At 36.1% G+C, this 72,089-nt stretch overlaps 1 protein-coding gene across 1 annotated transcript; it reads left to right on the top strand.

The window, feature by feature from the left end:
* Positions 1 to 32,632: 32,632 nt before the first annotated feature.
* LOC116107389 (kinesin-like protein KIN-12B) lies at positions 32,633 to 69,006 on the top strand. The gene is given in 15 exon segments (XM_031393662.1): positions 32,633 to 32,968; positions 44,043 to 44,153; positions 44,279 to 44,479; positions 47,602 to 47,695; positions 48,559 to 48,593; positions 48,674 to 48,727; positions 48,807 to 48,899; positions 65,593 to 65,688; positions 65,995 to 66,140; positions 66,281 to 66,329; positions 66,470 to 66,568; positions 66,678 to 66,768; positions 67,168 to 67,183; positions 67,281 to 67,968; positions 68,698 to 69,006. Coding segments are annotated over 15 exon segments (2,418 nt in total).
* The last annotated feature ends 3,083 nt before the right edge of the window (positions 69,007 to 72,089 follow it).

Below are 72,089 nucleotides of genomic sequence, written 5' to 3'. Positions count from 1 at the left end.
CACAGAAATACTTTATCGCCCACTTGGAATTCAATTTCTTTCCTCTTCAAGTCGACATAACTTTTCTGTCGATCTTGGGCTTGTTTTATTCTATTTCTGATTAACTTTATATCCTCTGTCATTTTCTGAGTCACCTCTGGCCCAAGAGCGGTACTCAACTCATCCCTTTTGCCGATCTCATCCCAATGTAGTGGAGACCTAGATCGTCTACCATACAAGGCCTCGTAAGGCGTCATTTTAATTGTAGACTGAAAATTGTTATTGTAGGCAAACTCCACTTAGGGTAACATCTCATGCCAGGATATTTTATAATCCATACAGCAAGCTCTCAACATATCCTCAAGCACCTGATTCGTTCTCTCTGTTTGGCCATCTGTCTGAGGATGATAGGTAGTACTGAATGCTAAACGGGTACCCAAATTCCTCTGTAAGCTGAAACAAACCTGGAATCTCTATCTGTGTAATACCTACTTGATACTACTATACTCATACAAAAATATGTATAATAAAATATGAGTACATTAATAAAATAGTTGGGCCCAAAATTTTCTTTTATTTAATATACATATTCTTTTACAAAAGTCAGTATCCTTTATAAAAGTTCTTAAAAGTGTGGTGGATAGTGTAACTACTCCTCCTCGCCCGCCGACATACATCCAACTGCGTCCTCATCTAGAACCTGCAAAAACATAGAAAAACAACGGGGTGAGCAAAATAATGCTCAGTAAGTAAATCCTCTACTCGTCTATCCTCGTAACTCTTTCTCTTAATTCTTTCCTTACTCTCTTCTCTTCTCATTTCTGTTCTCTTTCTGTTTTTGTTTCTCATACTCTTTTCTATATACTCTTTGGTGTATGTCACAGCCTCATCTTACCAGAGGCACGGCTGGGGACTCAACCCACTCTTTGTGACTCTGCACATTTTCTCTTTTTGTTCTTTCTATTTCTCTGTTTCCCATTCTTCTCATGGAAATGTCACGACCTCATCTTACCAGAGGCACGGCCAAGAACTCTCCCACTCTATGTGACTTCTACTCATTTCTGTATCGATCGGATTCGGTTATGCATGGATTCGGAACCTTTGGCCATGTGAGTGTACATTCTTTCTCTCTATCTCTCAAATGTCACGACCCCTTCTTACTGGAGGCATGCTGGAACCTCATGTTCCACTCTTCGTGACGGTCATGGCCTCATCTGACTGGAGGCATGGCTGGGGATCACAAAGCACCCACTCTTGTGACTTTACTCATCACTCACGGGTTCCCCATCGCACAACCTTCTCTATTCTCTTCTTTAGCTTTTAGAGACAAAAGTCTCTACTCTTTCTCAAACTAATACTCATAGAAGAACACTCCCCAATATATCTACTCAATTTCCTCCAACTTCATCTCAAACTCATCACACATCAACACTTCCTATAAAAGAAATATATCCAACAACACAACATGAATACTCATCTCAACTCAATTTCTCAACAAGTAGACATATATATCTACTCAATTTCTCAACAATCATCATATATACATGCATAAAGAAATCTCTACTCAAGGATTTCTTAAACATTAGCTTGAGGTGGATTTACTTACCTTGTGATGGTGTGATTCCACTAGCACCTCTCTTTTCCTTTGGTAGATGGCTTTTCTCTACACTTTTAAACAATAACACAATAAGACCTTAACACCTTTACAGCTAAATTCACATCTAGAATAAAGGTCTTTACCTTAGGATGCCTTAAATCACCTTTCTACCCAAAAACTACTCAAAAGCCCTTTAAAATCCTTGAAGAATTGGATGGAAAGTAGAGAGAAAATGGTGAATGAGTATGGTGGTGGAAGAAGAAGAATGAAAGGGTTTATAAGACTTAACCCTTCTTTACTCATATTTTACACCTTCTTTCCCATTTTACCCTTACTCTTTCTTAGGAATTCCACCTTTGTCCATTTAATTCCTTGCAAATGCACCCCCATTTAAACTATTCTTCATGCAATTTCCTTGCATTTCACTCCCCACTTTTCCCGCTGATTAGGGGTAGAATGGTCACTGTGTCCCAAAGGAAGAATTCTCTAGAAACTTAATAAACATTAAAAAACCTACACCGTAGGTTGCAAGACTTCATCACCGCGGCGAAGCTTCTTCTTCATCCCTGCGAAGTCTATAACACAAAAATTCGCCAAGTTTTTACAAATTTCAGGGCAAACACTCAACCAACTCACAATATCAATTCAACCAAGGACAAAACAATAAGCATTCAAGTAATACAACACAATTAAACTACGTACCTCAAGTGGGGCGTTACAATCTAACACTATTGTCTTGGGCACACCATGCAACCTGACTATCTCCTTAATATAAATCTGAGCCAACTGATTTGTAGTGGTGCTCTCCTTTACTGGAAGGAAATGGGCTGATTTATAACCTTTCACAATCCACCATATAGCATTATACCCTCTTATACTTGGGGAGACTGTGATAAAATCCATCGAAATACTTTCCATTTCCACGGGAATACTCATTGGGTGAAGCAACCCGACGGCTGTTGGGGTTTGCTCTCACCTGTTGACAACAGACATTTAGCTACAAAGTCTGCAATATCTCTTCATACCTGGCCACCAATACCCTTTCTTTACATCTTGATAATTTTGGTTGCTCCAGGATGAGCAGTGTACGCTGTATCATAAGCCTCTGTAAGTAGTCTCTTCTCAACTCATCATTCTGGGATACACAACCGATCCTGAATAAGAGGACAACAATACTACTGGAAACTTTGTTGTCGTCCTCATGCACTTGCTGAATATCTCTGACACCCATTATCGGCCACTTGCTCTCTCTGACTTCCTCCAGTAAAGTAGATTGAACCTCTAATCTGGCAATCCTTCCCAAAAACTCAATTTGTTCTCTACATAATTCTTCTACCGACTCTTTCCTCAAAGCTGGGACAAATAGCTTTTCTACTCAAGGCATCGGCTACCATGTTGGCCTTCCACGTTGGTACTTGACGAATCTAATCCTTAACCAGTCTAACACCACTTTCTGTCTCATGTTCAGCTCCTTGAGTAAAGAAGTACTTTAAACTCTTATGATCAGTGTAGATATTACTTTTTGCCCATAATGTAAGTCTCCAAATCTTTAGTGCGAATACCACGGTTGCCAACTCTAAACTATGGTAGGGTATCTGTCTCATACTCTTTCAATGTCGAGAGCATATGCTATCCACCTACCTACCGCATTAACACAGCACCAAGTCCTTGCGATGAGGCATCTATATAAATGTCATAATCTACACCTCCTGTGGTAACACTAAACGGGAGCTGCGTTAATCTCTTCTTCAACTCTGAAAACTCTCCTCACATGCTTCTGATCATACAAAAGGAGTTCTTTGTTTGGAAGAGCTGTCAGGTTAGCCAACTAGGCGAATCCTGCTACAAATCGCTGGTAAAACCTGCTAAGCCTAAGAAACTCTGATTTTCACTGTTTTTGGCCTCTGCCACTCCGGATTGCCTGCACTTTACTCGGATCCACTGAATCCTTCCTTTGATACAGTATGGCCCAAAAATTACCTGATCAAGCCAAAACTCACATTAGAAATTTAGCGACAACTGCTTTCTCTCAATGTTGTATACTATCCTCAAAGTTCTCATGCTCTTCCTCGACTTAGAATAAACCAAGATATCATCAATAAAAACCATCATAAACCGTCCAAAATATCATGGAATACCCGGTTCATCAAGTCCATAAAAAATACTGGGGCATTAGTCAAACAAACGGCATCACTACAAACTCATAATGCCCATACCTTGTATGAAAAGCAGTCTTAACCACATCTTGGTCAGCCACTCTTACTTGATGGTACCCTGACCTCAAATTAATTTTTGAGAACACGCGGCTCCTTTTAACTGATCAAAAAAATCATCAATGCGAGATAGCGGGTACTTATTCCACTGTCACTATTCAACTCTCTATAATCGATACATCCGTAGTGACCATCTTCTTCTTCACAAACAAAATTGGAGCTCCCCAGGGAGAATGACTCGGTCGGGAAAGCCTTCGTCCAAAAGCTCTTGGAGTTGCTTGTTAATCCTGAAGCTCTGCGGGCCAATTCGATAAGGGGCTTTGGATATTGGTGTTGTCCTGGTGCTAGTTCAATACTAAAATCAACCCTCATTTCTGGAGGCAAACCTGGTAACTCTTCCGGAAACACATTAGAAACTCTTGAACTACTGGCACCCTCTGAATCCGGCTGGGGAACATTACCACTTTGAACTACATGGGCAATATATCCTGAACACCCTTTCTCAACATCTTTCTAGCCTTCACACTACAATCAACATGCTCAACTGATGGCCCTCTCCAAAAAAAATTGTCTCATTATCAAGATTAAATCTGTTTACTTCTTTCGACAATCAATCTCTACCCTATATCTCCCTAGAAAATCATGCCATTATACATCAAAGTTGGGCATATCAAAAACTATTAAATCAACTGATATTCTCTCCCTTGGATCACTACAGACTCTCCTAACACATCTCGTGAGTCAGAACACTAATCGCATCAGGTAACTCACTAATGGGTGGAGTCACTCTAGTAGGTTTCAAACCTAACCTCTCAATACCCTAAATATAAAAAGAATGAGCAGCTCCTGAATCAATTAAGGCATAAAAGAACAAAATGGAATATAAAATTACCATGACGGCTAATGGACTAGCTTTGCTTCACCCTGTACCACTGTAAAACTCTGGCATTTGTAGTACCTTCCGAAACTTTGTGCGGGTGGTGGAAGAGGAGCTTTACAATCTCTCATCAAGTGCACTGGCTATGGCACCTAAAAAGCACCCCTCTGATCCCTCAAACACTCTCCTGAGTGGTCCTCCACATTAGGGCAAAGAGGAACCCTTCCGTTCGGGGCCCGTTATTCTTCCACTTGTTTTGTTCTGTCTAAACTGAAAATTCTTCTTCTAATTCTTCATTTCTTACCTTTCACACCCCTGAATTTCTCTCTCTACGGGCGGAGGGTTGCGCCTTGGTCCTCCATCGAGGAACCTACTAAGGGAATTTTGTTCTCGAAGATTTTCGCCCCATTGCTCGCCTCAAGCGCACTACTAAGTTCGAGGGGGATCGAAACTTGTATTGTATCCCGAGCTATCTCCGACTAACCCATGTAAAAAATTATTCTTTCAATGCCGAGTACAACTATTCGGGTGCAAATCTTGCAAGGGAGTTAAATTTCCACGAGTACCTTCACAGTACTAGACCCTGCTGCAAGCTAATAAATTTGGACCTTCTCATGAAATCGGTCCTCGTTCTATACTTGGCCTCAAACTCTTGCCTGAAACTTTCAAGTCATCGTGCACACACAGAGTCTCTATTAATTCCACAAAATTTGGGCATCACCCCGAAACAAGAAACTCGCATACCCGATTTTCTCCCGGTCCATCATGGGGAATAAACTGTGTTCGCTCTTACAGACCTAAACCATCTCTTGCTATATGGGTCCGTAGTACCCTTAAACTGAGGGTTGATGTTGACTGGGAAGACAATAAATCGATTCAACTCTGTTATGTACTGGAGGAGGTACCGTTTGTTCTCTTCCATTATCGTAGCTGGTTGTACCTGCATGGGGGGTACAACTCTCCCTTGGATTTTTTCCACACTTGCTGTACAATCCCCGAACTCTAGCTTTCACAAGGGAGGGGGCGTAGCTTCTAGTGGGTTGGAAGGTTCTCCCTATTCATCACACCTTTACACCGCTTTCAGGTAACGCCTCATTTACAAAACAACATTTTTTCAATGAGAAACACGTATAGTAAGGAAAGAATCAACTCACACAGTTGGTTATCGGACGTCGTAGCGATGGAATAGTACACTGTCGAATCCCAAAATCTTTGCCTGATAACAAAAAGTAATGACTGCTTATACTAGGACTATAGAAATATATAAGTAGAATACATTTATATTAGCCAAAGTAAATGGGCCCAAAATTTTCTTTTATTACATATAGACATCTTTATACAAAATAAAAACTATCATTTAAAATGCCATTAAAACAGCTGGCAGTGGTATCTATTACTCTTCGCTGTGAAGTCCATCCAACTGCGTTCTCACAGATCCTGCACAACCACAAAGAAAAACAATGAGGCGAGACAACATAATGCTAAGAATTCATCTACTCGACTATCCCCGTAACTCTTTCTCTTAATCTTTCCTTACACTTTTTCATCTCATTTATTTTCTCTTTCCACAGCTCTCTTTCTTAACTTTACTATATGTCACGGCCTCATCTTATTGGAGGCACGGCCGAGTGGGTTCACACAGCACCAACCCACTCTTCGTGAGTTTTGGATGGAGAACAAAGCACCAACCGTTTTTACATACTGGGTGGAGATCACAAAGACCAACCTGTTTTTCATGTTTTTTTCCATTTCTCTCACTTAGAGTAGTCATACACAAAGTTCTCTACTCTTTCTCAATACCTTCTCAATGCACAATTAATACATAGGATGGTTTCTCTCACTAATGCACTATGAAATGCCAACATCCAATGTTGCAAGAATTACGGTTTACACTCATGATTCTCTTAGGCATTTTATCAAACAACTGGTCATACACTGTACTTATCTATAGTCCTCCCTCTCTTAGACATCCAAAATGGGAGGAAACTCCCTACATAACCATATTCTGATAAAAGAACTTCCTAAGAACTACTCAATCTTGCAACTTCTTCCTAAACTACATCCTCTCATCACATTCATCACATATTAACACTTCTCAATCAAGAAGTGTATTCAACAACCATAAAAAATACTCATCTCAAGCCAATTTCTCAATAACATAACATATCATGCATAAATAAATCTCTACTCAAAGGATTTCTCAAATATCAACTTGGATGGGATTTACTTACCTTGAATGGAGAAATCTTACTAGCACTTTCCTTCCTTTAGATTGCTTGTCTCTCTCTACCCTTTAAACAATAAACCCATAAGACTTCGTACAATTAATAGCAAAACTTACACTAAAGCAAGGATTCTTACCTAGGATGCCTTAGATTAAGCTCACAAGATAAACTAAAAGCCCTCAAAGATCCTTGAAAGAGGAAGGAAGAGTTGAGAGGAAATGTGAAAGAGCATGGCGGTGGAGAAGAATGAATGACGGGTTCACTAAGCTTCAACCCTTTTTAGTCTAAATATTATTCATTCCATTCCATATTGCCCTTGCTCTTTCTTCAAAATTCCATCTTTGTCCTTTCAATCATTACAATCACACCCCCACTCTAACATATTCTCCATAAAATTCTCTTACATTTTACGTCCCACTTTTCTTGCTAACTAAGGGTATAAAGGTCATTTTGCCCATATGGAGAGAATTCTCTAGAAACTCACTACATATTTTATTCGGCTCTTCGCCACGGTGAAGACTCTTTCTTCGCCCCGGCAAAAAAATTACAGAACCTACCTCTTTGGTTGCAGAACCTCGTTGCTGCGGCGAAGATTATTCTTCGTCCCGACGAAGTCTGTAACACCAAGATTTCGCCAAGTCTTTAAAATTTCAGGGCAACCACTCAACCAAACCAATATATCCATTCAATAAAGGGCCAACCAAACAATATTAACAATATACCAACTCAAATAAGATCAAAACAATAAACATTAGCTACGTACCTCAAATAAGGCGTTACAATTCTCTCCCCCTTAAAGAATTTTGTCCCCAAAATTCACACAAATAACTCCGGGTAACGGTTCTGCATGTCTTGTTCTACCTCCCAGGTGGCCTCTTCTACTTTATGGTTTCTTTAAAGGACTTTCACTAACGGAATACTATTATTGCGAAGCTCTTTAATCCTTCGATCTAAGATCTGAACTGGGCACTCTTCATACACAAAATTCTCTTCTAACTCAATGTCCTCTACACTCAGCATATGGGAGGGATCGCTCACATACTTTTAAAGCATCGAGACATGGAAAACATCATGCACCTTGTCCATACTAGGTGGTAGTGCCAATCTGTAGGCCACATTTCCAAGTCATTGCAATACCTCAAATGGACCTACATATCTCAGTGCTAACTTCCCTTTGCTTCCAAAGTGCATTACTCACTTGTAGGGGGAAACTTTCAGAAATACTTTATCGCCCACTTGGAATTCAATTTCTTTCCTCTTCAAGTCGGCACAATTTTTTTGTCGATCTTGGGCTTGCTTCATTCTGTTTCTGATTAACTTTATATCCTCTATCATTTTCTGAGTCACCTCTGGCCCAAGAGTGGTACTCAACTCATCCCTTTCGCCGATCTTATCCCAATGTAGTGGAGACCTACATCGTCTACCATACAAGGCCTCGTAAGGTGCCATTTTAATTATAGACTGAAAACTGTTATTGTAGGCAAACTCCACTAAGGGTAACATCTCATGCCAGGATACTTTATAATCCATACAGCAAGCTCTCAACATATCCTCAAGCACCTGATTCGTTCTCTTTGTTTGGCCATCTGTCTAAGGATGATAGGCAGTACTGAATGCTAAACGGGTACCCAAATTCCTCTGTAAACTCATCCAGAAAGCTGAAACAAACCTGGAATCTCTATCTAACACTATTGTCTTGGGCACACCATGCAACCTGACTATCTCCTTAATATAAATCTGAGCCAACTGATTTGTAGTGGTGCTCTCCTTTACTGGAAGGAAATGGGCTGATTTAATTAACCTTTCCACAATCACCCATATAGCATTATACCCTCTCTATACTTTGGGGAGACCTGTGATAAAATCCATCGAAATACTTTCCCATTTCCACTCGGGAATACTCATTGGCTGAAGCAACCCTGATGGCTGTTGGTGTTCTGCTCTCACCTGTTGACAAACCAGACATTTAGCTACAAAGTCTGCAATATCTCTCTTCATACCTGGCCACCAATACCCTTTCTTTACATCTTGATACATTTTGGTTGCACCAGGATGAGCAGTGTATGGTGTATCATAAGCCTCTGTAAGTAGTCTCTTCCTTAACTCATCATTCTAAGGGATACACAACTGATTCTTGAAATAGAGGACACCAACTACTACTTGAAACTTTGTTATCTTGCCCTCATGCACTTGCTGATCTATTCTCTGACACCACTCATCGGCCACTTGCTTATCTCTGACTTCCTCCAGTAAAGTAGACTGAACCTCTAATCTGGCAATCCTTCCCAAAATCACTTCAATTTGTTCTCTACATAATTCTTCTACCGACTCTTTCTGCTCAGTAAGCTGGGACAAATAAGCTTTTCTACTCAAGGCATCGGCTACCATGTTGGCCTTCCCCGGTTGGTACTTGATCTGACACTCATAATCCTTAACCAGCTCTAACCACCTTATCTGTCTCATGTTCAGCTCCTTCTGAGTAAAGAAGTACTTTAAACTCTTATGATCAGTGTAGATATTACTTTTTGCCCCATAATGGTAATGTCTCCAAATCTTTAGTACGAAGACCACGACTGGCAACTCTAAATCATGCGTATGGTATCACGTCTTATACACTTTCAATTACCGAAAGGCATATGCTATCACCCTACCTACCTGCATTAACACAGCACCAAGTCCTTGCAGTGAGGCATCTGTATAAATGTTATAATCTACACCCTCCTGTGGTAACACTAACACGGGAGCTATCGTTAATCTCTTCTTCAACTCTTTATATCTCTCCTCACATGCTTCTGATCATACAAAAGGAGTTCTTTGTTTTGTAAGAGCTGTCAATGGTTTAGCCAACTGGGTGAATCCTGCTACAAATCGCTGGTAGTAACCTGCTAAGCCTAAGAAACTCCTAACTTCTTTCACTGTTTTTGGCCTCTGCCACTCAAGGATTGCCTGCACTTTACTCGGATCCACTGAAATCCCTTCCTTAGATACAGTATGGCCCAAAAATATCACCTGATCAAGCCAAAACTCACACTTAGAAAATTCAGCGTACAACTTCCTTTCTCTCAATCGTTGTAACACTATCCTCAAATGTTCCCCATGCTCTTCCCTCTACTTAGAATAAACTAGGATATCATCAATGAAAACCACTATAAACCGATCCAAATAATCATGGAATACCCAGTTCATCAAGTCCATAAAAACTGTTGGAGCATTAGTCAAACCAAACGGCATCACTACAAACTCGTAATGCCCATACCTTGTATGAAAAGCAGTCTTAACCACATCTTGGTCAGCCACTCTTACCTGATGGTACCCTGACCTCAAATCAATTTTAAAAAACACTGCGGCTCCTTTTAACTGATCAAACAAATCATCAATGCGAGGTAACGGGTACTTATTCTTCATTGTCACTTTATTTAACTCTCTATAATCGATACACATCCGTAATGACCCATCTTTCTTCTTCACAAACAAAATTGGAGCTCCCCCGGGAGAATGACTCGGTCGGATAAAGCCTTTGTCCAAAAGCTCTTGGAGTTGCTTGTTTAATTCCTGAAGCTCTGTTAGGGCCATTCGATAAGGGGCTTTGGATATTGGTGTTGTCCCTGGTGCTAGTTCAATACTAAACTCAACCTCCCGTTATGGAGGCAAACCTGGTAACTCTTCCAGAAACACATCTAGAAACTCTTGAACTACTGGCACCCTCTAAATCTCTGGCTGGGGAACATCAGCACTTTGAAGTACATGGGCAATATATCCCGAACACCCCTTTCTCAACATCTTTCTAGCCTTCGCACTACTAATCAACATGCTCAACTGATGGCCCTCTCCAAAACTAAATTTATCTCCATTATCGAGATTAAATCTTGCTTTCTTCTTCCGATAATCAATCTCTACCCTATATCTCCCTAGGAAATCCATGCCCAATATCACATCAAAGTCAGGCATATCAAAAACTGTTAAATCAACTGATAATTCTCTACCTTGGATCACTACAGACTCTCCTGACAACATCTCTTGCGTTAGAACACTAACCCCATTGGGTAACTCTATCATAATGGGTGGAGTCACTCTAGTAGGTTTCAAACCGAACCTCTCAATCATCGCATAAGAAATAAAAGAATGGGTGGCTCCTGAAACAATTAAGGCATATAAAGGAACAGAATGGAATAATAACTGACCAATAACGGCTGATGGACTAGCTTCTGTTTCACCCTGTACCACTGTAAACACTCTGGCATTTGTAGTACCTTCAGAACTCTATGTGAGTTGTGGAAGAGGAGCTTTACAATCTCTCATCAAGTGCCCTGGTTGTCGCCACCTAAAAAACACCCTCTGATCCCTCAGACACTCTCCTGAGTGGTTCCTCCCACATTTAGGGCAAAGAGGAAACCCTTCCGTTCGGGGCCGCTTATTCTTCCACTCTCTTCTATTCTGTCTAAACTGAAACTTCTTCTTCTAATTCTTCATTTCTTTACCTTTCACACCCTCTAATTTCTCTCTCTGTGGGGCGGAGGGTGGCTCACTTGGTCCTCCTATCGAGGAACCTACTAAGGGAATTTTGTTCTCGAAGATTTCCGCCCTCATTGCTCACCTCAAGGCCTCACTATAAGTTCAAGGGGGATCGGAACTTGTCATTATATCCCGAGCTATCTCCGGCTTCAACCCATGTACAAACTTATCTCTTCTTAATGCCGGAGTACTAACTATTCTGGGTGTAAACCTTGTAAGGGAGTTAACTTTCACTGTGTACTCCTTCACGGTACAACACCCCTGCTGCAAGCTAATAAATTCTTGGACCTTCTCATGAACTTGGTCCTCTATTCTATACTCGACCTCAAACTCTTGCTTGAACTCTTCCCAAGTCATCGTTACCACATCATGAGTTTCTTGCATTAATTCCCACAAAATTCGGGCATCACCCCGAAACAAGAAACTCGCATACCAGATCTTCTCCCTGTCCATCATGGGGAATAAACCTATTGTTCGCTCTATAGACCTAAACCATTCTTCTACTATTACTGGGTCCGTAGTACCGTTAAACTCTGAGGGTTGATGTTGACTAGGAAGACCATAAATCGATTCAACTCTGTTCTGTACTGGAGGAGGTACCGGTTGTTCTCTTCCTATATTCATAGCTGGTGGTACCTGCACGGGGGTTACAACTCTCCCTTGGGTTTCTGCCATAACTTGCTGTACAATCCCTTGAACTCTAGCTTCATCTAAGGGAGGGGGCAAATCTTCTGGTGGGTTAGAAGGTTCTCCCTCCTTCATCACACCTTTACCACGTTTTCGGGTACCACGCCTCATCTACAAAACAACATTTTATCAATTCGAGAAACACTTATAGTAAGGAAAGAATCAACTCACACAGTCAGTTATTGGACGTCGTAGCGATGAGAATAGTACACTGTCAAATCCCAAAATCTTTGCTCTAATACCAAAAATGTAATGACTGCTTTATACTAGGATACTCATAGAAATATATCAAGTAGAATACATTTATATTAGCAAAAGTAAATGGGCCCAAAATTTTCTTTTATTACATATAGACATTCTTTATACAAAATAAAACTATCATTTACAAAATGCCATTAGAACAGCTGACAGTGTAGCTATTGCTCTTAGCTTGCCGACGTCCATTCAATCGCTTTCTCACCTAGATCCTACAACCACAAAGAAAAGCAACGGGGTGAGCACAACATAATGCTCAATAAGTAAATCCTCTACTCGACTGTCCCCGTAACTCTTTCTCTTAATTCTTTCCTTACATTTTTTCTCATCTCATTTATTTTCTCTTTCACACAGCTCTCTTTCTTAACTTCTGCTATATGTCATGGCCTCATCTTACCAGAGGCACGGTTGGGTGGAGTTCACACAACACCAACCCACTCTTCGTGACTTTCGGGCGGAGATCACAAAGCCCCAACCCGTTTTTCATAACTATCGGGTGGAGATCACAAAGCACCAACCCGTTTTTCATAACTATCGGGTGGAGATCACAAAGCACTAACCCGTTTTTCATGTTTTTCTCATTCTCTCTACTCTTAGAGTAGTTCATACACAAAGTTCTCTACTCTTTCTCAATCCACTTCTCAATGCACAATTAATACATATGGATGGTTCTTCTCTACTAATACACTCATGAAATGCCAACATGCAATGTTGCAATAATTAAGGTTTACTACTCATGATTCTCTTAGGCATTTCATCAAACAACTAGTGTGCATACATACACTGTACTTTATCTATAGTTCTATCCCTCTCTTAAACCATCCAAAATGGGAGGAAACTCCCTCACATAACTATAATTCTTGTCATAAAAGAACTCTCCTAAAGAACTTACTCAATCTTCCCAACTTCATCTCAAACTACATCCTCTCATCACATATTCATCACATATTAACACTTCTCATCAAGGAAGTTTATTCAACAACCATAAATCAAATACTCATCTCAACCCAATTTCTCAATAACATAACATATATCATGCATAAATAAATCTCTACTCAAAGGATTTATCAAATATCAACTTGGATTGGGATTTACTTACCTTGTAATGGAGAAATCTTACTAGCACTTTCCTTTCCTTTAGATTGCTTGTCTTTTCTCTGCCCTTTAAACAATAAAACCATAAGACTTCAATGTACAAATATATGCAAAACTTCACATCTAAAGCAAGGATTCTTACCTTAGGATGCCTTAGATTAATGTTCTACCAAGATTCAACTAAAAGCCCTCAAAGATCCAACTAAAAGCCCTCAAAGATCCTTGAAAGATGGAAGGAAGAGTTGAGAGGAAATGGTGAAAGAGTATGCCGGTGGAAGAAGAATGAATGAAGGGTTCACTAAGCTTCAACCCTTTTTATCTCAAAATATATTCATTTATTCCCATATTGCCCTTGCTCTTTCTTCAAAATTCCATCTTTGTCCTTTCAATCATTACAATCACACCCCCACTCTAACATATTCTCCATAAAATTCTGTTACATTTTACTCCCCACTTTTCCTTCTAACTAAGGGTAGAAAGGTCATTTTGCCCCTATGGAGAGAATTCTCTAGAAACTCACTACACATTTTATTCGGCTCTTCGCCTCGACGAAAAATTACAGAACCTACCTCTTTGGTTGCAGAACCTCGTCGCTGCGGCAAAGATTATTCTTCGCCCCGGCGAAGTCTGTAACACCAAGATTTCGCCAAGTCTTTACAATTTCAGGGCGACCACTCAACCAAACCAATACATCCATTCAACCAAGGGCCTACCAAACAATATTAACAATATACCAACTCAAATAAGAGCAAAACAATAAACATTAGCTACGTACCTCAAGTGGGGCATTACATAAACTGTAAGAATCTCTTAAGCGATACAAAAGATCGCTTAAGCGATCTTATATCTAAGATGATTCTGCCTCGGACAAGATCGCTTAAGTGATCTGAAATCGCTTAAGTGACTAAGAGGGAACTGAATCAATCGCTTAAGCAATCTAAGATCTGGGCAGAATCGATTAATCTCTTTTACTCATGGTCGCTTAAGCGATACAAAGGATCGCTTAAGTGATACAAATGGTCGCTTAAGTGATACAAATGGTCGCTTAAGCGACAGTACAGAGCAATACTCCCAAAACAAATACGTACCCTTTCTTCGCCAGCCTCCTTGTAGCCTGCATTCTCGTCGGCCTCCTCCTCGTTGCCTAAATCCTCGGAAGACTCCTCTTGGCCTGAATTCTCGTCGGACTCCTCCTCCTCACCTGACTCCTCCTCTTCAAAACCGTTTTGCGATTCTTCTCTCTCTTGTTGTGCCGCTGTTGTCTCCTCTGCCTGTGGATCACCTTCACTAATCGGATGATCCACTGGAGCAGCCATTGAATTGCTTGCGCCATCGGAATCTAGGATTCGAAGTGGCGTTGGGTTTTTCTCCTCATTGTGAGCGTCAGCCATGGTTTTGGATTGAATTTGGTGTCAAAATTTATAGTTTCGATCGGAAATGTGGGCTGTATCGCCGGAAATCGCACAGATTCCGTTTAGGGTTCAAGAAATCGATCGAAAATCATGACTTATCGCTGGAAATCGCGACTGTATTCCGTTTAGGGTTCAAAAAATTGATTTTAGGATTGAATATGGTGTGGAAATTTGCAGGTTCGATCGGAAATCGCAGTGTCTCCCTTTGGTTCAAGAAATCGCTTTTTGTCCTAATGAATTTCGATTAAGCGAGGTGAATAGGTGGGGCTTGTTTTGTAAATTTCAAATTTTAAAACTTCCATTATTTATGATTCGGCCCACATATGTTTTAATCTTTTCATTTTTACCTATTTTATGTGTTTAATTAATCCGAACTATGTCACGTTATCTTCTCTAAATAAAAAAAAAAAAAATGAAAAACATTTTCAAGGCCATTTTCTTAAGTCGAAACTCGGGATGGCCAGGCAACTAAATTTTCTCCACTTTCTAGGTATAAATTCGCCACAATGTGAATAATTCAACAAAATTAAGAAGTTTACCCCTCTTTACTCTTAACGGCTACATTTCTTTCTCCTTTCCTCTTCTTGTCTCCAATGCCCTCAATCTCAGCAATCTTGCCCAAATTAACAAACCCTACTCTCTCTTCTCTCTTCTCTCTTCTCTCTTCTCTCTTCTCTCTTCTCTCTTTGTAGTTTACTGATCGGAATCAACCACTTCATGAAGCCAAGAAACAGAGTCTTCAGAGAGACCCACTCAAGTGAGTCGCCATCTCCAAACCCAAATTAAAAATTAAAGTCATTGCAGAAGCAAAAAGACGAACTCACTTCTTCCACCTTCTCCGGCATCTTCCAAGATTAAGAGTCCGCTTCCCCCATGTCTGCCCAACCACTCAATAGCTCGCCACTCATACACTTCCCGAGAACGTAATGGTTGTCGGGTGTTCAAGTAATTGTTTCCATCTTCTTCTTTTCAGTGGTTATTTGATATTATCTTTTTTGTATTTTAACAGAATTTGGGGAAAAAGTGACTCAAGCTTGAGAAAATGTAAATTTTAAAGCTTTTGTTTTTTTACTAAGTGGAAAAGCGAGAAATTGTTAAGGTTCTTTCTTTTGTTTTGTATTAGAAGAGAGAGAGAAATGTCATTGTTCTTTTCTTCAGGTTTTGTGACCGGACAGTATCCCTTTTGGTCTTGTGAAATTTAATGTTGCATGTCCTAATATATCCACATATTTTTGCAGATTTACAATGAACAAATCACAGATTTATTGGATCCAAGCCAAAGAAATCTTCAAGTAACAGAAGCACTCACATCCAGTAAAAGACCTACATAAATTCAGTTTTCCTTGACCCTGTTTTGCTTCACCTTCCAAATAAGAGCAGATGTCAAATCTGGTGTTTATGTTGAAAATTTGACAGAGGAGTACATATGCACAATGAAGGATGTCACACAACTACTGATAAAGGTTTGCTTCATTTTTTCTTCTTGGAACGCATAGTGAGGATGCTTAGGGTGGGTTCCTAGCATTTGAGACGTTATAGAGAATGCCAATAAAAGAAATGTTGTACGATTCCTTGGCTAGTACGAACATGTATATATTCATTTTCCTTGTCGTTATAGTGTTTCTTTGCTAGAAAAATTTAATTCCATGTTACATTGACTATGACCTAATAGGTACACCCAACATATAGGAATCTTTCCTGGTGCTTGAATTTATTTTAAGGGTTTACTGCATGTAATGCTTGGCAACTCTATATGTTTTTCTTTTTCTTTTTTCTGGCATGTGAATAATACCTAAAAATTTATTAATGTTTGACATAAAAGAAGGGGCGTTTTTTTTGGCGAGATAGTACCAGGGTGTAGGAATATAAGTTCAAGTATACAGTTACAAATAAGTTTCTTTTTGGAGACAAAGAGCAAGTAATAATATATATGTAGAAAATGTACACATTGGTGATTCTTATACATAGGAAATCATCATGTCTTCTAGGATTTTGAATCTTCTCCTTGTATCCTGTTCCCAAATGACTTGAAAGGACAAAAATTGACCAAACAAAAGAGTTAAGGTGACTTGAGAGTTTTTATTTTTATTTTCTTTTAGTTTATATATAGTGAAGGATTTATATGGAGTCTAAGCTTTTCCGAATAATCAATAAATAAATTGTAATAAAGATTGACGAAAAAAGAACAGATATGTTTTACTGAAGTTTTTTTTACAGAGAGTATCGTTTTTACTCTTTAAGGGGATTCAGTATGATATTTGCTTACGGACTGAAGCATTTTAAGATTATTGCTGATGGGTGTAAGGTTTACCTTAAGTTCTCACCTCATATCTGAAGTTTGCTAATTGATGAGGTTCTGTAGAGAATTTCATCATGAAATTTTTTGTTTTGTTTTGTTTTATCTACTGCTTCGGATCATAGTTAGTAGTTATTTTGGGGAAAATAAATGGATTATACTTGTAATTCTTGTCTCCCCTCTATCTGATTTAATGATAAGAATGTTTCTAGGTTTCTGTTTTTTTCTATTGTTATTTCCTCATTTTTTACCTATCTAGCTCTTTTCTTTCTTTCTTTTTATCTAAAAAAGTTTTTTTTTTTTTTTTTTTTTTTTAATCATTATAATGACAATTCGTTGAACATACAAAATTAATTTTGATTGTAGACATTGTCAATATGCAAATCTTTTATATATGAATAATTATTATGTCTCCATATATATTCTTGTTGATGTGAGGTCGGTGAATACATAAACGGGGAAAACCACCACACCAATTGTGCTCCAAGTTAACTTGTTTACCGGTTATGTTGCCTGCTGAATTTCTTCCCAATACTTCAAGTGATTGGGTATACCTACACCAAAGTACTGGTGATTTTTTAAAGCAAATTTTACAAGTCATGAGAAGGACTTACGAAGTCATATAGAGCTTGGAATGCAGCTTTGTCTCTATTTATGTTATTAATATAATTCTTTTTTAGGTTCTTAAATTAATAAAAGAAAATACACAAAAGAATTTCGTCTTTGCAGTTAATGGCGTTGACTTTAGCTGAAATTGCCGTGGGAGGTTGTAATAACTGCATTCATGCAATGTCCTGGTTTTTGTTTTTAGCTTAACTTTTCCCTTAAACTTGGTTGTTCTACAGCCAAAAGTCCTGGTAGCAATTGCATTTCTTTTGTCATGATTTCAAGGCATATCATTGTTCTCAAAATGCGTCTTTGGTAGATTTTAATATCTTAAGAATTGGTATTTGTCAAGTTCATGGACAGCTCAAAAGCAAATGCACGCTTAAAATGTTTTATTTTTCAGTTGCGAAGGTATGTGCCATACAGAGCACAACTTTTTCTGCATGCTAGATAAATTCTGGAAATGAAATGATTATAAGAAGTTAGTTTCTAAGGATGTGGAGTGCCTGAAAACTATGAACTTTCAGTCGTGTTGCTATCCGTCTCTTGGTTGTCTTCTTCCAGATGCTCGCTGGGAAGTCCAAATCCTATGAATTCAAAAGAATGGTTTTAATCACATAATGACTCACCTCAAATTCAACCCTATGTGGACATACATCCACATTTTTGGTCAATGTTTAGAGAAGCTAGAGTTCCTTGGTTTTTTGTTATAAAAGTTTAATCGCTAAGTAAGAGCCCATTTAGGATTTAAAAGTGCATCTGCCTTGCTGTGGATCAAACATTATCAAACATTAGCAGAACCAATTATAATGTCAGACATGATTATTAGGATAGGAGGATTCAACACAGAGTACTTGGTCAACTTGGTTCTGATTCTTGTTTATTTACAACTTTACGTAAAAATTTAAACTTATAGGTAAGAGCTGTACTATAGTATTGAAAGCTCTACTGCGTCCACCACATGCACTTATGTTTGGGACCAACATAATTACAAATACCAACCATAATAATAAACACAACTAATCATAATAATTAATAGGGGATCCAAAGACAAGATCATTTTAACTTCACTCTCATGCCATTTAAGTTATAGTGTGACCTTAAAGCTTATGTAAGTCCTATCTATGCCTAAGTTACAACGTGACCTAAAGCTTATGTAAGGGTCCAATATATTTTTTCAAGCTCTACATCTAACCATAATTACAACATAATACTATATAATTTGTAAATTTAAGTAGTGAAATTTTGCAAGCTTTTACTATGCTTGCATTTCTTTAATATCTAGTCTGCTTGGATAAAATTGTTGTAATTATCATCTGCCACTTAATATAAATTCCCACGGTAATTTTTTCATGTTTCTGATTTACAACCCCACATGGCTTCCTTTATGGATTTGAGGCAGAAGAGGGATATAAGGTCCACCTACTTGAAGAGATTTGCTCAAGAGCAACATGCTACATTGGTAGGGTATTGAATATTTTTTTATGTCACTACTATCCATGTGCTTTCCACTCACTGGAATGTGTTTGTTTTTCCTCTCATATAAGACATGTATTACAAAATCTGTTTGGTTTGTAGAAACTGATGCTGGTTTTAATCCGCCACCTTCTAAGTAAGGAATGAGTGAAATTTCCGTGTTTTTACCATCTCATGCTGCAACTCTCTTTTTTACAGTTTGTGTTTGACTGTAGTTGCTAAGGCCTCATTACCCAAAGTTATTTTATATATTGGGGCAAATTAGTGTATCTGTTAAAAACCTAATGTATAATTTTCTTTCTAATATTATTTGGAAAAAAGCATTTCTTAGTACTAATTGTTTCCACTCTCAGCATATGCCTACAACTGTTTCAATTCTCCTTCACCAAGATTTCCAAAGATGGTTTACAGACATCCAACTAACTAAAAATAATTCTAAATTCAATTTGTGGATGCATGTGAGGTAATGTATAATATTTTTGTGTTGATTTTTTTTTTTTTTTTGGTCAAATGATGATGATTTAACAGACGATTTGGCACACAGCAATCTGTTTTTATTACTTGTAAGGAATAGAAAGGTAATTTCTTATTGCAAATTGTAAATATGGGCTAGTTTAATCATTTTATTTAATTGTACACTATCTTCCCAATGATATAATTTCCCAATTTGCAGTATCAATGTTAAATTTTGTTGAGCTGGAAAACTATTAACTCCTTTGCAACTGGAAAAGGAATCAGACTGGCTTCTGCAGATGCATGATCATTATCATGAAGAAATAACTTTGGAGCGATCAATCATTTTTATCATTAGCCCCAAACAAAAAGTCACTGGCATTTTGTCTGATGGTGGCTTTGCTTGAAGATGAATTTAACCTTACATACATTATTTTCCATTTTGCATAGTTTGCTTTATATACGTTTGTTCATTCCTTGGTCCTCTTTTTATTCTTTGTTGCGTGATTTGTTTGTTTACCTGCTGTTTCTATCTGATGAACATATCATATATAATTTATTCAACTATAGTTGCAAGGTGAACCACGTACTAAAAGGAAGGTTTAACATGGAAAAGAGGTCAAAAGTTAAGGTTTTTCAAGGTAATGTGCTAGAGTTTTCATAAGAACAATATCTATGCAACAATAGAATATTTTTTAATTGAAGGTCTTCAGGGCATGCTGCTGGTAGGCATGGTTTTAAGACTCTTAGACTTATTAAGAAACATTACTATTATTTGCTTTTTATCATTTCGTAATAGAACAAACGTATTATTGACATGTTACATAATTTAATCTTCTGCAAATGTGATAAATTTCACCCTCCCTTTTGTACATTTCTAATAGGTGATGGTTGAAATTATATGCAGGTATGCTATCTTGTGCATTTGTGGCTCTAAAAGTTTATTTTTAGTGTATAAATAATCCTTCTATTTTTTGTTTCATAAACATGTGATGTCTATATCTTTTTATGGTCTAAAGGCCAATAGGTCTCATGGATAGAAGGATGTGTCCTCGTGGAGAACATGGGACTCAGCTTGGATTGGATTTTTGGCTCCTTATCGTCACCTATTGGCATAATTGATTCTAGAAAGGTTTTCCATTTAGTTTCAATTTTCTCTTTATTGCTGCGTAATTTCTGTTCTTTGATATTTGCAAATTATACTTGAGTAGGTATTTTAATTTTTTTGTCATTGGCATTAGTGTGTATTTATTACAATATTGATTGGGACCTGCAACTAGAGAAGCACGTCAGAAAACTCCTGCTTTGATGACTTGTGAATAAACACAAAACTTAGTTGATGGGGTCTGTATTCATCAAACTTCTCTTATTTTGGTTTTATTATCAAGGATGAAACAATGATTAAGTTATCTGGAAATTCATAAATTATAGAATGTCACATCTTGTATATATGTAAAATATTCTCCCTTTCTTTTGGCACTTAGCTGAGGAACAAAAATTCAATCCCTTTCTTTTCTCTTCAAAGATATTATCACAACTAATTAGTTTCTGTTTCAGCATTACCTTTCGTGCTAAAGGTGGAGAAGTTCCTCCTTAGAAATTTGGCTGTGTTCAGCCTGCCAATGCTGTTTCTTTTAGTGCTTCAAAGAACTTGGACCAAAAGCACATTGTTAAGAATAATTTAAGAGATGATCATGGAAGTCGGATTCATAGGTGAAAGGAAAATCTTCAAAGGGTATCAACATCTACACAGCTGGTGTTCCACCTACTTCTACAAAGGGTATCAAGTTTATATATATTTGAATTTGGGTGCAAGTTATCAACTTCTTTCAGAATGCTGGGATGTATAGTTTTTCATTTCACCTTGTAAGTGATACAAAAGATTCTTAGCTCTTTTTGTTCGTTACAATATAATATGATATCGTTTCTTGTGTTTTTGATTATAACCTGATTAGATGAAATTTTGTGCTTTAGCCTCAGTCATAGCTGTAAGAGTTGTGAGAGATAGGTGGTATTAAGGGATCTTCTAAGGTTGGAAATTGAGACTGTTGAGTTTGTAAACAGAGCCCAGAGTTCTGTTGGTAAGAAACTTTTAACGAATCAGCTTATCAATTTTTCTGTTCATGAAACTCCAAAAAAATTCTTTCCATCTTTTGGTTGAGATAGCTCATTCATACAAAATTTTGAAGAAATTCGGGTAACATTATTCTTCGCTAGTCTTAAGCCTAGAGTACAAAAGAGGATGATAAGAAGCCCAAATAGTTTTACAAGATGCTTCCTGTATTGCAATAAGAATTGCACAATTTCCCATCCTAGGTGTATTTGTAGACATACGAAAGCATTTTTATGGCTCATTCCTAGAATTAAGTATGATACTCTTTATCATTCACTCAATCTCATATCACTCTCTAAATAGGATTAGACTAGTAAAATCATCATCTTGCACTCTTTAACTCATTACACCATGTCGAATTTTATAGCTAAATATTATCATGGGCCTAAACCTATAAGCTAAACTTTTGGTTTAGTAGTTACTAATAATTCTATTTACCTTTCACATCAGTTGTCGTGCATATTTTTATGCTTCTTAGGAGTTTCTTCCTCCTATTATTTTTCCCTTAACTACATTTCTAATTAGACTTCATAACCTTTTATATTCCCCCATTTTCTCATAAAATGACCACTTTCCACATAGTTGAGTTCATGCTTTCCACCTTTATCCAGTGTGCTATGACATCTATGATAATTGGATTCCATTTGCATTTGTTACGGGGTGATAGTCAAACTTATACTAGCAAGAGTGTGAATATACATGTAGACAGTTCAAGATAGACGTTTCAGCTGATAAATTGACTCTTAATATTGAGGTATGAGTTCACACATGAATATCTTTTATGTGCCCTTTTAAAGAATACCTCTTATTTAAATAGTGTTTAATATGTTTTTGGTGTGCATTAGCTCCTTTTTTAAGTTATCCTAATTCTAGGATATTCTGATTGAAAGCTGAGTTGGACAAGATCCAACACATTATGAGGCTACCTTGGTGATATCTCCACAAGAATTGGGCATTAGTTTTCAATTCCATGTCAGGTATTCTAGTGATTTTAACATATTTGCATCTAGAACCTGTTTTAATCTTTTTTCTAACCTCAGCTTGCCGTTGTACTCATATGTAATATGATTTTAATATTATGTTATCAGTTTATTCCTGATCTTAAAGGATGTCACTATCCAATCACCAAATTTTTGGACAATTTGCTTCCAGGTTCTCTGGTTAACAGCTTAAATTTGAGGTATTTTGGGGATGTTATAATTTCATGGCTAGAATTATTTTGGAAATTTTTGTAATGTCTTATGATTCTAATTTAAGTGCAGTGTAGATAATGAAGCAAACTGGAGTGGTTGACAAATCATTAGTCTCAAAGATTATCTTATAAAGGATGGTCTTAGTTGAACTCCGTTTAAAGTTAATTCTTATATATTGCCATTGTATATATTGTACTGGGAACACAATTGATTATGCAGATGATTATATGTTTTTTTGACAACCTAGCATATCACTGCATTATGGGTATGATTCCTTAATGCTGCATATGGTATTTCACAATGTATATAATTAAACCCGTGTACTTAGTGTATACCTTTAATCTTTAATTTCAGTGCTGAAACTAATATTATTAATTTTCCTTTTAGCATAATTAGAGATTTAGAACACTTTTATGGAATATTGAGGTACTTCATCATAACATTTAAGAAATTTTTTGGCTCACCTGCAACACATCAACAAATGTGCTATCTAAGTTAGATAATTGGAAACTTGTATATCTTTGAGAGTGGTTTAAGGCATACTTGCCTAACCTATTTAACCATTCTTTCTTCCAGATTTGATACTTGTATGTAATCACATCACCAAAGGTTTGGAAGTTGAATTGAACTTGGATGGATTCGATTGAACCAATTGGGCATAAAGCGTAGTCAACATAATCCCTTATTAGATTGTGTTTTGACAGTAATTCATTCATCTCCTACACATTGGTTCTTTATGATTGCTATACAATATGGGGAGTTCTAATTTTGCTAATATAGTATGTCCCAACCTCCACTTTCCCTTCACATTAGTGCATTTGAGACTGTATTGTGGGCTGATTAAGTTCTAGTGCGTCTGTAACTTGGCCAAGCACGGGCCATGTAATATTAAGTTTTAATCCTGTGCAATATAATGTAACAAAGACACCCTAAAGGCCCTTCTGAAAGTATGTATGTCTAATTAGTAATGTTCAAAAGTGTAAAGAGTTCAACATTCAACTTGTTCCCTTATACGACAATATGATGTGCATCAGCCTTTCTTCTTATTATTTATCTGACATCTATGCATGATACGTTAATACTATAATTGTTCTTGTGGTTCTATGTGCGTTTGAGTTACCATTTTTGTCGTTACATGATTTGAATGTCCTGAAAAAGTTTGTAAACATAGTTGGACGATTATGTATGTGTTGACCTTAGTGGCCTCTTGAAAGTGACAATGGTTATGGAAGTGGTATGTGTCTTTATCTTGACTGCATTTTTTTTTTTTTTTTTTTTTTTGGATATTTACTTGCAGGACAAAAGTAATGATATTCTTTTATTAAAAGCCTAATATTCTAGTGAACATAACATATTAAAGCTTAGTGCTATCTAGTACTGGTTATCTCATATTTTAGTTGTGTACCCGTAATTTCAAGGATGTAGACATGGTTGATGTCAAATTCTTGTCACTCATTACTTTGTAGCTTTGTTTTTATTTGTCTTGCTAAAAAGAAAAAACTTTTGACTTTTTAATTTAAACCATCTCTGGGAACAATCTTTAGATTTTGCTTCTTGTGATAATCTAACTGATTATGAAAGTTAAATGTTTACATCGTTATTGTATCAAGGAAAATTTTAGAATGCTGAGAACATAATCATGACAGTTAGATTTTCAATCGTTAATTGTATCATGGATTTAGTTTTGTCTAGTGATTGCATTCTAACATTTCTTGCCTTGCAGTATCAATTTCTATTTTATAATGATAATGAAAGTCATTTTCAATCAAGAGTTTTCGAACTCAAAAGGAACTTAGATTTTATCTGGGTTAGTGTGCTTTACTTTTGCCATCCCTTTGCGTGATTATTGGAAGTTTAAATGTCATTTTTCTACTTGTGTATAGAATCAGGTGCCTGAATGTTGTCATTTGGTTTTTCTCAACTTGAAAATATAGTTTTTGAGGTTGTTGATTGCAATGGTGATGCCGATGCAGTATCCATGATAAATGAGGAAGTGGCCAATCCACACACTCACGATAAGTTAAATCTATTGGCACGAAGATTCATTTGTATGCTTTAGGCATGGGCACTGCAACTGTTCCTGCTTTCCCCTTCCTTAGTGTGAGGATGCTTTTGCTTTGTAGCTGTGCATTCTCGTTACATAGAGCTACGTCTAGGCATCAAGGTTGCAACAAATTTTATGTTAGTGTTAAATACTATATAGGTTTTATCTATTTTGAATGGGTTAGAAAAAAAAACTAAAGAAATCGGGACATAGTACAGTCTTCAAATCCAACCCAAAACACCTTAGCAAACTTCTTTATTGAATGACTGTCATTGATAAGAGCTTGAAAATACACATTTAGTTAGTGGCTTATGGGGATTATGTGGGAAATTAGCTTAATTTGGTAATTTTTTTAATATTTTTCATAATATTTTTACGGATTCTCGGGGGTGTTTGAGTGTTTTTTAGGCTACTAGTGCTTAAATGTTATGCTTAGATGAAGAATCGTCGGCAATAGAATAGTGATGAGTAGAAAGAACGGATCAAGAATTGAATTGGATTGACAAAGTTATGGAGGTTTGAAGTAAAGAAGATATAGAATTACGCTCCAGCTTGAGCATACCTGGTCCTTTTTGAAAATATCTCGAGTGTAGAACTCGGATTAAGACGATTTTGGACCCTTGGAAAGCTGATTCAAGTGCTACATTCATATCTTTACCACTTTGCCAGATTCAACTTATCATGCTCAAACATCACCATATTTCAAGATTGCAAGTTCTGGGGCAGAATCAACTATGCCTAGGCAAGTGCCGTAGCCACAACTGTGATTCTGGAATTTTCTATATTTAATTTATGATGTGTATTTCCTTTGTTTTAGACTCTAAAGTGATTAGTATAGTGGTAATTCTGTTGTGAACCTACCCGTTTTATACTTCAATCATCCACAAATTACCACATCAGAGTATTCAACCATTAATTGTAAACATCCTAAAACCTTCAGAACCTCAAAGTATATATTCCATGGACAAGTTCAAATTCATTCATGTATAAACTATATCTCACACTAGAATTCAATTACAAACAATGAAAAATAATGGACCTAATACGCTGGATTTCGAGGGCCAACTACCTCCCTTTTTACTAATTCTCTCTTGATGCCTTTTCAACCTCTGCTGCTCCCTTTATTTTTTCCTTCCCTACCAGAATTCAACCTCAGCCACTTATCGTGTCCACCTGTCCACTCCACCTTTTTCTTCTCTTCACACTTTAGCTGCTCCCTTTTATACAATTGATTCTTTGGTGCTTCTCCCACGCCTCTTATTAAAACCCTCACGCTTCACGTGTTGTATCAGAATCATAACCCTAAAACCTAGGAGTATAAATATATGTTTTTATGCTGATTATTGGGGAGGATAAGAAAGGAAAACCTGTAGAGAAGAAAAGTGACAGAAGTTCTGAGCTTTGATTCAATATAGAGAAGTTTTTCTTATCCTTTCTTATTAACTCATGATGATCTGTTTTAATAAAGATTATTGTTTCTTTCATGTTTATTATGAACTAAATTTATTGTCTAGGACTAACGATGTAGTCCCAATCTCTTGATTATGTGTTGATTTATGCTTTTTAATTTTTATAAGAATTCTTCATAATTTTACTATTATACCTAATGCTTTTGATTCTTAGGGCCCTGAATTGAATGAATTAATGGACTAGGTTGAGATCGAGAGATATACTGGTTCTACGTACGTAAAATCATAGAGTTGAGCGAACGCTAGAAGAAGGTTACCGCAACACTTTTAGAGTTCTGTGTAACCTCCATAGAGTGAATGATCTTAATTGCTTAAAACTGAATAGGAGATAAGTCGGATTAATAATTAGGGGTTTAATTCGATAATTGTTCAGAGAAATTTATTAGAATTTAGAGTTTGACTGTAGCAAGAGCTTAGATAATTAGTATAATTATCGATACATATGAATAAAATTTGGTGTGGTGTATGCCCTAGGTCTAGTCATCTTGTTTTAACACCAACAGGTTTGTTTAATTGTTTCTTTTTTAATTTCAATTGTTAATTTTATTTGATTTAGATTTTCCTTGATACATTTGGATTGATCAATATAGTAATAGGATACGTTAATTGGTTAATTGATAATAGTAATTCCTTTGGTTCCATATCCGTATTTTTACACATTATGTACTTGCATGGAAAAAATTCGTACCTGGCGAAAATCTACAACAGTTGTGTCCACTGTTGGGTGTCTATCTTCGAGCTTAGCTTTAGTATTAACACTTAGGATTACATTTTTTAGTCACGATACTACATTGTTAACCTATTGGTTTGCCATGTAGGTTCCTCTTTTGCAAAGTCCAAAACGATCCATGAGATCGCCTCATATTCTGCGGAAAGTACAATTTCTCTAGAGGGCTCAACTCCCTCAAATATGTCGGAACCTTGCGGTATCGCCACATAAAGACTGAGAAGCTATTTGTGTCAAATTCCATCTCTACATATTCTAAGATGTACATGCATTTTTGATGCTAGATAGATGCTTCATTGTCTTTGATTTATATGTTCCAGTAGGGATTCTTTTCACTTGTTCCTCAATGCCTCCGGTCAACGAAGACTTGACTTTTCCAAATTTCAGAAAGAACTTTTCCTACTGTTTTGAGTTTCAGTGTCCCTAGCATTTGTTGTCATGTGCCAAATGTGGTGATGGGGCTGATTACTAATTGATGGTTTTAGTCTGAGCTTTGTTGTTTGGACTGCTTTTGTTGCTGGAAACTTCACATGTAATTACAAATATGGTTCTAAATTTGTAAATGCTTTTTGATGGTGAATTATTTCTATTGTACATGTTTCTATTATGCCAATACATTTTTTATGCTGAATAGGTGCTTCATTGCCTTTGATTGTTGTTTTAGCTAGAGATTCTTTTCCACTTGTTTTGAATGCCCTTCAAAGAAGCTTGAATTTTTCCATATTCATTCGTGTAAAAAACTTTTCCTACTGTTTTTTGTGTTTTCATTGCCCCCATTAGTGTTCAACATTACTACTTCGCTGAGTTGTTGTCACGTGCCAATGTTGTTTTGTTGTTGGCTTGCTTTTGTTGCGGAACTTGAGAGTGAAATTGCAAATATGGATTGCGTCTAAAGAATCACTGAATGGCATTGAATTTGTTATGATCAACGACAGAACTTGAGCACAGTCTTGTCTCTAATTGCAAGTGTTTTGACTGACATAATTTTCTTTCTCATTCATTAAAATAAATATGAAAATGATCCTACTCAGATGCATATTTGAAGTACAAGATTTGGTGTAGATGATAAATTTCACAAATTATTTCTGTTTTTAAGAAAATTTTATGACCCAAGACCTTTAATGTAACCACACTAGCTATTATTGTGCCTCTTTATTAAGTTCAAGATCCAAAATGGTAATTTTGCTCATTTGGTGATAAGATTACAATTTTAGCAGCAGTCATTTAAAGATGTCACTACTAATTTGGTTTATTTGTCATAAATCGTTTGGAATCATGGAAACTGTACTGTTTTTCAGATTTCAAACCTTTTTTGTCCATTCTACTTATTTGTAGCGGTTAAAATATTGTTTGTTCAATTAATTGGTACATATTTACCTTGTTCACATCTTAATGTGTTCAAGCTGCTTGAGTGTGGGACATTGTGTGTTTGTGGGTCCTGTCATAGGTGTTAACACGTTTAGGACATATGTGGACACCCAAATTGAGGACACAAGTTTCTTTGTTTACATTTTTGTCATTCTTTGCCATGCCACCAGCATGTGGTCATTACAACATTGATGAAATAATAATATTTGTTCGAGAAAGTTAAGTTCTAAGCCAGTACTACTTTTAATATGGTACCTGTCTGTGTCCATGACTTAATTGTGTGAGGTACAAAAACATTTTCCTATGATTATGTTGGCAATTAAACTCTCTACGACTTGGCAATTGCAGAATATTTGTGGTACGCAAAAAGTTGTTGGCATGATACTAAGCTATTTGAGTTTCTATGTTGAAATTATTTAACTCTTTTTCCACATGAATAAACTTTTGAAGAAAAAGAATAATAGTCTAATTTTAATGTTCATGTTCATGTAAAATCAAGGATTTAGAAATTTGGTTTTATTTTTCTACTTGCACTTAAATTAAAGTACTAACCTTCAATGTATTTTATCATGTGGCGCCAACACAATGCAGTGGACACTAAAATGGATATGTTTGTTGATTTGTTTACCAGCTTTAACTGAACCTCACATTTTGACTGATCCATACTCCTCGCTTACAAAAAGGAAATAACAAGACAGATTGAAGCGGGGGTCAATCAGCCCGCTGCTGTTCTCTGTTGTGTTGGTAAGGATTTTCCACTCCACGAATCAAGGACTGGTTTCATTGAAGATGTTGTCGCCTTGTAGCACTTATGTGAAGAAGCTGGACCAGCGTTATCATTATGTTATTTTCTTCAAATTTCTTAATTGAAATGACTACTTTTCCATTAGTCTTGCTGTGGTTTAAATCTCTGGTTTATCAATCTTTAACATGTTAGCGGAGTACTTGGGTAAAGATCAATGCTGTTTTGGTCTGTAGATCCTTTAGAGCACTTCTGCTCTTGAGAGTAATGAACAAAATGAAGTTAATTGTACACTTGGACTACATGGAAAGCACTGAACGTGGAAAGTCTAATAGTTGGCCGATTTCTTGTTATATGCCTTGAGGATATGAGTGCTATATACAGTGTCCTGATTTCAATTTGAAATGTATATTTGTTTTTGATTGTTGATTTGAGTTAATATTGGTTGATTTTTAGGTGGTGTTGATTTAGTTGAGATTTATTGTTGCTAGGTTTGATTTTTTATAATGTTGCGTCGACGGTGGTGTGTATTTAGGCAGATCTCACCGGAGTTGGGGTGGTGATTGGAGCCGGGTCTTGGAGAAGAGAAGGGGTTTAGAGAGAGAGAGTGGATTTGAAGGAAGTAAATGGTATTTTCGTCTAGCTCAGCTACCTCATAACATTCTTCCTTATTCTTTTTCTGCAACTCAATTTAAAAAAAAAAAAAAAAAAAAAAAAAAAATAATTGTGACACGTACAGCCTTGCCTATGCAGCAAACCAGCAAGCATGCTCCAACAAAGACAAAGTTCACAAGAAAGTATGCTACTTTGATTAAGGAGCAAGGAGCCAGAATTTATGTTCTTTGACGCTGTGCCACCAAGGGTGTTCAAAAGTGGTTAACCACTTTCTGAGCCGAACCGGATTTTCGGTTTGAAAAAATTCTCAAACCAAAATTGAATCGGTTTGGGGAAAACCGTTTTTTCTTTTTAAGCGATTAATCGATTTTGAACTGGTTTTCCCTTTTTTTATTGGATAAAACTTTTTTTTTTAATTTTTTTTTAAAATTAAATTGTAAACATAAATAATACATATCCAAATTAAAAATTAAACATTCATTGGTCACTATTAACAATTTTTTTTAGAGATTTAGTTTAAATTATTATTATTTTATTTAATATATAATATTTATTTTATATTTATATTTATTTAATATATATATAAATTGGTTTTGATTTTTTCCCAAACTGCTAACCGAATCGAAAATTCGGTTTTTTTAATTTCTTTAATCGTAATCGAACTGTTTTTTCAGTTCGATTTTCGATTCAGTTATCGATTCGATTCGGCTTTTGTATTTTTTTGAACACCCTCAGTGTCACCATGCTTTTGTGCTGGTACATTCAGGGAGATGACTAAAACCTGAATTTTCATCTCTTTCAGTTTTCCCTACATGCAAAAATGGTTTTGGCTCAATTTTATTTCCTTGTATCCCGAGGTTTGCAAAAAAGAATAATTATTAGTCGAGGCAAAAAATTGTGTCATTTTATTATTAGGAATGGAGATTTTAACATTGAACAATATTTAATGCAATGTTTTAAAACCCGGCTTGAATCGGCCAGTTCGATTGGGAATCGGTTGTTGTATCGGGTTGGGTCGGCATAAAAACTGAAAAAATAAATTGACTCGGTTTGACCTGTAGTTGGATCAGAGTTATTGCAGCTAACCGTCGATCCAACTTGGTTTTGTGCCCAAATCGGGTCAACTCAAATTCCTACATTCTAACATCTAAATACCTTTTACAATTTTCAATTAAAGACTTTAGGCTAATCAACAAAAAAAAACAAGACCAATCAACAAGTGAGAGGAGTTGAAACCTAGGTGGTGTTGTTGCGGTGGCAGAGAATGGTGGAGACACACATAATAGCGGCGCACACAACTAATAAAAGAGAAGAAAATAAGGATTTTTGTCAAAAGAGGAGTGAATGTGTTTTTGTGTTTTGGTGTAGAAGGTATGTACCTTCTGATTAGAGGAAAGCTGAAGAATCGAAAGAGCTTTAAAATTAAAATTAAAACAGTAGAAATTAAAGAGTGAAGAACAACAAAGAAAGTTGAAGAAAGAAGCCGCTGAAGCTTTCTCTCTCTACTATTCTTTCGTTCTTGCAATTTCAAGGCGGATGATATTAAAAATAAATTGCATTTAATAATTTTTCATAGAAAAAGACAATAAAATTTAAATTATTAAATGTCATTGGCAGGCTTAATAAATGCCACTGAAAAGAACTAAAGTGAAAACTGAACATGTACTTATTGCATTTAATGAAAAAATAAAAAGTTTTTTTATTCTTTACACGTTTCTATCATCAATAATGCTTTCCTTATCGACTAAATCTTATTAACGGTTCTACAAATTGATATGGCAGATACCATTTGATGTGTCACATCATCCATTTACCACATCAGTTCCCAAGAAACAGAAAAATTTTTCGCCTCCCCCAATTTATCAAAAATCTGTCCCCAATTAGAAATTGTAAATCAATTTTTGAGAATCATTCCCCTAATATCGAAAAATCTCTCTATCACCGGCCCATCCCTTCCACCTCCACCGCCGAGATAGAAGAAGAAAACCATGAAATGAAGAAACTTCTCTCTTCATATCCTAGTTTAAGTTTCTCTTTACTCTTAGCTTTATTTCCACAGAAGTCTCTTTTGTTGATACCCACTTCGGAATCTCAAGTGTTGATGCTTGATTTTGGACGCGAACGACTCGCACGTGAGAAGCGCTAAACGAACTTAGGAATCACACGTGATGGATCTATGATATTTGAATATGGAACTGAGATTATATATGTTGTAGAAAAATATAAATAAAAGATTGGCAAGAGAGATTTTTATAATGGTTCGGATGTAACAAACGACTCCTACATCCACTGTTATTTTATTAATCTCTGACTATTTCTATGATTTTGTCCATAAGGCATACAAAGATGAAGAAATACAGTGTTTACAGAGAGAGAATGAAATGAAGCTCAAATCTCAGCCCACTCTCCTTTTTCGGGAAGAGGAGTGCCTATTTATACACCTAAACACTTAATGTAATGAGTGTTTTGCAAGTTACCTTGACACATGGAAGGCTCTCGTCCATTCATTTCTTGAAATAAGATAGAGTTGGTGTGAATATCTTTGAGGAAATATGGGTTTGACAACACATTTATTAGGCTGACATAAGCGTGACTTTTGAGGCATAACATCAAGGCATAACATCAAGTAAGGGAGCTTTCGACGTGGCTGGTGAACGACAGAGGAGCAGTTGAGGCAGATGAAGTCACAGAGGAAGGAGGACTCGAAGGCGAATGTAAGGGTGGTGGAGATCTTTGCTACTCACAAGAACATGTGGCAGGTGGAGGAGAGGCGACTACTGCAACATATCGACGCTGTGAATGAGGAGATGGCGAGTTTGAGATCCAAGATTGAGGAAATGGAGAGGGAGAAGGCGGAATCGAAGAGGATAGCTGAGGAACTTGAGGAGATAATTGGGTTTATGTCTAGAAGAGTAGGCTGTGAGTTTGAAGAAGAAGAGGACCAATTTGGTGGGTGTGGGAGTAGGAATTTTACGGTGGGGATGATGGTTAGAATTGTATTTTCGGATTCACCTGTGAGTTTTTGGCTATTGCTTCTAAGTTTTGTGTCTGGCTTTTAGAGAAGCCTATAAAAAATTTTTGTATGATTCCTTGTGCTAGTACAAACATGTTGATCATCTTCATTTTTCCTTGTCGTTTATGTTTCTTTGCTTGACAATTTATTCCTGTTACATTGATATGACCTGAATAGGTACAACGTAGCATAGGGATTTTTTCCTGGTGCTTGAATTTATTTTTAAGGGTTTTACTGCATGTAAGCTTGGCAACTCTATTTGTTTGCTTTTTCTTTTCTGGCATGTGAATAATACACTAAAAATTTATTAGATGTTTGAACATAAAAGCAAGGGGGCGTTTTTTTTTGGCGAGATAGTTACCGTGTACGGAAATAAGAATTCAAGTATACAGTTACCAACATAAGTTTCTTTTTGGATGACAAAGCAAGAAGGTAACTATAAAATGTAAAAATGTACACATTGGTGATTCTTATACATAGGAAATCATTCATGTCTTCTAGGATGTTTGAATGCTTCTCCTGGTTGTATCCTTTTTCCCAAATGACTTGAAAGGAACAAAAATTGACCAAACAAAAGAGTTAGGGGACTGACAGTTTTTATTTTTATTTTTCTTTTAGTTTATATATCAATGAGTGATTTATATGGCAGTCTAAGCGTTTTCCGAAAATCATAAAAATTGTAAAAGATTGACAAGAAAAAAAAGAACAGCATTCACATTTTTACTGAAGTTTTTTTTACAAGTGAGTATCCGGTTTTTACTACTTTAAGGGATCAGTATTAATGAATATTTGCTTACTGGCTGAAGCATTTAAAGATTATTGCTGAGTGGTTATAGGCTTTACCTTAGTTCTCACCTCAGACTGGAAGTTTGGCTAATTGTGAGGTTCGTGTGAGAATTTCATACTGAATTTATTTGTTTTTGTTTTGCTTTTATCCTACTGCTTCCGGATCATGTTTAGTAGTTATTTTGGGGAAAACAATTGGTTATCACCTTTAATTCTTCGTCCTCCCCTCTAGTGTCTGATTTAATGATAAGATTTTCTAGTTTCTAGTTTTTTTTCTATTGTTATTTCCATTTTTTACCTATCTAGCTCTTTTCCTTTCTTCTTTTTATCTAAAAAAGTTTTTTAAATTTTTTATTTATAATTCATTGTAATACATTCGTTGAACATACAAAATTATCTTTGATTGTAGACATTGTCTAATATGCAAATCTTTGTAATATTGAATATTATTATGTCTCCATATATATCTCTTGTTGATGTGAGGTGCGGTGAATTACATAAACGGGGAAACCACACACACCGAGATTGTGCTCCAAGCTTACTTTGTTACCGGGTTATGTTGCCTGCTGATTTCTTCTCCCAATACTTTTTTTTTTGGAATGATTGGTATCCTACCCAAAATACTGTGATTTTTTAAAGCAAGTTTTACAAGTCATGCAGAAATGACTTACAAGTATATAGTGGAATGCAGCTTTGTCTCTATTTATGTTATTAATATAATTCTTTTTTGCGGTTCTTAAATTAAACAAAGAAAAACCAAAAGAATTTCGTCTTTGCATGTTAATGGCGTGACTTTGCCCCTGGAAATTGCGTGGGAGGTTGTATAATAACCTGCACTTCATGTCAATGTCCTGGTTTGTTTATCGCTTAACTTTTCCCTTAAACTGTTTGTTCTACAGCCAACAGTCTGGTATCATTGCAGTTTCTTTTGGTCATGATTTTCAATGCATATCATTGTTTCAAAAGCGTCTTGTTAGATTTTAAGTATCTTAAGAATTGGTATTTGTCAAGTTCATGGACAAGCTACAGCAAATGCACGCTTAAAATGTTTTTTTTTCAGTTGCGAATGGATGTGCCATACAGGCACAACTGTTTTCTGCATGCTAGATAAATTGCTGGAAATGAAATGTTATAAAAGTTAGTTGCTAAAGTATTGGTAGTGCTGAAAACTATGAACTTTCAGTCGTGTTGCTACCGTCCTCTTGGTTGTCTCTTTCAGAATGCTCGCTGGGGAGTCCTAAATCCGTATGAATTCAAAGAATGGTTTTTATCACATCAAGACTCACCTCAATTCAACCCTATGTGGACATACATCCACAATTTTGGTCAATGTTTAGAGAAGCTAGAGTTCCTTGGTTTTTGTTATAAAGTTTAATGCGCTAAGTAAGAGCCCATTTAGATTTAAAATGTCAATCGGCATTGGCATGTGATCAACATTATCAAACATTAGAAACACAATTCTAATGTCAGACATGATTATTAGGATAGGAGGATTCAAAACAGAGTCACTTGTCAGACTTGGTCTGATTCTTGTTTATTTACAACTTGTACGTAAAATTTAAACTTAATATGTAAAGCTGTACTATAGTATTGAGCTCTACGCGTCCAACCACATGCACTTATGTTTGGACCAACATAATTACAAATACCACCATAATACATAAACACAACTATCATAATAATTATAGGAGGATCCAAAGACAAGATCTTTTAACTTCACTCTCAATGCCGTTAAGTTATAGTGTGACTCTTAAAGCAGTAAGGTCCTATCTATGCCTAGTTGACACGTGACCTAGAAGCCTTATGTAAGGGTCCAATAATATTTTTTCAAGCTCTACATCTTAACCATAAATTACAACATAAATACTTATAAGTGTAAATTTAAGTAGTGAAATTTTTGCAAGCTTTACTATGCTTGCATTTCTTTATATTTTTCTAGTCTGCTTGGTAAAATTGTTGTAATGTATCCTCTGCCCTTAACTATAAATTCCCAGGTAATTTTCATGTTTCTGATTTACAACCCCACATGGCTTCCTTTCTGGATTTGAGGCAGAAGATGGATATTAAGGTCCACCCTACTTGAAGAATTTGCTCAAAGCACATGCTTCATGGTAGGGTATTGAATATTTTTTTATGTCACTACTATCCATGTGCTTTCCACCTCACTGGATGTGTTTGTGTTTACCTCTATATAAGACATGTATTAAATCTGTTTGGTTTGTAGAAACTGATAGCTGTTTTATCCGCCAACCTTCTAAGGTAAGGAATGTATGAAATTTCCGTGTTTTTACCATCTCTGCTCAACTCTCTTTTTTACAGTTTGTGTTTGACTGTGAGTGGCTAAGGCCTCATTACCCAAAGTTATTTTATATATTGGGGCAAATAGTTGTATCTGTCAAAAACTAATGTATATATTTTCTTTCTACATATTATTGGAAAAAGCATTTCTTTAGTACTAATTGTTTCCACCTCAGCATATGCCTACAATGTTTCAATTCTCCTTCACCCCAAGATTTCGCAAAGATGGTTTCAGACAGTTCCAACTACACTAAAATAATTCTAAATTCAATTTGTGGATGTCATGTGTAGGTAATGTATAATATTTTTGTGTTGATTTTTTTTTTTTTTTTGGTCAAATGAGTGATGATTTAACAACATTTGGCACACCAGAATCTGTTTTATTACTTGTAAGGAATAGAAAGGTAATTTCTTATTGCAATTGTAAATCTGGGCCCCTAGTTTATATCATTATTTAAGTTGTACACTACTTCCCAATGATATAATTTCCCAATTTGCAGTATCAATGGTTAAACATTTTGTTGAGCCTGGAAACACTATTAACTCCTTGCCACTGGAAAAGGAATCAGACTGGCTTCTGCAGTGCATGATCATTATCATGAAGAAATAACTTTGGAGCGATCAATCAATTTTTATCATTGCCCCAAACAACAAAGTCACTGGCATTTTGTCTAATGGTCGGCTTTGTTGATAGAATTTAACCATTACTAACATTAATTTTCCATGTTTGCATATTTTGCTTTCATATCTTTGTTCATTCCTTGGGTCCTCTTTTTATTTCTTTTGTTGCTGATCATTTGAATTTTTTACCTGCTGTTTCTAATCTGATGAACATATCATAATATAATTAAGAATATATCAACTAGTAGTTGCAAGGGTGAACCCAAGTACTAAAAAGGAATGGGTTTACATGGAAAGAGGTCAAGAAGTTAAGGTTTTTCAAGGATGCTGTCTAGAGTTTCATAAGAACAATATCTATGCAACAATAGAATATTTTTTAATTGAAGGTCTTCAGGGCATGCTGCTGGGTAGGCATGGTTTTAAGACTCTTAGACTTATTATAGAAACATACTATTATTTTGCTTTTTATTCAGTTTTCGTAATAGAACAAACGTATTATTGACATGTTTACATATTTACGATCTTCTGCAAATGTGATAAATTTCACCCTGCCCTTTTGTCATTTCTAATATGTGATGGTTTAATTATATGCAGTATGCTATCTTTGTGCATTTGTGGTTCTCAACGTTTCTATTTTAGTGTATCAAATAATCCTTGTATTTTTTGTTTTCATAAACATGTGTGATCTAATATCTTTTATGGTTCTAAAAGCCAATAGGATCTCATTGGATAGGAAGGATGTGGTCCTCGTGGAGAGAACAACTTGGGGGAAACGTCAGCTTGGATTTTTTGGCTCCTTATCGTCACTATTGGCATAATTTGATTCTCGAGAAAAGGTTTGCCATTTAGTTCAATTTCTCTTTATTTGCTGGCGTAATTCTCTTTCTCTTGATATTTTTGCAATTTTACCTTGAGTAGGTATTTTTAATTTTTTTTATTGCTTATTGTGTATTTTTTGACAATATTGATTGGGACCTGCAACTAGAGAAGCACGTCAGAAACTCCTGCTTTGATGACTTGGTTGAACGTAATACAATGTCAAAACTTGTTTGATGGGGTTGTATTCCATCAACTTCTCTGTATTTTGGTTTTAATTATCAAGGATGTATACAATGATTAAGTTATCTGGATTCATAATATCGAATGTCACATCTGTATATTGTAAAATATTCTCCTTTCTTTTGGCACTTAGCTGAGAGACAAAAATTCAATCCCTTCTTTTCTTTCACATAGATATTAATCCAACTAATTACGTTCTGTTTCAGGCAGTTACCTTCGTGCTAAGATGGAGAAGTTTCCTCCTATTAAGAAATTGTGGCTGCTGTTCAGCCTGCCAATGTTGTTTCTTCTAGTGTTTCAAAGAACTTGGACCAAAAGCACCATTGTTAAAATAATTTAAAATGATCGGACAGTCGGATTCATAGGTAAAGGAATGAATTCTTCAAATGTATCACATCTACACACTGGTGTACCACCTACTGTCTACGAATGTTATCAAGTTTTATAGTATTTTGAATTTGGGTGCAAGTTACTCAAACTTCGTTCAGCAATGCTGGGATGTATCAGTTTTCATTTCACTTGTAAGTGATACAAAAGGATTCTTAGCTCTTTTTGTTCGTTACATCTAATATGAATATCGTTTCTTGTGTTTTTGATTATACCTGATATAATGAAATTTGTGCTTTAGCCTCGTCAAGCTGTAAGAGTTGTGAGGATAGGTGTATTAGGGATTTCTAAGGTTGGGAATTGAGACTGTTGAGTTGTAAACAGAGCCCAATATTCAGTTCGGTAAGAAACTTTTAACGAATCAGCTTATCAATTTTTCTGTTCTGAAACTCCCAAATAAAATTCTTTCATCTTTTGGTTGAGATAGCTCATTCATACAAACATTTTGAAGAAACTTCGGTAAACATATTCGTCGCTATTTTAAGCTAGAGTACAAATAAGGGATGATAAGTAGCCCAAATAATTTTACAAGTATGCTTCCTGTATTGCATAAATGAATTTGCCACAATTTCCCATCCTGGTGTATTTAGACAACGAAAAGCATTTTTAAATTGGCCTTCCTAGAATTAAGTATGGATACTCTTTATCATTCCTTCAACTCATACACTCTCTAAATAGGATTATGACTAGTAAAATCATCATCTTAGCAGTCTACTAACTGCATTCCCATGCGATATTTTATAGCTGAAATATTATCACTGGGCTACAACCTATAAGCGTATAAACTTTTTGGTTTCGTAGTTACTTTAAATAATTCTCATTCCTTTCACATCACTTATCGTGCATATTTTTTATGCTCTTAGGAGTTTCTTCCTCCTATTATTTTGTCCCTTACTATCATTTCTAATGTAGACTTCTAACCTTTTATATTCCCCCCTTTTTTTTCTCATAAAATGTACCATTTCCACCTAGTTGTTCACTGCTTTCCACTTTACCAATGGTCTATGACATCCTAATGATAATTGGGATTCCACTTTGCATCTGTTACGGGGCGTGATAGTCAACACTTAATACGAGCAGAGTGTGATAATTACATGTAGAACAGTGTCAAGATAGACGTTTCAGCTGATGAAATGACTCTGTATATTGAGATGGTTCACAGCAACATGAATTCTTTTATGTGCCCTTTTAAAGAAGTACCTCTTATTTAATAGTGTTTAATATTTTTTGGTGTGCATTAGCTCCCTTTTTGTAAGTTTATCCTAAGTTCACGGATATTCTGATTGAAAGCTGAGCTTGACAAGATCCAACACCATTATGAAGGCCCTTGGTGATACTCCACAATGAATGTTGGCATAGTTTCAATTCCATGTCAGGTATTCTAGTGATTTTACATATTTGCATCTAGAACCTGTTTTAATCTTTTGTCTAACCTCAGCTTGCCGTTGTACTCATATGTGTAATATGTTTTATATCATATTATCAGTTATTCCTGATCTTAAACGGATGCAGTATCCAATCACCAATTTTTGGCAATTTGCTTCCCGGTTCTCTGGTTACACAGCTTACAATTTGAAGGTATTTTGGGGATGTTATAATTTTCATGCTAGATTATTTTGGAAAATTTTTGTATGTTCTTATGATTTCTAATTTAAGTGCAGGTAGATTAATGAAGCAACTGGAGTGGTTGACAAACAGTTAGTCTCAACGATTATCTTATAAAGGATGGTCTTAGTTGAACTCCATTTAAGTTATTCTTATATATGCGCATTGTATATATTTGACTGGGAACACCAATTGATTAGCACGATGATTTATATGTTTTATTTTGACAACCTAGCATATCACTGCATTATGGGTATAGATTCCTTAATGCTGGCATATGGTATTTCACCATGTATAGTAACTTAACCCGTGTACTTAGTGTATACCTTTAACTTTAATTTCAGTCTGAAACTAATATTATTAATTTTCCTTTTAGCATAATAGAATTTAGAACACTTTTATGGAATAGTGAGTACTTCCATCATAACATTTAACGAATATTTTTTGCTCCACCTGCAAACATCAACAATGTGCTATCTAGTTAGATAATGGAACTTGTATCTTTTGAAGAGTGGTTTAAGAGCATACTTGCTAACCTATGTAACCATTCTTTCTTTCCACGATGTGTTGATACTTTTGTATTAATCACTCACAAAGGTTTTGGAAGTTGAATTGAAACTGGATGGATGTCGATTGAACCAATTGGGCATAAAGCTAGTCAACTAACCTTATTAGATTTGTTTTGACAGTATCATTCTTCATCTCCTACACCTTGGTTCTTTAATGATTGCTATAAATATGGGAGTTCTAATTTTGCTAATATAGGATATGTCCCAACCCCCACTTTCCTTCACATTAGTGCATTTGAGACTGTATTGTGGGCTGATTAAGTTCTATGCGTCTGTATCTTGGCCAAGCACGGCCATGTAATTTAATTTTAATCCGTGCAATATAATGTAACAAAGACCACCCTAAGGCCCTTCGAAAGCTATGTATGTCTAAATTAGTAATGTTCAAAAGTGTACAAGAGTCTAACATCATCTTGTCCCTTATACGACAATTGATGTGCATCAGCCTGTTCTTCTTATTAGTTTTCTGACTCTATGCATGTACGTTAATACTATAATTGTTCTTGTAGGTTCTATGTGCGTTGAGTTACCATTTTTGGTCGTTACATGTATTTGTAATGGTCCTTGAAAAAGTTTGGTAAACATAGTTGGACGATTATGATGTGTTGACCTTAGTGGCCGCTTGCAAGTGACAAATTGGGTTATGGATGGTATGTGTCTTTATCTTACTGTTCATTTTTTTTTTTTTTTTTTTTGGATCTTTCTTGCAAGGACAAAAGTAATGTATTCTTTTATTACAAAGCCTAATATATCTAGTGAACAGTAACATATAAAGCCTTAGTGCTATCTAGTACTGGTATCTCATATTTAGGTTGTGGCCGTAATTTCAAGGATGTAGACAGTGGTTGATGTGAAATTCTTGTCACTGCATTACTTTGTAGCTTTGTTTTTATTTTCTTGCTAAAAAGAAAAAACTTCGACTTTTTAGATTTGACTCATCTCTGGGAACAATCTTTAGATTTTTTGCTTCTTGTGATAATCTAACTGTTATGACAAGTTAAAGTTTAATACGTTAATTGTACAAAGGAAACTTTTAGAATTCTGAGAACATATCATGAACCAGTTAATTTTCAATCGTTATTGTATCATGGATTTAGTTTTGTCTAGTGTTGCCATTCTAACATTTCCTTGCCTTGCATATCATTTCTATTTTAAATGATAATGGAGTCATTTTCAATCAAAGTATTTCGAACTCAAAAGGGAACTTCGATTTTATCTGGGTTAGGTGCTTACTTTTTGCACACTCCCTTTGGCTTGATTATTGTGAAGTGTTAAATGTCATTTTTCTAATTGTGTATAGAATCAGGTGCCGAATGTTGTCTTTGGTTTCCTCACTTGAAATATAGTTTTTGAGGTTGTTGATTGCAATGGTGATGCGTGCAAGTATCCATGAAAGTATGAAAGTGGCCAATCCCACACACTCACGATAAGGTTATACATCTATGGGCACTGAAGATTCAGTTTGTATGCTTTAGGCAGGGCCACTGCACTGGTCTCCTGCTTATGCCCCTTCCTTCATGTGGGTATGCTTGTTGCTTTGTAGCTGTGCATTCTCGTTACATAGAGCTACGTCTAGCATCAAGGTTTGCAACAAATTTTATGTTAGTGTTAATACTATATGTTTTTTTCTATTATGAATGGTTAGAAAAATAAAACCTAAACGACATCGGGACATAGTAGAGTCTTCAAATCCACCAAACACCTTAGCAACTTCTTTAAGTTGAGATGTCATTGATAAGAGCTTGAAAATAACATGTTAGTTAGTGGCTTATGGGGATTATGTGCTGGAAAGTTAGCTACTTTGTAATTTTTTTTTAATATTTTCATAATATCTTTTACGGATTCACGGTGTTTTTGAGTGTTTTTTTAGGTCTACTAGGCTGATAAATGTTAGCTTAGATGAAGAATCGTCGGCAATAGAAAGTTAATGAGTAGAAAGAAACGGATCAAGAATTGAATGTGAATTGACAAAGTTTATGGGCAGGTTTGAAGTCAAAGAACGATATGAATTCGCTCAGCGTGAGCATACCTGTGTCCCCCCCCCCCCCCCCCCTTTTTTGAAAATATCCTCGAGTGTAGAACCTCGGATTAAGAGCATTTGGACTCCTTGGAAAGCTGATTCAAAGTGCTACATTCATATCTTTCCACTTTGCCAGATTCAACATTATCATGCTCAAACATCACCATATTTAAGATTGCATTCTGGGGCAGAATCACCTATGCCTAGCACGTGCCGTAGCACAACTGTGATTTCTGGAATTTTCTCTATTAATTTATGATGTGTTTTCCTTTGGTACGACTCTAAAGTGATTAGATAGTGGTAATTCTGTTGTGAACCTACCGTTTTATGACTTCATTCCATCCCAAATATACACATCAGAGTATTCAACCATTAATTGTAAACCTCCTAAAAACCGTTCAAACCTCAACGTAGATATCCATGGACAAGTTCAAATTGACTTCATGTATAAACTTCCTCTCACACTAGAATTCAATTACAAACAATGAAAAAAATGGACTAATACGCTGATTTGGGCGAGGGCCACTACCCTCCCTTTTTACTAACTTCTCTCTTGTGCCTTTTCAACCTCTGCTGCTCCCTTTATTTCTTTCCTTCCCTACCAGAATTCAACCTCAGCCACTTATCGTGTCCACCTGTCCACTCCACCTTTTTCTTCTCTTCACATTTAGCTGCTCCCTTTTATACAATTGATTCTTTGTGCTTCTTCCCACGCCTCTTATTAAAACCCTCACTTCACGTGTTGTATCAGAATCATAACCCTAAAACCTAGGAGTATAAATATATGTTTTTATGCTGATTATTGGGGGAGGATAAGAAAGGAAAACCTGTAGAGAAGAAAAGTGACAGAAGTTCTGAGCTTGATTCACATATAGAGAAGTTTTTCTTATCCTTTCTTATTAACTCATGATGATTGTTTTAATAAAGATATTGTTCTTTCATGTTTATTATGAACTAATTTATTGTCTAGGACTAACGATGTAGCCCAATCTCTTGATTATGTGTTGATTTAATGCTTTTTAATTTTTTATAAGAATTCTTCATAATTTTACTATTATACCTAATGCTTTTGATTCTTAGGGCCCTTGAATTGAATGAATTAATGGACTAGGTTGAGATCGAAGAGATATACTTGGTCTACGTAGTAAAATCATGGTTTGAGCGAACGCTAGAGATAGGTTACCGCGTCCTTTTAGGTTCTGGTAACCTCCATAGAGTGTATGATCTTTAATTGCTTAAAACTGAATAGAGATAATCGATTAATAATTAGGGGTTTAATTCGATAATTGTTCAGAGAAATTTATTAGAATTTAGGAGTTTGACTGTAGAAGAGCTTAATAATTAGTATAATTTCGATACATATGAATAAAATTTGGTGTGGTGTATGCCCTAGGTCTAGTCATCTTGTTTTAACCCACAGGTTTGTTTAATTGTTTCTTTTTTAATTTCAATTGTTAATTTTATTTGATTTAGATTTTCCTTGATACAATTTGGATTGATCAAATGTATAGGATAGTTCAATTGGTTAATTGATAATAGTAATTCCTTTGGTTCATATACCGTATTTTTACACATTATTACTTGCATGGATTCGTACCTTGCGAAAATCTACAACAGTTGTGTCCACTGTTGGGTGTCTATCCTTCGAGCTTAGCTTTAGTATTAACACTTTATGATTATCATTTTTTAGTCACGATACTACATTGTTAACTATTGGTTTGCACATGTAGGTTCCTCTTTTGCAAAGTCCAAAAACGAGTCCAGTGAGATCCCTCATATTCTGGGAAAGTTACAATTTCTCTAGAGGGCTCAACTCCCTCAAATATGTTGGAAACCTTGCGGTATCCATCATAAAGACTGAGAAGCTATTTGTGTCAAATTCCATCTCTACATTATTCTAAGATGTACATGCATTTTTGATGCTAGAATAGATGCTTCATTTGTCTTTGATTTATATGTTCAGTAGGGATTCTTTTCACTTGTTCTCAATGCCTCGGATCAAGAAGACTTGACTTTTCCAAATTTCAGAAGAACTTTTCCTACTGTTTTGAGTTTCAGTGTCCCTAGCTATTTTTGTCATGTGCCAAATGTGGTGATGCTGATTACTATTGATGGTTTTAGTCTGAGCTTTGTTGTTTGGACTGCTTTTGTTGCTGAACTTCAGCATGTAATTACAAATATGGTTCTAAATTTGTAAATGCTTTTTGATGGTGAATTATTTCTATTGTACATGTTTCTATTATGCCAATTACATTTTTTATGCTGAATAGGTGCTTCATTGCCTTTGATTAGTTGTTTAGCTAGAGATTCTTTTCCACTTGTTTTGAATGCCCTTCAAAGAAGCCTTGATTTTTCCATATTCATTCGTGTAAAAAACTTTTCCTACTGTTTTTTGTGTTTTCATTGCCCCCATTAGTGTTCAACATTAACTACTTCGCTGAGTGTTTGTCACGTGCCAATGTTGTTTTGTTGTTGGCTTGCTTTTGTTGCGGAACTTGAGAGTGAAATTTGCAAATATGGATTGCGTAAAGAATCTATGAAATGGCATTGAATTTGTTTGATCAACGACAGAATTGAGCACAGTCTTGTCTCAATTGCAAGGTTTTGACTGACATAATTTTCTTTCTCATTCATTAAAAAAATATGAAAATGATCCTACTCAGTATGCATGATGAAGTCAAGATTTGGTGTAGATGATAAATTTCACAAATTATTTCTGTTTTTAAGAAAATTTTATGACCCAAGACCTTTAATGTAAACACACACTAGCTATTATTGTGCACTCTTTATTAAGTTCAAGATCCAAAATGGTAATTTTGCTCATTTGGTGATAAGATTCACAATTTTAGCACAGTCATTTAAAGATGTCACTACTAATTTGGTTTATTTTGTCATATAATCTTTGGAATCATGGAAACTGTTACTGTTTTTCAGATTTGAAACCTTTTTTGTCCATTCTACTTATTTGTAGCGGTTAAAATATTTGTTTGTGTCAGATTAATTGGTACCTATTTTACCTTGTTCACATCTTAATGGTTCAAGCTGCTTGAGTGTGGGACATTGTGTGTTTTGGGTCCTGTCATAGGTGTTAAACGTTTAGGACATAGTGGACACCCAAATTGAGGATCACAAGTTTCTTTGTTACATTTTTGTCATTCTTTGCCATGCCACCAGCAGGTGGTCCATTACAACATTGATGAAATAATAATATTTGTTCGAGAAAAGTTAAGTTCTAAGGCAGTACTACTTTTAATAGTGGTACCTGTCTGTGTCCATGACTTAATTGTATGAGGTACAAAAACATTTTCCTATGATTATGTGGCAATTAAACTCTCTACGACTTGGCAATTTGCAGAATATTTGTGGTACGCAAAAAGTTGTTTGGCATGATACTAAGCTATTTGGAGTTCTATGTTGAAATTATTTAACTCTTTTTCCACATGAATAAACTTTTGAAAAAAAGAATAATAGTCTAATTTTAATGTTCATGTTCATGTAAAAATCAAGGAGTTTAGAAATTTGGTTTTATTTTTCTACTTGCTACTTAAATTAAAGTACTACCTTCATGTATTTTATCATGTGGCGCCAACACAATGCAGTGGACAACTAAAATGGATATGTTTGTTGATTTGTTTACCAGCTTTAACTGAACCTCACATTTTGACTGATCCATCTCCTCGCTTACAAATAAGGAATACAAGACAGATTGAAGGCGGGGGTCAATCAGCCGCTGCTGTTCTCTGTTGTGTTGGTAAGGATTTTCCACTCCACGAATCAAGGACTGGTTTCATTGAAGATGTTGTCTCCTTGTAGCACTTATTGAAGAAGCTGGACCAGCGTATCATTATGTTATTTTCTTCAAATTTCTTAATTGAAATGACTACTTTTCCATTAGTCTTTTCTGTGGTTTAAATCTCTGGTTTATCAATCTTTAACATGTTAGCGGAGTACTTGGGTAAAGATCACATGCGTGTTTTGGTCTGTAGGTCCTTTGAGCACTTCGCTCTTGAGAGTAATGAACAAAATGAAGTTAATTGTACACTTGGACTACATGGAAAAGCACTGAACGTGGAAAGTCTAATAGTTGGCCGATTTCTTGTTATATGCCTTGAGGATATGAGTGCTATATACAGTGTCCTGATTTCATTTAGAATGTATATCTTGTTTTTGATTGTTGATTTGAGTTAATATTGTTGATTTTTAGGTGGTGTTGATTTAGATTGAGATTTATTGTTGCTAGGTTTGATTTTTTATAATGTTGCGTCGACGGTGGTGGTATTTAGGCAGATCTCACCGGAGTTGGATGGTGATTGGAGCCGGGCTTGGAGAAGAGAAGGGGTTTAGAGAGAGAGAGTGGATTTGAAGGAAGTAAATGGTATTTTCGTCTAGCTCAGCTACCTCATAACATTCTTCCTTATTCTTTTTCTGCAACTCATTTAAAAAAAAAAAAAAAAAAAAAAAAAAATAATTGTGAACGTACAGCCTTGCCTATTCAGCAACCAGCAAGCATGCTCCAACAAAACCCAAAGTTCACAAGAAGTATGCTACTACTTTGATTAAGGAGCACGGAGCCGAATTTTATGTTCTTTGACGCTGTGCCACCAAGGGTGTTCAAAGTGTTAACCACTTTCTGAGCCGAACCGGATTTCGGTTTGAAAATTTCCAAACCAAAATTGAATCGGTTTGGGGAAAACCGTTTTTTTTTCTTTTTAAGCGATTAAATCGTTTTGAACTGGTTTTCCCTTTTTTTTATTGGATAAAACTTTTTTTTTAAATTTTTTTTTTTAAATTAAATTGTAAACATAATAATACATATCCAAATTAAAAATTAAACATTCATTGGTCACTATTAACAATTTTTTTTAGAGATTAGTTTAAATTATTATTATTTTTATTAATATTATATATTTATTTTATATTTATATTTTATTTAATATATATTAAATTGGTTTTGATTTTTGTGTTCCCCCAACTCTACCTCCCAAACTTAAAAACTGCATAATTTTGTCCATAAGCAAGTGTTTTAGGATAACCACTCAATGAGTTGCTGAGGAAATGTCCCCGAACAGTCATAAAATGTCTACAACTCTCAGAAAATTATGCTGAATTCAAGAGATTTCATACTTTAATTTTGAATCAATCCATAAGGCTGAGTAGCATTCATGGTGACATAGCATGGATATATACAGTCATCTAGATACTCATCTCCATAGTATCATCAATGTTGTCTTCTCTCAATGAACATTTTTCAATTATATTTGCCCAGCACTTTTGACGATCCTGGCTCAGAAAGGATTTTTCGTAAATGCATATGCAAATGACTTATGTAGCATGAGTTTGGATGAGGGAGATAACTCCATGGAAATAACAGAAGATGGAGAAGGTTGTCCTTCCTTGAATGTTTTATTTCCTGAGGCCATCAAAGGCCCACTGCTTTCGTCGGACAGCCAAGTCCAAATCAACACATTAGATTTGATCTTCCATTTTTTGTCCTTGGAAGGTGCTCTGGGCAAACAGATCCAAGTTTTGGTGGAAGAAAACATTGCAGACTATGTTTTTGAAATACTATGATTGTCAGGTGAGTGTACTTTCATAATTGAAAATAGCAAGAGCTACCATTAGTTTGACTGTTTGGGTATTTTATCAATATCTGACTATTTGTGCTGCCTTCAAGAAGAGAAAATTATCTCTATTACAATCTAGATTTTATCGAGTTTGATAAATTCTACATTTGTTTAGACAACTTACGTTTGTTTTTTCTGTCTCAAATTTATTTATTTCTTTACTGAAGCACAAAGTTAGAGTTCTTTCACAGCTAGCTGTAGTTTGGAGCTGATTAAGTTCTACTGCACAAAAAACCTATAATTAATATTTTTATTTATGATAGAATATTTTAAAAGCCCAGATTATCTGAACTCACTTCTTCCACCTTCTCTAGCATCTTCCAAAATTAAGAGTCCGCTGCCCCCACGCCCGCCCAATCCACTCAAGCGCAAGCTCGCTACTCATACACTTCCTGAGAACGTAATGGTTGGGGTCCCCGACTCGGGTGTTCAAGTAATTGTTTTGATCTTCTTCTTTTTAGTGGTTATTTGATATTATCTTTTTTAAATTTTGACAGAATTTGGGGAAAAAGTGACTCAAGCTTGAGAAAATGTAACTTTTAAAGTTTTGTCTAGCTTCTGTTTTTTTTACTGAGAGGAAAAGCGAGAAATTGTTGAGTTTCTTTCTTTTGTTCTGTATTAGAAGAGAGAGAGAAATGTCGTCATTCTTTTGTTGAGGTTTTGTGACTGGACAGTATCCCTTTTAGTCTTCTGAAATTTAATGTTGCATGCCCTAATATATCCAAATATTATTGCAGGTTTACAATGAACAAATCACAAATTTGTTGGATCCAAGCCAAAGAAATCTTCGGGTAACAGAAGCACTCACATCCAGTAGAAGACCTACATAAATTCAGTTTTCCTTGAACCTGTTTTTGCTTCTCCTTCCAGATAAGAGAAGATGTCAAATCTGGTGTTTATGTTTTAAATTTGATAGAGGAGTATGTATGCACAATGAAGGATGTCACACAACTACTAATAAGGGTTTGCTTCGTTTTTTCTTCTTGGACTGCATAGTGAGGATGCTTAAGGTGGGTTCCTAGCATTTGAGACNCGCTATCAAATTAAAACATTTTCAAATATATATTCTTTCTCCAATCTAACAAATCCACACAAATAAACAATTAAAACATAGTTAAATTTGAACACAAACTGTCTTCAAATTGAAATCACAGAGTTCAACAAAGCAAACAAAGTTCTAATCAAGAGTCTGCTTAGTGCTCATGGTGGGGCTACTCACGCCTCACAGTGGAGTCTGCTGGAGTGCTAGGTGCTGGCGAACAAAGAACGTAGCTCACAGTGTGGATGGAGTAGCTCATGGTGACTGGACAGTGGATGGAGTCAGCTTTGCTCAGTAGCTCACAGTGGGAAACTGACGAACTGTGGATGGAGTCACGGTGTGGAAGACTAGAACTGCCAGTGAACTAGAGTCTGGAACTTTGGAAGTGACAAACAAACGATTGACGAAGTGGAAGTGTAGAGATTTGAAATTTTCAGATTTGGAGAATGGAGGCAGAGAAAGACGAATGTGGATGGAGTAGCATGACTGCGTGAGGACTGATGACTGAGGAGTTAAAAAAATTTTTGCTTTTATATTTAGGGTTAAACCGGTTTAAATTTTTTTTCAAACCGAACCGGCTTTCCGGTTTTTTGAATTCCCCAAACTGAACCGGTTTGTAAAAAAACCTATTTTTTAGTTCGGTTTGGTTTTCGGATTTTTATCCCACCCCAATTACGATCCGACCCTAAATTGATTTTTTCGACCAAATTTCGATGGTTAAAATTCAATTCGACACTATCATCTGAAGCATCGTCCTCCACTTTACAAAACTCCTTTAACTCCTAAATTTGGTAGCCTTTGTTTGCTGGCCGTGACTTGCAAACATCGTTGTGATTGGGTTGATTTTTTGACAAAATTCGGGCATACTATTTAATCTGACACCACCACCTGAACCACTGGCCTTCACTCTACAAAAACCCTCTAACCTCGGCACTTGATAACCTCTCATTCACTACTGATCAAGTTAGAGATTTTGTGAATAGTTTAAAATGGTAACCCGAACCACAGAGGGCACTGATCACCGAACCAGTTTGGTCAAGTTTTCAAAACAGTGGCTAAAACAATAAACCTTGGGGGTCAACGTCTTTTTAACTCAAAAATTTAAGTAATAACATATTTTGTTCCATTTGTCTCTTTGAATCTTGCTTTTTTGAAGAATTTGGTTAGTTTTACCCTCATGAAGACATTAAAGGGAACAATATAATCTCAAAATTACAACATACTGTATATATTTGTAAACCAATTAGCTTGCTTGAAAAATCTGGAAAGGAGTTGGGCTTCTCTTTTCTTGAAGAAAATATAGAGGAGGGTTTCCATCAGCCTCTGAGGTTCCTTAGAAGATGAATAAGTGCTCAATTTGCAAGCAACTTGGCCACAAGAGAAGCAGTTGCCAGAAGTAATCACATGCAGATCCAAAAAATTAGGTTCGAAGAAGGATGAAATTCAGGGAGTTGCCAAGGCCAACCGTTGATGAGTTATTGTTTTCAATTATTGATGTTTTAAATTTTATTGTTACCTTGAGTAAATCATTCTTTATATTTAGTATTCTTATTACATGGCCTAATATTTGTTGGTGATTTTAGTTTGGAATTAGTTTGTCAAATTCAAGAGAAAGTATGGAATTAATATGTGTTGGTAATTTTAGTTTGTCAAAATTCAGGAAAAAAGATGGAAAAGTATGTATTGCCCATGATCGTTTAGGCGATCATGCACCTGGGCAGATATTGATTCTTCCCTTCACATGATCTCTTAAGCGATCTACGATCGCTTAATCGACCAAGTGAAAAAGAGAAGAATCGCTTAAGCGATATCACGGATCGCTTAAGCGATATCACGAATCGCAGATATTGATTCTGCCCATCACATGATCGCTTAAGTGATCTACGATCACTTAATCGACCAAGTGAAAAATAGAAGAATCAACCAAGTGAAAAATAGAAGAATCGCTTAAGCGATATCACGGATCGCTTAAGCAATCATGCACCTGGGCAGATATTGATTCTGCCTATCACATCTTCGCTTAAGCGACCCTGTGTAAATGAAGTTCATTTGACGATTAAACAGATTTTTTGTGCAAATGGTTTTGCAGAGTTACAACTCCATACATAAAATTGTTAGTTGTTGGTAATAAAGTATTCTTTATTGAACGAATCGTATGGAGCTGTAACTATGCAAAACTATCTGCACAAACAATCCGTTGATTAGTCTTGCAAACTTCGTTTACTCCTTAAAATAATAACTCTTTTAAAATTAGNGGAGTCGGAAAAATTTATTCTTAGCACATATACCCATGAGCACACATGTGGTTTGGGACATATTTCAGGTGAGCATTGACAAGCGTCCGCTGATGTTATTGGATAATTTGTCAAAAGTCGGTTCGTTGAAGGGAAAGGTCCATCTCCTAAAGACATTCAAAGACTTGTGCGCATAGAGTTGGGATATGCTGTTAGTTACTGGAAATGCTGGAAAGGGAGACAACATGCACAAGATTTTGTGAGGGGCATGCTGGAGCATGGGTACACAGTATTAGAATAGTACCATTATATGCTTGAGTTGACAAACCAAGGTAGCAAGACGGCTTTGAAGTGGGATAGGAATATGATGTTTAAATATTTTTTTTGTTGCTTACGATTCTGCTATAAGGGGTTTTGTAAACATGAGAAAGGTGTTGGCTGTTGATGGTTGTTTTCTAATGGGAAAGTGTGGAGGTACATTGTTGGTGGCCACCGCACAGGACAACGAGAATCACACATATCCTATTGCATGGTGTGTGGTTGACTCTGAGAATGACGAGTCGTGGACTTGGTTTTTTCTGCAATTACATACAATAGTGCCTAAAAGTGATGAGTTGTGCATAATATTCGATAGGCACAACTCTATAAAGAAGGGGATTGCCACTATTTACTGTCAAGCACATCACAGATTCTGTATGAGGCACCTTGGTGAGAACATAAAACAAAAGTTTAAGTGTGTTGGCCTCCTTCAGACATACTACATGGCTGCAAAAGCTTATCGGGTTGATGAGTTCGAGGAGCACTTCTAGCAAATCCGAATCAAGGATAAAAGAGTTGCTAAGTATCTTGAGCATGATGTTGGTTTCGAGCGATGAAGTAGAGCTTACTTTCCTGGAAGAAGGTTTGATGTCATGACCACGAATATAGCGGAGTCCATAAATTCGAAGTTGTTAATAGAAAGAGAGTTTCCAATAGTTGCACTTTTTGATGCAATCTAGAGGACATTGTCACGGTGGTTCCATGAGCGTCGTACAGAGTCAGATAATTTTACTACAACCCTTGTTCCATCAGCTGAAAAATTATTTCGAGAACGTATGGAATTGTCAAATGCACTGTTTGCCTATTCTTTTAATGCTCAAGAGTTCATTGTGCGTGGCTATGGTTCGGATGCCGTAGTTAACCTTGTTAGTAAAACTTGCAGCTATAACGTGCTTGATATTCAACATTTACCTTGTCCTCATGCACTAGCAGCACTGAAACGCCAACGGAAGCTTTTGGTTCAAGAATTTACATGGAACTTTGCTCCCCTTTCTATATGACAGATCACTACATGCTAGCTTATTCAGAAACAATATATCCAATGCCTCCAGAAGAGCAGTGGGTAGTGTCGCCAGAGTTGGCTGACATTATCATCCATTCGCCATTCAAGAAGATAGCAAAGGGGAGAAAAAGAGTTAAGCGTATTCCATCAGCCTCTGAGGTTCCCCAGAAGATGAATAAGTGCTCAATTTGCAAGCAACCTGGCCACAAGAGAAGCAGTTGCCGGAAGTAATCACATGTAGATCTAGAAATTTAGGTTCGAAGAAGGATGAAATTCAAGGAGTTGCCAAGGCCAACCGTTGATGAGTTATTGTTTTCAATTATTGATGTTTTAAATTGTATTGTTACCTTTAATAAATCATTCTTTATATTTAGTATTCTTGTTACATGTCCTAAATATTTGTTGGTGATTTTAGTTTGGAATTAGGTTGTCAAATTGAGGAGAAAGTATGGAATTAATATGTGTTGGTAATTTTAGTTTGTCAAAATTCAGGAGAAAAGCTGGAAAAGTATATATTGCCAATGATCGCTTAAGCGACTAAGTATATCGCCTAAACGACGAAGGGTTTTTCAAACCGGATCGCTTAAGCGATATCACGGATCACTTAAGCGATCGTGCACCTGGGCATATATTGATTCTGCCCATCACATGATCGCTTAATCGACCAAGTGAAAAAGACAAGAATCGTTTAAGCGATATCACGGATCGCTTAAGCGATCATGCACCTGGGCAGATTTAATTCTGCCAATCACTTGATCGCTTAATCGACCAAGTGAAAAAAAAAAAGAGAATCGCTTAAGCGATATGTACGATCGCTTAAGCGACCCTGTGTAATCGAAGTTCCTTTGACTATTAAACAGATTTTTTGTGTAAATGGTTTTGCACAGTTACAACTCCGTACATAAAATTGTTAGTTGTTGGCAATAAAGTATTCTTTATTGAACGAATCGTACGGAGCTGTAACTGTACAAAACTATCTACACAAACAATCCGTTGATTAGTCTTTCAAACTTCGTTTACTCTTTAAAATAATAACTCTTTTAAAATCAGACCGAAAAGAATCTCAAAAGAGTTTAATATTTATCAATGCTCTAACCATTTCACCATCTTCTTGTTTATTCATATCACAACTGTGAAGCCATTTTATTGCTCGAACTCTTAACATATAGGGTTTACGATTCGTTTAGTGGACCATAACCGTTATTATATTTATATTAAACATATAGTTCTTTTACGTCAGTATAAATCATAAAAGGTGTAGAATGTTTACATCCATGCTAAACATATAGGGTTTACGATTCGTTGAGTGGAACATTAGGCAATTTCAGATTGCGTAAGCAATCATGTCCTAGGCAGAATCGCTTAAGCAAATATTTTGGGAATATTAGTAAATATTAGTTTATATTTTTTATTACTTTTAGACCCCTTAATCAAAATATAGACAGGAAAAATTTTAAAATTTAACAAATACACCCTCACCTACCCACGGTGCTAGATTCCGGCCACCACCTCCAGAATCTTATCGGGAAAGGGCGTGACGACGCACAGCGATCGGATCTGGCGGAAAGGGCATCTATATGGCCTGTTCCGGCCAGATCGACTACAGATGTGAACTGGCAAGAAAAGGCCAGATCACGGCCAGATCTGGCCGTCGACGAACGGAAAAGTCCACATCTGGCTGTCTGCGATGGCTTTTGAAAGTCGATGACAGCCAGATGTGACCTTTTTCGGCTAGATCCACAGTGGATCTGGCCGAAAAAGGTCACATTTGTGAATTACCGACCATTTTTGGTCATTTGTAGCTGTCGGTGGTAGCCAGAATCTTGGAAGTTGGGTAGTTGGGGTGTTTTTGTTAATTTTTAAACTTTTTCAGGCGGTATTAATGAAATTAATTCACTTAATGGGTCTAAAATTAATTAAAAAAAATACTAATATATCCTAAATAATTAAACAAAGAAATATTTTGGGAATAAGATTTGTAATATTTATAGGAATATTCAACCAAACGCAGCCTTTATGTTCTGAACAAAGAAGAACAACATATGTTCACTAAGATTCCATGGTTACCTTATAAATATAATAACAGTTATGGTCCACTGAACGAATCGTAAACCCTATATGTTTAACATAGACGTAAACATTCTACACCATATATGTTTGATATAGACGTATAAGAGCTATATGTCTAATATAAATATAATAACGGTCATGGTCCACTGAACGAATCGTAAACCCTATATGTTTAACATAGACGTAAACATTCTACACCTTATATGTTTCATACTGACGTAAAAGAACTATATGTTTAATATAAATATAATAACGGTCATGGTCCACTGAACGAATTGTAAACCCCATATGTTTAGCATAGACGTAAACATTCTACACCTTATATGCTTCATACTGACGTAAAAGAACTATATGTTTAATATAAATATAATAACGGTCATGGGCCACTGAACGAATCGTAAACCCTATATGTTTAGCATAGCATTAATCGCTTAACCGATGCTCTGAAATACAATAAATAATATCCAAATACATAGGATTGCTTAAGCGATCCTCTGTATTTACACAGTCGCTTAAGAGATCTGTCTGTATCGCTTAAGCGATTCTTTGCTTTTACTCTGGTCGTTTAAGCAATCCGTCTGTATCGCTTAAGCAATTCTTTGCTTTTACTCTTGGTCGCTTAAGCGATCGGTAATCGCTTAAGCGATCTAGTCTGCGGTAGAAGCCCAGATCTATGATCGCTTAAGCGATCCATTTGTATCGCTTAAGCGATTTTTGTAAAAGACTCTTGGTCGCTTAAGCAATCTTGTCCAAGGCAGAATGAGTCTACCTAGATCTATGATCACTTAAGCAATACATTTGTATCGCTTAAGCAATTTTCGTAAAAGACTCTTGGTCGCTTAAGCAATTTGAGATCGCTTAAGCGATCTTGTCCGAGGCAGAATGAATATCTGCCCAGATCTATGATCGCTTAAGCGATCTTATGTATCGCTTGAGCAATTCTTCCTAAAAGAGTCTTTGTTGCTTAAGCGATTTGGGATCGCTTAAGCGATATTTTCTGAGGCAGAAGGAACATCTACCCAGATGGGTAATCGTTGAAGCGATCTTATGTATCGCTTAAGCGATGCTTCGTAATAGACTCTTGGTCACTTAAGCGATTTGAGATCGCTTAAGTGATCATTTCTGGAAAAGTCTTGGTCGTTTAAGAGATATATGCAGTCGGCCAGTAATTGTTTGGTACAATGCCTGTCTTTAAGTTAATTAATTTCGAAATGACTGTGATTGGGAAACATTTGTACATCACTCATTTCCCTCCTAAATCCAAAAAGAATTTGTATCGCAAAATTAAGTAATTTATATCAATCTAATTCATCACAAATCAAAATATAAGAGACATCAATGTAACCTGTTTATTGAAACACAAAATAAAAAATAGGCATGGGATGTGGCAAATATCGAAATATTTGGACAAACTAACCATTAGCCCCAACTGTGGTGAATCAAATAATCACACCAGTACATCACACGTTGTAGTGATACACAAAATAAAACGAAACGCTAAAAAACCATTATCCAACTTGGGTGAAGCAAATGATCACACTATACATAGTAAATTCAAACTGCTAATGATATATCTTATATGGACAAACAAATATATCTCCCAAATGTTAGATCCAATTCTTTACAATGATTCTGCAGGCACAAGGCTTTTGGCTACCGCAAGAAGAGACACAGCACAACAATCTGGACTTGAGAATTTCCTATACACTGCCTTTAATTTACTTTTTGATGCCAAAGAGTTTAATGTCACTAACACCTTTGCACAATGCCTTTATTGCAGATGGCTCCTCCTGCCAACCAGCCTTTGAGAAGTTTTCAAATTCTGTTTGCAGCAACCTGTCTGAGATCATTGTTTGGTACCATGCCTTCCCAGCAGCCTTTATTGCAGATGCCTCCTTTTGCCAACCAGCCTTTGAGAAGTTTTCTCTCATTGTTTGCCAGGAACCTGCAAAATTATCTGGCACACACCTGCAAACACGTCAACTTTTGTAAATTAAAAAAAACATGTAAAAAATTTACAGAGTGGGTAGGTGAGAAGTTCACTCAGTCCATCTCTTTCGGTAAAGCTCCATATAAGCATGACACCTACAACATCAGCACCACAACCCAAGTATCAACATCAACATCATATAAACTACAAAATTCAAAGTCTAACTTTCATACCTTTTGATTGGGTTCTGGTCACTCAAAACGGATCCATCTGCCCATGGAAGCAGTCGACAGTCCAGCGCTCCCGACAGTCTCTCATTGTTTCATCATTCAAGCCATTGTTGGTCATGTCGAACTGAATAAATTTAAGAGCATGTGCCCCACATTCAGCACTACAATAGGAAGAAGACATTATCATTAGAATAAACTTACAGAACAATTGTATTATGTAAGTTAGTTTTATATAAAATTTACCTTGACTCATTTATTGGGATGGTAGAGCGCTTAAGTGGCCACTTTCCGGTTAGTACTTGATCACCCAAGTGCCCAAACATCCCGCTGTCACGCAACAGCTGTGGGAACAACCTAGACAGTGGCTCCAACTTGACCTCCAACTGCTTGTCTCGACAAATAGTTGGGTTGCAGTCAAGGACCTTCAGCAACCCTCTTCTAGATGTGCGACAACTGCTATCCAATGCATCTGTTTGACGAGGATGATGCAATAGACTCTTTTAACAATAGCCCAACTATGGCCATATTTGGGCTTTTCCCCCCGTACATACTGCATAATCCTGTCATCAAACTTAAAATCATTAGGGATGTAGTCCAATTGTTCTAGGGCCAATCTTTTTCGCTTCGCTACTCCTTTTGCTGCACCTCTAGCAATGACATTTTTAATTAAAGTGCGAATGTCGAAACAAGCGTTTAGCCAAATGCCACATCGGTGATGGCACAGTCAAAATACAATAGATCACCATCACTAGTCTGTCGTAGCCTCATCAGTGCCAATATCTCATCGATGTGCTACATCAAATAAAAACAATAAGATAAGTATGGAAAACATAGGCAAAAATAAGAAAAATTAAGAGAAAATAACTCACCGAGTCCTCAAGCCACGTGCCCATCGTCAACAACTTTTCAAACCATTCCCAGGGATAATCCCCTGTCTTACACTTTATATGGCCATTACTTCCTGATTCATTGTAATAGGCATAGAAGAGTTTTTTCTTTTCCTCTATTGGTATATAGAAATCGACATTTGAGTCCATTTTCGCTTGCCCACTTCCTCCTTCTTTCTCCATTTTTATATCCCCACTTCCTTCGCCTCCCACCTCGCCCTCCTCCATTATCACTGCCCCACTTCCTCCACCAACCTCCTTAACCTCCTCAATTTCTTGTTCTTCCTCTATTTGTTTCTTAATTTTCCTCTTCTTTACCTGTGTCACTGCCATGTAAGGCGATTTGACAAACTTGCTCTTTCGGCTCTCTCTTTTCAACCCAGTTTGCACTTCAACCGCCTTTAATTATCCACCAACTTCTTCCTCCACTGTACCAACTTTCTCTACCAGCTTATCCACTTTCTCCTCCACCTTTTTCATGCACTCTTCCATCTTGTCAAACCTGTCATAAACGCCTATTGTAAAACTCTCAAACAGGCCGTTTATGAGGTCAACCACCTCATTCTCCTAACGTCGATGTCTCGATAAAGCGGTACTTGTTGTACCGGTTTGCTGAGGCATACGAACCTCTTCCTCCCTCTTCTCCTCCTCCTCTTCAGGCCTCCCGCTGATTGGAGCTTCATCATCCTCGGTATCAACCACGTTGTCAAGTAGTGGCCCTGCAACTGCCATCACATGCGTGACCCATTTTAGGTCCCGCATCAGGCGGTCTATTCGTTCATCCCTTTCATCCTCCAGTGCTTTGAAAGATGTGACATAGTCCTCTTCTGCTTCATCCCCAATAGCGATGAGAAAGGGACGGACAACTCCCTACAATAAGAAACAAAATCAATCAGATTGAAGCGACATTTTAAAGCAACTGCATATTCAAAAGCTTAATCCTTTAATCTTGCCCTAGCCGCTTTAATCTCCATGTGTATTTGGTCGTGATCCCAATGGATACACCTCTCCACATGCCACCGCAACATCCTAGGAAATTGCTGTTGTACATCCAAACTGTTACTCCTCCCCCCGCCTTAGCGAAGATAGGGATGGCCTAATACATCCAAGCCTACATTGTAAAAAAATAGTCCATATCATAATTCAAACACATATATTACAAAAAATATAACAAAAAGCTATTAATATTTACCTGCATTGCCCATGGGAAGCCAAACAAATTGTACGCGCTTGGTTTATCCTTCCCGACCCATTGGGACTACTTTAACGCCATGTCTGGTTTGTTCAAGCTGTTGATGGTTCGCTCAAATGATATCCGTCCCCACGGATAAGAATTGAAGAACTCCAAGTTGCTTGCAAACAACAACCAATCTTTCTTAACAGCTTTTGTTGAGTCACCATCCAATAAGATCGAATGTAAAAACAATACCAAGCACACTTTTATCTTTTCTCCATCATTAAACCGAACTGTTTGTAGCCTCTTCTCTAAAACCTGTCCTGTAATAGACTTTGCCCCCTGAAAAACCTTCTTACGAAACCTTATGGCTCCCGGACTCTTCCTTATTGCATCTACCTCTGCCTTATCTGGCACTTCCCCGCATCGTAAGCCCGTCACCAATGCATATTCCATCATCCCAAAACGTAGTGGCTTTCCGTCCACCACGAACCACATTTTTTTTTTATTGCATTTTACTGAGTGCAGCAACATCTAATGCACTCCTTGCCCCCAAAACGCCTTTTTCTAATTTGTTCTGATTCTTAAGAACTGACCGAAACAAGTGTCTTCGAAATCTCTTACACCATGCCTCATTCCAGCTAAAATCTCCTTTATTCTGTCAAAAACATCCTAACTCTACCTAACCGTCACCCTTGCAGGGAAGTAGGGTACTTTATTACTTACAAGCTCCAACTCGTAGTCTCTATAGTTTACGGTCCGCACAATCTGCACAATCGATATAAACAAAATGTTAACAACAAAAATAAACCAAAATAACTAATAAACAAAATATCAACAACAAAAAATTACCTTTGTGGTCGCTTAAGCGATTTCGGATCACTTAAGAGATCTTGACTTTGCCTCGTGCAATATCTCTTAATCGATCTGAAATCGCTTAAGTGACCGAGAGTAAACTGAAAGAATCTCTTAAGCGATACAAAAGATCGCTTAAGCGATCTTATATCTAAGATGATTCTGCCTCAGACAAGATCGCTTAAGCGATCTGAAATCGCTTAAGCAACTAAGAGTAAACTGTTCTGCCTAGATCTACGATCGTTTAAGCGATCCTTTGTATTGCTTAAGTGACCATGAGTAAAAGAGATTAATCTCTTAAGCGATACAAATGGTTGCTTAAGCGACTGTACAGAGCAATACTCCCAAAACAAATATGTACCCTTTCTTCACCGGCCTCTTCATATCCTGCATTCTCGCCGGCCTCCTCCTCGTCGCCTGAATACTCGGAAGACTCCTCCCGGCCTGAATTCTCGCCGGACTCCTCCTCCTCGCCTGCATTCTCGCATGACTCCTCCTCTTCAGAACCGTTTTGTGATTCTTCTCTCTCTTGTTGTGCCGCCGTCGTCTCCTCTGCCTGTGGACCACCTGAACTGATCGGATGATCCACCGGAGTAGCCATTGAACTGCTTGCGCCATCAGAATCTAGGATTCGAAGTGGCGTTGGGTTTTTCCCCTCATTGTAAGTGTCAGCCATAGTTTTGGATTGAATTTGGTGGCAAAATTTACAGTTTCGATCGAAAATGTGGGTTGTATCGCCGGAAATTGCACAGATTCCGTTTAGGGTTCAAGAAATCGATTTTAGGGTTCAAGAAATCGATTTTAGGGTTCAAGAAATCGATCGAAAATCGTGACTTATCGTCAGAAATCGAGATTGTATTTCGTTTAGGGTTCAAGAATTGAGTTTAGGATTGAATATGGCATGGAAATTTGCAGGTTCGATCGGAAATCGCAGTGTCTCCCTTTAGTTCAAGAAATCGCTTTTTGCCCTAATGAATTTCGATTAAGCGAGGTGAATAGGCTTGTTTTGTAAATTTCAAATTTTAAAAACTTTCATTATTTTATTCGGCCTACATTTGTTTTAATCTTTTCATTTTAGCCCATTTTACATGTTTAATTAATCCTAACTATGCCACGTCATCTTCTCTAAATTAAAAAAAAAAATGAAAAACATTTTCAAGGCCATTTTCTTAAATCAAAACTTGAGATGGCTGGGCAGCTAAATTATAGAAAAAGTCATAGATAATTTTAGAATCATATGGCTGTTTTTAAGATTACAACAAAAAGTCTAGGTAGACAAGAGATAGTTGTATATCTTTTTGTGATTTTTCTGTTGGAGAGCAAGATTCAAAGTTCGATGGTAAGAGATATTTCTAGTTAGGTTCTTCATTTCAACTCTTTACTAGAAGTAACAAATGGTGGCATGCAGACGCAGAAACTGTATTAATCACATGTAAACATGATTGTAGTATGCCACCATTACTTCACTGGGAAGATGAAGTTCCTTGTAACATTTGTAATCAATATTTAACCTTCCAAACTTAAAAACTGCATATTTTTTTGGCCAGTTGAATCATATGTAAGTACGCTATCTTGCGCATTTGTGGCTCTAAAAGTTCTATTTTTAGTGTATAAATATAATCCTTCTATTTTTTGTTTCATAAACATGTGATGTCTAATATCTTTTATGGTCTGAAAGGCCAATAGGTCTCATGGATAAGGAAGGATGTGTCCTCGTGGAGAACAATGGGACTGTCAGCTTGGATTGGATATTTTTGGCTCCTTATCGTCACCTATGGGCATAATTGATTCTAGAGGTTTTCCATTTAGTTTCAATTTCTCTTTATTGCTGTGCATTTCTATTTCTTTGATATTTGCAAATTTACTTGAGGTAGGTATTATTAATTTTTGTCATTGGCATTAGTGTGTATTTATTGACAATATTGATTGGGAACTGCAACTAGAGAAGCAACCAGAAAACTCCTCTTTGATGACTTGTTGAACAAAACTTAGTTGATGGGGTCTGTATTCATCAAACTTCTCTTATTTTGGTTATAAGGATGAGAACAATGATTAAGTTATCTGGAAATTCATAAATATAGAATGTCACATCTTGTATATATGTAAAAATATCTCCCTTTCTTTTGGCACTTAGCTTGAGAAAAAATTCAATCCTCATTCATCTTTCTTTCTTCCATCAAGGTATTTAATCACAACTAATTAGTTTCTGTTTCAGGCATACCTTTAGTGCTAAAGGTGAGAAGTTCCTCTAGAGAAATTGTGGCTGTTGTTCGGCCTGCCAATGCTGTTTCTTTTAGTGCTTCAAAGAAGTTGGACCAAAAGCACATTGTTAAGAATAATTAGAGATGATCATGGAAGTCGGATTCAGGTGAAAGGAAGAATCTTCAAAAGGGTATCAACATCTACGCAGCTGGTGTACCACTACTCTACAAAGGGGATCAAGGTTTAATATATTTGAATTGGGTGCAAGTTACCAAACTTCAGAATGTGGTATAGGTTTTCATTTCACTTGTAAGTGATACAAAAGATTCTTAGCTCTTTGTCGTTACAATATAATATGATATGTTCTTGTGTTTTATGATTATATAACTGTATGATGAAATTTTGTGCTTAGCCTCAGTCAAGTGTAAGAGTTATGTAGATAGGTGGTAGGTAAGGGATCTTCTAAGGTTGGAAATTGGGACTGTTGAGTTGTAAAAGAGCCCAGAGTTCTGTGTTAGGTAAGAAAACTTTTAACAAGTAGCTTATAAATTTTCTGTTCATGAAACTCACAATAAATTCTTTCCATCTTTTGGTTGAGTAGCTCATTCATACAAAATTTGAAGAACTTCGGGTAACATATTCTTCGCTAGTCTTAAGCATGAGTACAAAATAAGGGATGATAAGAGCCCAAATAAGTTATCAAGAGCTTCCTGTATTGCATAAGAATGAATTGCACAATTTCCCATCTAGGGTTTGTAGACAGACGAAAAGCAATTTTATGGCTCATTCCTAGAATTAAGTATGATACTCTTTATCACACTCAATCTCAATACACTCTCTAAATAGGATTAAAGACTAGAAAATCATCATCTTTGCATCTTTTAACCTGCATCACATGCGAGACTTTTAGCTTAATATTATCATTGGGCCTAAACTATAAGCTTAAACTTTTGGTTTAAGTAGTTACCTAATAATTCTATTACCTTTCACATCAATTGTCGTGCATATTTTTAGCTTCTTGGGAGTTCTTCCTCCTATATTTTTCCTAACTAGCATTTCTAATTAGACTTATAACCTTTTATATTCCCCTTTTCCCATAAAATGACCACTTTCCACATAGTTGGTTCATGCTTTCCACTTATCCATTGCTGCTATGACATCTATGATAATTGGATTCATTTGCATTTGTTACGGGGTGATAGGTCAAACTTATCTAGCAAGAGTGTGAATAACATGTAGACAAGTTCAAGATAGACGTTTAGCTGATAAATTGACTCTTAATATTGAGGTATGAGTTCACACATGAATATCTTTTATGTGCCCTTTTAAAGAAGTACCTCTTATTTAAATAGTGTTAATATGTTTTTGGTGTGTATTAGCTCCTTTTTTAATTTATCCTAATTCTACAGTTTATTCTTATTGAAAGCTATGAGTTGGACAAGATCCAACCACATTATGAGGCTACCTTGGTGATATCTTGATGAGACTAACAATACCTTGGTATATAGGAGGAAAAAAAAAGGGCGCAAACAGAGGATTGAGGGACTCAGGTAAGGCTTTGAGCATGATGGAGGGTTGTTTTGGGTTTATGGGAAAGTGACAAGTGGCAAATGTTGAGTGGCTGGGGAGCTGAATTCAGTTACAACAATAGAGCACGAAGAATAAAAGGCAACGGGAAGGATCTGTGGAGCAGGGAATTTTGAAGAGGGAAGGGATTTGGGGAGATGCTGGCTTTTGAAGTCCAGTGGGTTCTCATTGTTAGCAGAATCATCCTGGATGAGCTGCTTTTCTTATTTAATTGATTATTGCTTTATTTGAGTTGTAAAGAATTGTTATCTTAATAGAATTTACTTTGATCTGTCATTGAGTACAATTATCAAATTGTCCAGCATTGTTGTGTTCCATTGAGAGTAGTATTTTGGTTAGAATTTGTTGACTGAAAATTCTGGGTTGATAACTAGCAGAATTGAAATAATCTAGGAAGTGTCAGTGAGTTGAGCATGACAGAGGTAGGCTAGGTTTCTATCATATCTCCACAAGATGAATTGGCATCAGTTTCAATTCCATGTCAAGGTATTCCAGTGATTTTAACATATTTGCATCTAGAACCTGTTTTAATCTTTTTTCTAACATCATCTTGCCATTGTACTCATATGTAATATGATTTATATATATGTATCAGTTATTCCTAGATCTTTAAAGTATGTCACTATCCAATCACCAAATTTTAGGAACAATTTGCTTCTAGGTTCTATGGTTAAGCAGCTTAAATTTGAGGTATTTTGGGGATGTTATAATTTTCATGGTTAGACTTATTTTGGAAAATTTGTAATGTCTTATGATAGTAATTAAGTACATTGTCGATTAATGAAGCAAACTGGAGTGGTTGACAAATCATTAGTCTCAAAGATTAATCTTATAAAGGAGGGGCTTAGTTGAACTCAGTTTAAAGTTAATTCTTATATATTGACATCGTATATATTGTACTGGGAACACAATTGATTATACAGATGATTATTTGTTATTTGACAACCTAAGCATATCAACTGCATTAATGGGGTAGATTCCTTAATGCTGCATATGTTATTTCACAATGTATATTCATTTAACCTGTGGTACTTAGTGTATACCTATAATCTTTGATTTCAGTGCTGGAACATGATAATATTAATTTCCTTTTAGCATAATTAGAGATTTAGAACACTTTATGGACTATTGAGGTACTTCATCATAACATTTAAAGAAATAATTTTTTTTTTGGCTCAACCTGCAACAATCAAACAAATGTATTATCTAAGTTATATAATTGGAAACTTGTATGTCTTTTGAGAGTGGTTCAAGGCATACTTGCTAACCTATTTAACCATTCATTTCTTCTAGATGTTTGATACTTGTAGTAATCACATCAACAAAGGTTTGGAAGTTGAATTGAACTTGGATGGATTTCGATTTGAAGACCATTGGGCATAAAGCAAAAGGTCAAAATAATCCCTATATTAGGATTGTGTTTTTGACAGATAATTCATTCATCTCCTACACATTGGTTGTTTAATAACTGCTAATACAGTATGGGAGTTCTAATTTTCCTAATACAGTATGTCCCAACTCCCACTTTCCATTCACATTAGTGCATTTGAGACTGTATTGTGGGCTGATTAAGTTCATAATGCGTCTGTAACTTGGCCAAGCACTGGGCCATGTAATATTAAAAAAATTTAATCGTGTGCAATATAATGTAACAAAGACACCCTAAAGGCCCATCAGAAAGTATGTATGCCTAAATTAGTAATGTTCAAAAGTTCATAGAGTTAATGAAATTCATGTTCCCTTATACGACAATATGATGTGCATCAGCCTGTTCTTATTGTTTATCTGACATCTTATGCATGATAAGCTAATACTATAATTGTGCTTTAAGGTTCTATTGCATTTGGAGTTTACCATTTTTGTTTGTTACATGATCTGAATGTCTTAAAAAAGTTTGTAAACATAGGTGGACGATTATGGATGTGTTGACCTTAGTGGCCTTTTGAAAGTAACAGGTGGTGATGGAAAAAGTGGTATGATCTTAGTGACCTTAAATATTATTTTGGGGAAAATAAATTGGTTTATTCACTTGTAACATTCCTGTCTCCCCTCAATATCTGATTTTAATATATTTGATTTGTTAATTTTTCTTGCATTAAATTTACGATCAGTGCTTTTATGATGTAGGGATTGTCAAATAGGAGGACAAGTGCAACTAGTATAAATGCAGAAGGCTCACGCTCACATAGTGTTTTCACTTGTGTTGTTGAATCTCGATGCAAGGTAATAACTGTTGCAATTTAAAAATTAGTAGTTTTTCTTTAAATTATGAGTTACAGATTGCATAAAGTGTTTCTCTTAAAGGCATATTAATCTATGTCTATCTATTAGAATACTCTTTACGAGCTAAGCAATCTGATATTCTGTGCAGTTTTGCTCGTTATATTTGCTTCATTAACTTTGACATAAGAGTAGAATCTATTGACATGCAACAACAATAGAGTACTTGAATATCTTTGTTTTTTTCATGAGTTTTGTTTCATTTCATTGTGATCGATGTTTTCTGAGTTAAACTCTTGTGTCTTTTAGAGCAAGGCAGATGGTATAAGTAGGATTAAAACAAGTAGAATAAATCTTGTCGATCTAGCTGGGTCAAAAAGACAGAAATTAGCTAGTGCTGCCGGAGAACACGTGAAAAAAGTTGGAAATATTAATCGTTCTCTCTCACAGCTTGGGTATGTTTCCCATTAAGACCCACTGATTTTAAACCAGTTTTACCCATTGCCAAAGTTGACATCGGTGTGCAAACTTCTCAAAATGGTGAGATGCCAAAAGAAGATACATAATTATTCTTATGTAACCATTGCAAGAACAGAATGCAGCTAGATGTCAAAGAGGGGAATGAGAGCTCAAATCTTCAGTTGGTACCTTTTGTTGACTTACACTCTGCGGACAAATCATGAAGCAATCTGCAGTTCCAAAAGTAAGTATAATGATTTCAGCTGCATTTTGGATTAGTTTAACATCATGACTGCTTGCATTTACATGTTTCTTTTTCTCTTAGGCAGTGGAGAAGGTTTTGGTAGGAGCCATTAGGAGGGAAATGGCACTAGAGGACTTCTGTGCCAAGCAAACTTCTGAAATTAAGCACCTTAATCATTTGGTATGTTTTTTTACGAGTTTTACCAACAAATAGCAATGACTATATAATGCTTTCTTTTTCTTCTTTTTTTGTTTTTTCATTGGTGACATTTTTCTGCTTTTCTTTGCAGGTGCAACAGTACAAACATGAGAGAGAATGCAATGCCATTATAGGACAGACAAGGGAGGATAAAATTCTGCGCCTTGAAAGCCTTATCAATGGTGTTTTGCCAATTGAGGATTTCATGGAAGAATAATTTGTATACCTCATGCATGAGCATAAGGTATGTTAGAGCTAAAAAATATATTAGCCTAAGTTTTTGGTTACAAATCTACTTAACATAGTAGTAAAGCTAAACACTCACTTTCAAACCCCTACAAGTTTCACTTGTTTTCATTTTTCATATGTAATTTTATATTTATTTAGTTTGCATCTGTGTTTGCATCCATTTCACTATGAGATACGTGACGGGTATTATTGTAGCTTTTAAATACTTTTATTAGGTTGTTACTTATGAACTTAAGCTTTGAGGTAGAATGGTTACTTACCAAAGTATAAATTTATTTCTAAAGATACATTAATTTATATTTTGTGCATATATCTGACCTTATTTTTTACAGCTTCTAAAGGAAAAATGTGAGAATCATCCTGAAATTTTAAGGACAAAAATTGAACTCAATATAGTTCAAGAGCAACTGGAACATTATTAGAATTTCTGTGATTTGGATGAAAGGGAAGTGTTTTTGGAAGGGATTCAAGATTTAAGAAGCGAGTTACAATACTACATAGACTCTTCTTCATTATCTGCTCGAAAACAAAACTCAATTTTGCAATTGACTTATTCATGTGATCCCAATCTAGCCCCACCTCTGACTACAATCCCAGAGTCAGCCGAAAATAGTGCTGAGGAGAAAATTGAATGAGAAAGATTCCACTGGACTGAGGTAGAGAGCAAGTGGATATCTCTTGCAGAAGAATTGAGGATCAAACTTGAAGCTAGCAGGTCCTTAGCAGAAAAGCAAAAACAGGAACTTGATGCTAAAAAGCAATGTACAGAAGAGTTGAAGGAAGCAATGCAGATGGCTATGGAGGGACATGCACGCATGCTAGAACGGTGTGCAGATATTGAGGAAAAGCATATTCAATTGCTTACAAGGCACAGAAAGATTCAGGAAGGAATAGATGATGTTAAGAAAGCGGCTACTAGAACAGGAGTAATGGGTGCTGAATCTAAGTTCATAAATGCTCTTGCAGCTGAAATTTCAGCATTGAAAGCTGAAAAAGAGAAAGAGAGAAGATATCTCAGGGATGAGAATAAAGGGCTTCAAGCTCAATTGCGGGATATTGCTGAAGCTGTACAAGCCGCAACTGAAGTACTTGTACGACTCAGACAAGCAGAAGAAGCTGTTGCAGCTGCCCAGGTGTGCCGCCTCTTTTTGTTTTAAGGCCACTTATTTGTCTCCATGAGAGTGACACAGATTTTAGAACATGTAGGATTTTTGGTAGTCATGAATAGAATCCTCACTTGAGAGAAAGCTAACTGATCTTTGCTTATTCTCATATACATTTTTTGTAAATTGATTTAGATCCTTTAGTTTTTGTTTGACAGGCGTATAGACACTATTGTATATGAGCAATTGAGCTTGTCGTTTGGTTCATTCATAGTTAATTCATGAAGTTCTATACATTTTACATACACTGCTTCATTATTCATAGCCTTATTTATGATTATGGCTACGAAATATTAACTTTGCACGATTTTCTTTTTCTTATGAAACTCCTCTTCCCTGATACTGTACAGTGTGTACTAAGGATACCTGTCTTGGTTCATTCTTAGCTTGGATGTTAATCTCTCCACCGAAAGATCAGAATTACTATATAAGACATGATTTTAAGAACTTATTATTCCTTGTTGCTTATGGCTGCAACTTCTTTCAAAATATGGTTTGCATTAGTTTGTTGGACAATGATTTATTCTTAGTTATAACCTTAGCATGTTTTTACTTGTTGAATACTCCATATCAATTGGATAACTTCCCAGAAGAACTTTATTATCAATTTTCCACTTAAAATTATTGGATTTATATTTATATTTCTATTTCTAAATGACACATTTTATTTTATACTTTTTTCTATATTTCTTTTTTAAGAAGCAAGCTATAGAAGCTGAACAAGAAACTGCAAAGGCATACAAACTGATTGATCAATTGAAGAAAAAACATGAAATTGATATTAGGACTCTTAATGAAATCATAGTAGAGCCTCGTCTACCCAAAGAAGCAATACAACCTATTTATAATGATTCTGATGTGGCCAAGTACAATGTAAAAGAGCCTCATGACGAAGGTGATCAGCAATGGAGAGAGGAATTCAAGCTATTTTATATTGAAGACAGAGAGTTATCGAAACTCGCAGAACCCTCATCATGGTTCTCTGGTTATGATCGATGCAATATATAGAGATGGAACTCGTCAAAAAATCAATATGTGTATTACTATATAGTTATGTTATATAGCTTCAAAATTGTTGCATTTTTTATATGTTCATCCCAATTATGAGGATCAGTGTCTTGGTTGGTTCTCTTACTGTGAATTTTTATTTCAATTTTAGATTTTGTAGTTCATTATAATTGAATGAATTATTATATTGTTTATTCTTCTATATTTGCTGGAACATATCCTTTTCCAACTTATCTTATAGGCAACCCAAATTGAACTAGCTTTCACATTTTTTATTGCATGTATTGCTGGTAAATAAAATAAGGGTTTCAGCAGAGGTGTAATGGATATGGTGGAACCAAAGTTGTAGTAACAAAGGGAGAATAGCAAGATGTTAAGAAAATAGAGGTAATTTATTTGTTTGGTTTGAGTGTCAAGAAGATGGGGAGCAATGTTGAAGTAGATGAGAGAAGTATTTTATTGTCCCACTTTGGGTCATGAAGCCCATAAAACAAGAAGCTTGTGGGGCCTTGTCTTCTGACATCTATCTATTTTCTACCTATAGACCATTTCTAAACCACAACTAGTCTGCCTAGACAATTTTGGGGATGAAATTAGAATGAAAAAAAGTAGGCTTCTAAAACCCTAGTCATACATTATCCTATTGGGAAAATAAAGAGCAAAGAGGAAAATGGGTTTGAAAGTAACATTTAGATGTAGGGAGAAGTAGGGTTGGGAAAACAGGTTAGTGTGTTATTTGTGTCATGTCAAATAAGCCTTAACTCGAAATTATAGTAGTAAATTAAATAAGATGAAGTTACATAAGTAGACCATCAAGGCATAATGAAAGTCGAAATCCAATGGGGAGTGAAGTATCCTATGCAGTAATAAAATGTCTTCACTTTGATTGCTAAAACCATTTGATTTTGACAATTATAGTTTTTGCTTCTCATATGCCATGGAGGATTTTCTGGAGTTATGACAAGATTCCTTTGAGTGTCTTCGTGGATCAATTAAGGCTGAGAAGCATTTTGCTCCCATAAGAAATTTTGGTGCACCATCAACTATAGGGAGGTTCAATTTTTAAGTTCATGGAAATGATGCTTTTTGAAAGCAATTTTTCGTTTTTGGGCTCCAATGTTGTATGAAACATAATATTCTCTCTTTTTTAATTTAAATGTCAATTTTCTAGTTTTAATTTTTGCTTCAGGTCATTTTCTATGAGTAAGAATGGACTCCCGAAGTAGACAGAGAAGCTCTGTAGTAGGCACATCGGACTTATCTCTTTGGACACTTACAAAGGAGACAATTCTATTTCTAAGAAGTCGGGTGGACTCATCCTAATCTTGTTTTCTCTTTCTTGAAGAGGTTTGTGTATAGATTTATGTGCTTGATGATGACCTTCATTCTAAATGCTTCTTCTTAACCATTTAGTTCCATATGGGAATTTGGAGTTTTCAGATGACTATTTAATGGCAATTTGTTGATTTTGAACTTCAAAGTTCCAACTAAAAGATCAATACGATGTGATACAGAAAAGCAATCGGTTGCATAAAGTTTTAAGTTTTTAATCATTAAATCAGTAAATATTAATTGACTAAAATTTTGAACAACATGCAGATATTGTATCGTGTCTCTTGTCACTGCTCTCACTTAATGCACCTTGTTTCTCTTCTTATAGATTATCAGTGCTCTTGATTTTTAATCTTTTTATTTTGTTTTTGTGTCTATGTAATAGAACCATTCTTACCCCTATCCTGGTATTGAGCCTAAACCATTTGAAGAAGGTGAATACCTGGTTCAAACATTTTTTTCATCTCAATTTGGTAGACAAAGGATGTGGGTGTTTGCAGTCTATTTGTGTTGTCTGCTTGGAATAAGAAAAACTTTTGTTGCTTATGTGTCTGCAATTTGTATTTGCCTTACTTTCTTGTTACATTGTGTACTTCCAACCAAAATGTTGTTTCAATTGACTTCTTGATCAGGCTAATGGTGAAGCTGAAATTTTGGACCAAATATTTTAAAAGTTGTATTTTTCTAGGCATCGTGTTCTCATTGCCCAGATGACCCATATGCTTGATATTTTATAGGTTTGCTTCCAAGTCTAAATGATGTTAAAATTTATATTTATATGTTCAGCTTAAGTGCTGAAGTTAGTTGATTTTGACAACTATAGTTACTGCTTTTCACATGCAAATAGGAGTCTTTGGAGTTACGAAAGTATTCCAACGATCGTCTTGATGGATGAATTTCGGTTGAGCAGCATTTTGCTTCTATAAAATATTTCAATATGTTGAAGTGTAAAATATTGTAAAATAGGAAATAGGATTATTCTCACTAAAGACTATCTTCTATATTACGTTAGGATCAAAGCTATTAAAAATTGTATTAGTTATAATAGGAATGTAACAATTTACTTCCTAGATTAGTTTTTTGTTTTTTGCTATAAATTACTTGTACATTTGATTGTGAAATATGTAACAAAAAAAAGTATTTCTTCACATGGTATCAGAGCAAGGTCTCTGAAGTTATAATTTTTTTTTTCAGCGACTGCTCTCCAACAACGATCAGGATCTAGTGTAATCATACCAGACTGATCGTCTTCTCATCGTCATCATAACCCAAGTGGTTTCGTTGTTGGTCGCCGCTGCACGCACCAATCTAGTTTCTGATAGCCTCTACTCTGATCTGCTTTTTCGGCGAGCGTGAGATCTTACCGCCACCAACATCTTGTTCCTCTCCACCTCACCGTCAAAACCCTTCAAGGAATTTTCATCAGTTTCTGGTCCGATCTGTTTTTCCGACAAGCATTCTTTTTTTCCAGCGAGCGTGAGCTTCTGTTTTTCTATCAAATTCAAGACACCCTGATCTTTTTCATGGATCCCCCTAAATCAGCCTCTCAGTCACATCCAAGTGGTTTTTCTTTTTTATCTCTCCGTCCCATCACCATTGAGAGATTAATTGGGATTGCTAATTATTCATCCTAGGCCGCCTCTGTCGAATTATGGTGTATGGGTCAAGGTCTGAAGGATCACTTCACCACCAAGGCTGCCGATATTACATCAGATAAGTCTTCCTGGACTAAAATTGATGATATGTTGTGT

Source organism: Pistacia vera, unplaced genomic scaffold (genome assembly GCF_008641045.1).
Source record: "Pistacia vera cultivar Batoury unplaced genomic scaffold, PisVer_v2 Contig535, whole genome shotgun sequence".
NCBI lineage: Eukaryota > Viridiplantae > Streptophyta > Magnoliopsida > Sapindales > Anacardiaceae > Pistacia > Pistacia vera.
Note: the sequence above shows the minus strand (reverse complement) of the source record. Positions and strands in the feature narration are given on the sequence as shown.